Raw genomic sequence first — 70,694 nt, forward strand, 5'->3', positions numbered from 1 at the left:
CAGCGACGTCAGGACTCCTGCCTAGTTGCGAGGGACAACTTGGGATTCTCCTCGAGGCTTGGCAGGGCAATTGGGACGCCTCTCCAGCTGAGGCTGGAGATCAAGGGTCCCTTTCCACGTGCCACAGGAATCCTGGGACTCCTATCAAGTTTCACGAGGAGTCAGGCATCGTCTCCTTTGGAGGCACTGATCTCCGCATACCTGTGGAGTTTTCAAAGGATGTGAGGCCTCCGGTCACGATGAGGTTGGGAACTAGGTTTTTCTCTGTGGTCTCCACAGGGGATTCAGACATCCTTTCGTCTTGGGAGATGCAAGACGAGCCTGCATTCAAGTCACTGCAGGGATATCCGGCCTTATTTCGAGTCAGGGCATCGCGGTGTCCATTCCACTTGAGGCCGCAAACTCAGGGTCCCTCTCACATACCTAGAGCTGAGAGAAGCCTCCTCTTGAGGTGCTTGTGGTAAGGTGGTATTCCTCTGGAGTCGAAGCCAGGGACTAACCTCTCATCTCGAGTTGATTTTTGGTCCATGGAGCTCTTTCGTGTTGCTACAGAGACCTCAGGATCCCTCTAGCCTTGAAACAGTGTTCTTGGGGTTTCTCTGGAGTGCCATCAAGGAAATAAAGGCTCCTTTCATGTGTGATGTGCAACACGGAATTGCTCTGCACGCAGTGCAGCGGAATCGGGCCTCATCTCGCGGCGAGGGGGAAGTCTCATGGTTTTTCTCGAGTTGTGGTGGGAACCTGGGGTATATTCTCGAGTTACAACAGGGATGGCCCTTCCACCCACGTGTTTGTTCAGCGACGGTAGGACTCCTGCCTAGTTGCGAGGGACAACTCGGGATTCTCCTCGAGGCTTGGCAGGGCAATTGGGACGCCTCTCCAGCTGAGGCGGGAGACCAAGGGTCCCTTTCCATGTGCCACAGGAATCCTGGGACTCCTATCAAGTTTCACGAGGAGTCAGGCTTCGTCTCCTTTGGAGACACTGATCTCCGCGTACCTCTGGAGTTTTCAAAGGATGTGAGGCCTCCGGTCGCGATGAGGTGGGGAACTAGGTCTTTCTCTGTTGTCTCCAAAGGGGATTCAGACATCCTTTCGTCTTGGGAGATGCAAGACGAGCCTGCATTCAAGTCACTGCAGGGATATCCGGCCTTATTTCGAGTCAGGGCATCGCGGTGTCCATTCCACTTGAGGCCGCAAACTCAGGGTCCCTCTCACATACCTTGAGCTGAGAGAAGCCTCCTCTTGTGGTGTTTGTGGTAAGGTGGTATTCCTCTGGAGTGGAAGCCAGGGACTAACCTCTCATCTCGAGTTGATTTTTGGTCCACGGAGCTCTTTCGTGTTGCTACAGTGAACTCAGGATCCCTCTAGCCTTGAAACAGTGTTCTTGGGGTTTCTCTGGAGTGCCACCAAGGAAATCAAGGCTCCTTTCATGTGTGATGTGCAACACGGAATTGCTCTGCACGCAGTGCAGGGGAATCGGGCCTCATCTCGCGGCGAGGGGGAAGTCTCATGGTTTTTCTCGAGTTGCGGCGGGAACCTGGGGTATATTCTCGAGTTACGACGGGGATGGCCCTTCCACCCACGTGTTTCTTCAGCGACGTCAGGACTCCTGCCTAGTTGCGAGGGACAACTCGGGATTCTCCTCGAGGCTTGGGAGGGCAATTGGGACGCCTCTCCAGCTGAGGCGGGAGACCAAGGATCCCTTTCCACGTGCCACAGGAATCCTGGGACTCCTATCAAGTTTCACGAGGAGTCAGGCATCGTCTCCTTTGGAGGCACTGATCTCCGCGTACCTCTGGAGTTTTCAAAGGATGTGAGGCCTCCGGTCGCGATGAGGTGGGGAACTAGGTCTTTCTCTGTGGTCTCCACAGGGGATTCAGGAATCCTTTCATCTTGGGAGATACAAGACGAGCCTGCATTCAAGTCTCTGCAGGGATATCCGGCCTTATTTCGAGTCAGGGCATTGCGGTGTCCATTCCACTTGAGGCCGCACACTCAGGGTCCCTCTCATATACCTAGAGCTGAGAGAAGCCTCCTCTTGAGGTGCTTGTGGTAAGGTGGTATTCCTCTGGAGTCGAAGCCAGGGACTAACCTCTCATCTTGAGTTGATTTTTGGTCCACGGAGCTCTTTCGTGTTGCTACAGTGACACCAGGATCCCTCTAGCCTTGAAACAGTCTTCTTGGGGTTTCTCTGGAGTGCCATCAAGGAAATCAAGGCTCCTTTCATGTGTGATGTGTAACACGGAATTGCTCTGCACACAGTGCAGGGGAATCGGGCCACATCTCGCGGCGAGGGGGAAGTCTCATGGTTTTTCTCGAGTTGCAGCGGGAACCTGGGGTATATTCTCGAGTTACGACGGGGATGGCCCTTCCACCCACGTGTTTGTTCAGCGACGTCAGGACTCCTGCCTAGTTGCGAGGGACAACTCAGGATTCTCCTCGAGGCTTGGCAGGGCAATTGGGACGCCTCTCCAGCTGAGGCGGGAGACCAAGGGTCCCTTTCCACGTGCACAGGAATTCTGGGACTCCTATCAAGTGTCACGAGGAGTCAGGCATAGTCTCCTTTGGAGGCACTGATCTCCGCGTACCTCTGGAGTTTTCAAAGGATGTGAGGCCTCCGTTCGCGATGAGGTGGGGAAGTAGGTCTTTCTCTGTGGTCTCCACAGGGGATTCAGACATCCTTTCGTCTTGGGCGATGCAAGACGAGCCTGCATTCAAGTCACTGCAGGGATATCCGGCCTTATTTCGAGTCAGGGCATCGCGGTGTCCATTCCACTTGAGGCCGCAAACTCAGGGTCCCTCTCACATACCTAGAGCTGAGAGAAGCCTCCTCTTGAGGTGCTTGTGGTAAGGTGGTATTCCTCTGGAGTCGAAGCCAGGGACTAACCTCTCATCTCGAGTTGATTTTTGGTCCACGGAGCTCTTTCGTGTTGCTACAGTGACCTCAGGATCCCTCTAGCCTTGAAACAGTGTTCTTGGGGTTTCTCTGGAGTGCCACCAAGGAAATCAAGGCTCCTTTCATGTGTGATGTGCAACACGGAATTGCTCTGCACGCAGTGCAGGGGAATCGGGCCTCATCTCGCGGCGAGGGGAAAGTCTCATGGTTTTTCTCGAGTTGCGGCGGGAACCTGGGGTATATTCTCGAGTTACAACGGGGATGGCCCTTCCACCCTCGTGTTTCTTCAGCGACGTCAGGACTCCTGCCTAGTTGCGAGGGACAACTCGGGATTCTCCTCGAGGCTTGGCAGGGCAATTGGGACGCCTCTCCACCTGAGGCGGGAGACCAAGGGTCCCTTTCCGCGTGCACAGGAATCCTAGGACTCCTATCAAGTTTCACGAGGAGTCAGGCATCGTCTCCTTTGGAGGCACTGATCTCCGCGTACTTCTGGAGTTTTCAAAGTATGTGAGCCCTCCGGTCGCGATGAGGTGGGGAACTAGGTTTTTCTCTGTGGTCTCCACAGGGGATTCAGACATCCTTTCGTCTTCGGAGATGCAAGACGAGCCTGCATTCAAGTCACTGCAGGGATATCCGGCCTTATTTCGAGTCAGGGCATCGCGGTGTCCATTCCACTTGAGGCCGCACACTCAGGGTCCCTCTCATATACCTAGAGCTGAGAGAAGCCTCCTCTTGAGGTGCTTGTGGTAAGGTGGTATTCCTCTGGAGTCGATGCCAGGGACTAACCTCTCATCTCGAGTTGATTTTTGGTCCACGGTGCTCTTTCGTGTTGCTACAGTGACCTCAGGATCCCTCTAGCCTTGAAACAGTGTTCTTGGGGTTTCTCTGGAGTGCCATCAAGGAAATCAAGGCACCTTTCATGTGTGATGTGCAACACGGAATTGCTCTGCACGCAGTGCAGGGGAATCGGGCCTCATCTCGCGGCGAGGGGAAAGTCTCATGGTTTTTCTCGAGTTGCGGCGGGAACCTGGGGTATATTCTCGAGTTACGACGGGGATGGCCCTTCCACCCACGTGTTTGTTCAGCGACGTCAGGACTCCTGCCTAGTTGCGAGGGACAACTCAGGATTCTCCTCGAGGCTTGGCAGGGCAATTGGGACGCCTCTCCAGCTGAGGCGGGAGACCAAGTGTCCCTTTCCACGTGCACAGGAATTCTGGGACTCCTATCAAGTGTCACGAGGAGTCAGGCATAGTCTCCTTTGGAGGCACTGATCTCCGCGTACCTCTGGAGTTTTCAAAGGATGTGAGGCCTCCGTTCGCGATGAGGTGGGGAAGTAGGTCATTCTCTGTGGTCTCCACAGGGGATTCAGACATCCTTTCGTCTTGGGCGATGCAAGACGAGCCTGCATTCAAGTCACTGCAGGGATATCCGGCCTTATTTCGAGTCAGGGCATCGCGGTGTCCTTTCCACTTGAGGCTGCAAACTCAGGGTCCCTCTCACATACCTAGAGCTGAGAGAAGCCTCCTCTTGAGGTGCTTGTGGTAAGGTGGTATTCCTCTGGAGTCGAAGCCAGGGACTAACCTCTCATCTCGAGTTGATTTTTGGTCCACGGAGCTCTTTCGTGTTGCTACAGTGACCTCAGGATCCCTCTAGCCTTGAAACAGTGTTCTTAGGGTTTCTCTGGAGTGCCACCAAGGAAATCAAGGCTCCTTTCATGTGTGATGTGCAACACGGAATTGCTCTGCACGCAGTGCAGGGGAATCGGGCCTCATCTCGCGGCGAGGGGGAAGTCTCATGGTTTTTCTCGAGTTGCGGCGGGAACCTGGGGTATATTCTCGAGTTACGACGGGGATGGCCCTTCCACCCACGTGTTTGTTCAGCGACGTCAGGACTCCTGCCTAGTTGCGAGGGACAACTCAGGATTCTCCTCGAGGCTTGGCAGGGCAATTGGGACGCCTCTCCAGCTGAGGCGGGAGACCAAGGGTCCCTTTCCACGTGCACAGGAATTCTGGGACTCCTATCAAGTGTCACGGGGAGTCAGACATAGTCTCCTTTGGAGGCACTGATCTCCGCGTACCTCTGGAGTTTTCAAAGGATGTGAGGCCTCCGTTCGCGATGAGGTGGGGAAGTAGGTCTTTCTCTGTGGTCTCCACAGGGGATTCAGACATCCTTTCGTCTTGGGCGATGCAAGACGAGCCTGCATTCAAGTCACTGCAGGGATATCCGGCCTTATTTCGAGTCAGGGCATCGCGGTGTCCATTCCACTTGAGGCCGCAAACTCAGGGTCCCTCTCACATACCTAGAGCTGAGAGAAGCCTCCTCTTGAGGTGCTTGTGGTAAGGTGGTATTCCTCTGGAGTCGAAGCCAGGGACTAACCTCTCATCTCGAGTTGATTTTTGGTCCACGGAGCTCTTTCGTGTTGCTACAGTGACCTCAGGATCCCTCTAGCCTTGAAACAGTGTTCTTGGGGTTTCTCTGGAGTGCCACCAAGGAAATCAAGGCTCCTTTCATGTGTGATGTGCAACACGGAATTGCTCTGCACGCAGTGCAGGGGAATCGGGCCTCATCTCGCGGCGAGGGGAAAGTCTCATGGTTTTTCTCGAGTTGCGGCGGGAACCTGGGGTATATTCTCGAGTTACAACGGGGATGGCCCTTCCACCCTCGTGTTTCTTCAGCGACGTCAGGACTCCTGCCTAGTTGCGAGGGACAACTCGGGATTCTCCTCGAGGCTTGGCAGGGCAATTGGGACGCCTCTCCACCTGAGGCGGGAGACCAAGTGTCCCTTTCCACGAGCCACAGGAATCCTGGGACTCCTATCAAGTTTCACGAGGAGTCAGGCATCGTCTCCTTTGGAGGCACTGATCTCCGCGTACCTCTGGAGTTTTCAAAGGATGTGAGGCCTCCGGTCGCGATGAGGTGGGGAACTAGGTCTTTCTCTGTGGTCTCCACAGGGGATTCAGACATCCTTTCGTCTTGGGCGATGTAAGACGAGCCTGCATTCAAGTCACTGCAGGGATATTCGGCCTTATTTCGAGTCAGGGCATCGCGGTGTCCATTCCACTTGAGGCCGCAAACTCAGGGTCCCTCTCACATACCTAGAGCTGAGAGAAGCCTCCTCTTGAGGTGCTTGTGGTAAGGTGGTATTCCTCTGGAGTCGAAGCCAGGGACTAACCTCTCATCTCGAGTTGATTTTTGGTCCACGGAGCTCTTTCGTTTTGCTACAGTGACCTCAGGATCCCTCTAGCCTTGAAACAGTGTTCTTGGGGTTTCTCTGGAGTGCCACCAAGGAAATCAAGGCTCCTTTCATGTGTGATGTGCAACACGGAATTGCTCTGCACGCAGTGCAGGGGAATCGGGCCTCATCTCGCGGCGAGGGGGAAGTCTCATGGTTTTTCTCGAGTTGCGGCGGGAACCTGGGGTATATTCTCGAGTTACGACGGGGATGGCCCTTCCAACCACGTGTTTGTTCAGCGACGTCAGGACGCCTTCCTAGTTGCGAGGGACAACTCAGGATTCTCCTCGAGGCTTGGCAGGGAAATTGGGACGCCTCTCCAGCTGAGGCGGGAGACCAAGGATCCCTTTCCACGTGCCACAGGAATCCTGGGACACTTATCAAGTTTCAGGAGGAGTCAGGCATAGTCTCCTTTGGAGGCACTGATCTCCGCGTACCTCTGGAGTTTTCAAAGGATGTGAGGCCTCCGTTCGCGATGAGGTGGGGAAGTAGGTCTTTCTCTGTGGTCTCCACAGGGGATTCAGACATCCTTTCGTCTTGGGCGATGCAAGACGAGCCTGCATTCAAGTCACTGCAGGGATATCCGGCCTTATTTCGAGTCAGGGCATCGCGGTGTCCATTCCACTTGAGGCTGCAAACTCAGGGTCCCTCTCACATACCTAGAGCTGAGAGAAGCCTCCTCTTGAGGTGCTTGTGGTAAGGTGGTATTCCTCTGGAGTCGAAGCCAGGGACTAACCTCTCATCTCGAGTTGATTTTTGGTCCACGGAGCTCTTTCGTGTTGCTACAGTGACCTCAGGATCCCTCTAGCCTTGAAACAGTGTTCTTGGGGTTTCTCTGGAGTGCCACCAAGGAAATCAAGGCTCCTTTCATGTGTGATGTGCAACACGGAATTGCTCTGCACGCAGTGCAGGGGAATCGGGCCTCATCTCGCGGCGAGGGGGAAGTCTCATGGTTTTTCTCGAGTTGCGGCGGGAACCTGGGGTATATTCTCGAGTTACGACGGGGATGGCCCTTCCACCCACGTGTTTGTTCAGCCACGTCAGGACTCCTGCCTAGTTGCGAGGGACAACTCGGGATTCTCCTCGAGGCTTGGCAGGGCAATTGGGACGCCTCTCCAGCTGAGGCGGGAGACCAAGTGTCCCTTTCCACGAGCCACAGGAATCCTGGGACTCCTATCAATTTTCACGAGGAGTCAGGCATCGTCTCCTTTGGAGGCACTGATCTCCGCGTACCTCTGGAGTTTTCAAAGGATGTGAGGTCTTTGTTAGCGATGAGGTGGGGAAGTAGGTCTTTCTCTGTGGTCTCCACAGGGGATTCAGACATCCTTTCGTCTTGGGAGATGCAAGACGAGCCTGCATTCAAGTCACTGCAGGGATATCCGGCCTTATTTCGAGTCAGGGCATCGCGGTGTCCATTCCACTTGAGGCCGCACACTCAGGGTCCCTCTCACATACCTAGAGCTGAGAGAAGCCTCCTCTTGAGGTGCTTGTGGTAAGGTGGTATTCCTCTGGAGTCGAAGCCAGGGACTAACCTCTCATCTCGAGTTGATTTTTGGTCGACGGAGCTCTTTCGTTTTGATACAGTGACGTCAGGATTCCTCTAGCCTTGAAACAGTGTTCTTGGGGTTTCTCTGGAGTGCCATCAAGGAAATCAAGGCTCCTTTCATGTGTGATGTGCAACACGGAGTTGCTCTGCATGCAGTGCAGGGGAATCGGGCCTCATCTCGCGGCGAGGGTGAAGTCTCATGGTTTTTCTCTAGTTGCGGAGGGAACCTGGAGTATATTCTCGAGTTACAACGGGGATGGCCCTTCCACCCTCGTGTTTGTTCAGCGACGTCAGGACTCCTGCCTTGTTGCGAGGGACAACTCGGGATTCTCCTCGAGGCTTGGCAGGGCAATTGGGACGCCTCTCCAGCTGAGGCGGGAGACCAAGGGTTCCTTTCCACGTGCCACAGGAATCCTGGGACTCCTATCAAGTTTCACGAGGAGTCAGGCATTGTCTCCTTTGGAGGCACTGATCTCCGCGTACCTCTGGAGTTTTCAAAGGATGTGAGGCCTCCGGTCGCGATGATGTGGTGAACTAGGTTTTTCTCTGTGGTCTCCACAGGGGATTCAGACATCCTTTCGTCTTGGGAGATGCAAGACGAGCCTGCATTCAAGTCACTGCAGGGATATCCAGCCTTATTTCGAGTCAGGGCATCGCGGTGTCCATTCCACTTGAGGCCGCACACTCAGGGTCCCTCTCACATACCTAGAGCTGAGAGAAGCCTCCTCTTGAGGTGCTTGTGGTAAGGTGGTATTCCTCTGGAGTCGAAGCCAGGGACTCCCCTCTCATCTCGAGTTGATTTTTGGTCCACGGAGCTCTTTCGTGTTGCTTCAGTGACCTCAGGATCCCTCTAGCCTTGAAACAGTGTTCTTGGGGTTTCTCTGGAGTGCCATCAAGGAAATCAAGGCTCCTTTCATGTGTGATGTGCAACACGGAATTGCTCTGCACGCAGTGCAGGGGAATCGGGCCTCATCTCGCGGCGAGGGGAAAGTCTCATGGTTTTTCTCGAGTTGCGGCGGGAACCTGGGGTATATTCTCGAGTTACAACGGGGATGGCCCTTCCACACTCGTGTTTCTTCAGCGACGTCAGGACTCCTGCCTAGTTGCGAGGGACAACTCGGGATTCTCCTCGAGGCTTGGCAGGGCAATTGGGACGCCTCTCCACCTGAGGCGGGAGACCAAGGGTCCCTTTCCACGTGCACAGGAATCCGAGGACTCCTATCAAGTTTCACGAGGAGTCAGGCATCGTCTCCTTTGGAGGCACTGATCTCCGCGTACTTCTGGAGTTTTCAAAGTATGTGAGGCCTCCGGTCGCGATGAGGTGGGGAACTAGGTTTTTCTCTGTGGTCTCCACAGGGGATTCAGACATCCTTTCGTCTTGGGAGATGCAAGACGAGCCTGCATTCAAGTCACTGCAGGGATATCCGGCCTTATTTAGAGTCAGGGCATCGCGGTGTCCATTCCACTTGAGGCCGCACACTCAGGGTCCCTCTCATATACCTAGAGCTGAGAGAAGCCTCCTCTTGAGGTGCTTGTGGTAAGGTGGTATTCCTCTGGAGTCGATGCCAGGGACTAACCTCTCATCTCGAGTTGATTTTTGGTCCACGGTGCTCTTTCGTGTTGCTACAGTGACCTCAGGATCCCTCTAGCCTTGAAACAGTGTTCTTGGGGTTTCTCTGGAGTGCCATCAAGGAAATCAAGGCTCCTTTCATGTGTGATGTGCAACACGGAATTGCTCTGCACGCAGTGCAGGGGAATCGGGCCACATCTCGCGGCGAGGGGGAAGTCTCATGGTTTTTCTCGAGTTGCGGCGGGAACCTGGGGTATATTCTCGAGTTACGACGGGGATGGCCCTTCCACCCACGTGTTTGTTCAGCGACGTCAGGACTCCTGCCTAGTTGCGAGGGACAACTCAGGATTCTCCTCGAGGCTTGGCAGGGCAATTGGGACGCCTCTCCAGCTGAGGCGGGAGACCAAGGGTCCCTTTCCACGTGCACAGGAATTCTGGGACTCCTATCAAGTGTCACGAGGAGTCAGACATAGTCTCCTTTGGAGGCACTGATCTCCGCGTACCTCTGGAGTTTTCAAAGGATGTGAGGCCTCCGTTCGCGATGAGGTGGGGAAGTAGGTCTTTCTCTGTGGTCTCCACAGGGGATTCAGACATCCTTTCGTCTTGGGCGATGCAAGACGAGCCTGCATTCAAGTCACTGCAGGGATATCCGGCCTTATTTCGAGTCAGGGCATCGCGGTGTCCATTCCACTTGAGGCCGCAAACTCAGGGTCCCTCTCACATACCTAGAGCTGAGAGAAGCCTCCTCTTGAGGTGCTTGTGGTAAGGTGGTATTCCTCTGGAGTCGAAGCCAGGGACTAACCTCTCATCTCGAGTTGATTTTTGGTCCACGGAGCTCTTTCGTGTTGCTACAGTGACCTCAGGATCCCTCTAGCCTTGAAACAGTGTTCTTGGGGTTTCTCTGGAGTGCCACCAAGGAAATCAAGGCTCCTTTCATGTGTGATGTGCAACACGGAATTGCTCTGCACGCAGTGCAGGGGAATCGGGCCTCATCCCGCGGCGAGGGGAAAGTCTCATGGTTTTTCTCGAGTTGCGGCGGGAACCTGGGGTATATTCTCGAGTTACAACGGGGATGGCCCTTCCACCCTCGTGTTTCTTCAGCGACGTCAGGACTCCTGCCTAGTTGCGAGGGACAACTCGGGATTCTCCTCGAGGCTTGGCAGGGCAATTGGGACGCCTCTCCACCTGAGGCGGGAGACCAAGGGTCCCTTTCCACGTGCACAGGAATCCTAGGACTCCTATCAAGTTTCACGAGGAGTCAGGCATCGTCTCCTTTGGAGGCACTGATCTCCGCGTACTTCTGGAGTTTTCAAAGTATGTGAGGCCTCCGGTCGCGATGAGGTGGGGAACTAGGTTTTTCTCTGTGGTCTCCACAGGGGATTCAGACATCCTTTCGTCTTGGGAGATGCAAGACGAGCCTGCATTCAAGTCACTGCAGGGATATCCGGCCTTATTTCGAGTCAGGGCATCGCGGTGTCCATTCCACTTGAGGCCGCACACTCAGGGTCCCTCTCATATACCTAGAGCTGAGAGAAGCCTCCTCTTGAGGTGCTTGTGGTAAGGTGGTATTCCTCTGGAGTCGCTGCCAGGGACTAACCTCTCATCTCGAGTTGATTTTTGGTCCACGGTGCTCTTTCGTGTTGCTACAGTGACCTCAGGATCCCTCTAGCCTTGAAACAGTGTTCTTGGGGTTTCTCTGGAGTGCCATCAAGGAAATCAAGGCTCCTTTCATGTGTGATGTGCAACACGGAATTGCTCTGCACGCAGTGCAGGGGAATCGGGCCACATCTCGCGGCGAGGGGGAAGTCTCATGGTTTTTCTCGAATTGCGGCGGGAACCTGGGGTATATTCTCGAGTTACGACGGGTATGGCCCTTCCACCCACGTGTTTCTTCAGCGACGTCAGGACTCCTGCCTAGTTGCGAGGGACAACTCGGGATTCTCCTCGAGGCTTGGCAGGGCAATTGGGACGCCTCTCCAGCTGAGGCGGGAGACCAAGTGTCCCTTTCCACGAGCCACAGGAATCCTGGGACTCCTATCAAGTTTCACGAGGAGTCAGGCATCGTCTCCTTTGGAGGCACTGATCTCCGCGTACCTCTGGAGTTTTCAAAGGATGTGAGGCCTCCGGTCGCGATGAGGTGGGGAACTAGGTTTTTCTCTGTGGTCTCCACAGGGGATTCAGACATCCTTTCGTCTTGGGAGATGCAAGACGAGCCTGCATTCAAGTCACTGCAGGGATATCCAGCCTTATTTCGAGTCAGGGCATCGCAGTGTCCATTCCACTTGAGGCCGCAAACTCAGGGTCCCTCTCACATACCTAGAGCTGAGAGAAGCCTCCTCTTGAGGTGCTTGTGGTAAGGTGGTATTCCTCTGGAGTCGAAGCCAGGGACTAACCTCTCATCTCGAGTTGATTTTTGGTCCACGGAGCTCTTTCGTGTTGCTACAGTGACCTCAGGATCCCTCTAGCCTTGAAACAGTGTTCTTGGGGTTTCTCTGGAGTGCCACCAAGGAAATCAAGGCTCCTTTCATGTGTGATGTGCAACACGGAATTGCTCTGCACGCAGTGCAGGGGAATCGGGCCTCATCTCGCGGCGAGGGGGAAGTCTCATGGTTTTTCTCGAGTTGCGGCGGGAACCTGGGGTATATTCTCGAGTTACGACGGGGATGGCCCTTCCAACCACGTGTTTGTTCAGCGACGTCAGGACGCCTTCCTAGTTGCGAGGGACAACTCGGGATTCTCCTCGAGGCTTGGCAGGGCATTTGGGACGCCTCTCCAGCTGAGGCGGGAGACCAAGGATCCCTTTCCACGTGCCACAGGAATCCTGGGACACTTATCAAGTTTCAGGAGGAGTCAGGCATCGTCTCCTTTGGAGGCACTGATCTCCGCGTACCTCTGGAGTTTTCAAAGGATGTGAGGCCTCCGGTCGCGATGAGGTGGGGAAGTAGGTTTTTCTCTGTGGTCTCCACAGGGGATTCAGACATCCTTTCGTCTTGGGAGATGCAAGACGAGCCTGCATTCAAGTCACTGCAGGGATATCCAGCCTTATTTCGAGTCAGGGCATCGCGGTGTCCATTCCACTTGAGGCCGCAAACTCAGGGTCCCTCTCACATACCTAGAGCTGAGAGAAGCCTCCTCTTGAGGTGCTTGTGGTAAGGTGGTATTCCTCTGGAGTCGAAGCCAGGGACTAACCTCTCATCTCGAGTTGATTTTTGGTCCACGGAGCTCTTTCGTGTTGCTACAGTGACCTCAGGATCCCTCTAGCCTTGAAATAGTGTTCTTGGGGTTTCTCTGGAGTGCCATCAAGGAAATCAAGGCTCCTTTCATGTGTGATGTGCAAGACGGAATTGCTCTGCACGCAGTGCAGGGGAATCGGGCCTCATCTCGCGGCGAGGGGGAAGTCTCATGGTTTTTCTCGAGTTGCGGCGGGAACCTGGGGTATATTCTCGAGTTACGACGGGGATGGCCCTTCCACCCACGTGTTTGTTCAGCGACGTCAGGACGCCTTCCTAGTTGCGAGGGACAACTCGGGATTCTCCTCGAGGCTTGGCAGGGCAATTGGGACGCCTCTCCAGCTGAGGCGGGAGACCAAGGATCCCTTTCCACGTGCCACAGGAATCCTGGAACACCTATCAATTTTCACGAGGAGTCAGGCATCGTCTCCTTTGGAGGCACTGATCTCCGCGTACCTCTGGAGTTTTCAAAGGATGTGAGGTCTTTGTTAGCGATGAGGTGGGGAAGTTGGTCTTTCTCTGTGGTCTCCACAGGGGATTCAGACATCCTTTCGTCTTGGGAGATGCAAGACGAGCCTGCATTCAAGTCACTGCAGGGATATCCGGCCTTATTTCGAGTCAGGGCATCGCGGTGTCCATTCCACTTGAGGCCGCACACTCAGGGTCCCTCTCACATACCTAGAGCTGAGAGAAGCCTCCTCTTGAGGTGCTTGTGGTAAGGTGGTATTCCTCTGGAGTCGAAGCCAGGGACTAACCTCTCATCTCGAGTTGATTTTTGGTCGACGGAGCTCTTTCGTTTTGCTACAGTGACGTCAGGATTCCTCTAGCCTTGAAACAGTGTTCTTGGGGTTTCTCTGGAGTGCCATCAAGGAAATCAAGGCTCCTTTCATGTGTGATGTGCAACACGGAGTTGCTCTGCATGCAGTGCAGGGGAATCGGGCCTCATCTCGCGGCGAGGGTGAAGTCTCATGGTTTTTCTCTAGTTGCGGCGGGAACCTGGAGTATATTCTCGAGTTACAACGGGGATGGCCCTTCCACCCTCGTGTTTGTTCAGCGACATCAGGACTCCTGCCTTGTTGCGAGGGACAACTCTGGATTCTCCTCGAGGCTTGGCAGGGCAATTGGGACGCCTCTCCAGCTGAGGCGGGAGACCAAGGGTTCCTTTCCACGTGCCACAGGAATCCTGGGACTCCTATCAAGTTTCACGAGGAGTCAGGCATTGTCTCCTTTGGAGGCACTGATCTCCGCGTACCTCTGGAGTTTTCAAAGGATGTGAGGCCTCCGGTCGCGATGATGTGGTGAACTAGGTTTTTCTCTGTGGTCTCCACAGGGGATTCAGACATCCTTTCGTCTTGGGAGATGCAAGACGAGCCTGCATTCAAGTCACTGCAGGGATATCCAGCCTTATTTCGAGTCAGGGCATCGCGGTGTCCATTCCACTTGAGGCCGCAAACTCAGGGTCCCTCTCACATACCTAGAGCTGAGAGAAGCCTCCTCTTGAGGTGCTTGTGGTAAGGTGGTATTCCTCTGGAGTCGAAGCCAGGGACTAACCTCTCATCTCGAGTTGATTTTTGGTCCACGGAGCTCTTTCGTGTTGCTACAGTGACCTCAGGATCCCTCTAGCCTTGAAACAGTGTTCTTGGGGTTTCTCTGGAGTGACACCAAGGAAATCAAGGCTCCTTTCATGTGTGATGTGCAACACGGAATTGCTTTGCACGCAGTGCAGGGGAATCGGGCCTCATCTCGCGGCGAGGGGAAAGTCTCATGGTTTTTCTCGAGTTGCGGCGGGAATCTGGGGTATATTCTCTAATTAGGACGGGGATAGCCCTTCCACCCACGTGTTTGTTCAGCGACGTCAGGACTCCTGCCTAGTTGCGAGGGTCAACTCGGGATTCTCCTCGAGGCTTCGCAGGGCAATTGGGACGCCTCTCCAGCTGAGGCGGGAGACCAAGGGTCCGTTTCCACGTGCCACAGGAATCCTGGGACTCCTATCAAGTTTCACGAGGAGTCAGGCATCGTCTCCTTTGGAGGCACTGATCTCCGCGTACCTCTGGAGTTTTCAAAGGATGTGAGGCCTCTGGTCGCGATGAGGTGGGGAACTAGGTCTTTCTCTGTGGTCTCCACAGGGGATTCAGACATCCTTTCGTCTTGAGCGATGCAAGACGAGACTGCATTCAAGTCACTGCAGGGATATCCGGCCTTATTTCGAGTCAGGGCATCGCGGTGTCCATTCCACTTGAGGCCGCAAACTCAGGGTCCCTCTCACATACCTAGAGCTGTGTGAAGCCTTCTTTTGTGGTGCGTGTGGTAAGGTGGTATTCCTCTGGAGTCGAAGCCAGGGACTAACCTCTCATCTCGAGTTGATTTTTGGTCCACGGAGCTCTTTCGTGTTGCTACAGTGAACTCAGGATCCCTCTAGCCTTGAAACAGTGTTCTTGGGGTTTCTCTGGAGTGCCACCAAGGAAATCAAGGCTCCTTTCATGTGTGATGTGCAACACGGAATTGCTCTGCACGCAGTGCAGGGGAATCGGGCCTCATCTCGCTGTGAGGGGGAAGTCTCATGGTTTTTCTCGAGTTGCGGCGGGAACCTGGGGTATATTCTCGAATTAGGACGGGGATGGCCCTTCCAACCACGTGTTTGTTCAGCGACGTCAGGACTCCTGCCTAGTTGCGAGGGTCAACTCGGGATTCTCCTCGAGGCTTTGCAGGGCAATTGGGACGCCTCTCCAGCTGAGGCGGGAGACCAAGGGTCCCTTTCCACGTGCACAGGAATTCTGGGACTCCTATCAAGTTTCACGAGGAGTCAGGCATCGTCTCCTTTGGAGGCACTGATCTCCGCGTACCTCTGAAGTTTTCAAAGGATGTGAGGCCTCCGTTCGCGATGAGGTGGGGAAGTACGTCTTTTTCTGTGGTCTCCACAGGGGATTCAGACATCCTTTCGTCTTGGGAGATGCAAGACGAGCCTGCATTCAAGTCACTGCAGGGATATCCGGCCTTATTTCGAGTCAGGGCATTGCAGTGTCCATTCCACTTGAGGCCGCAAACTCAGGGTCCCTCTCACATACCTAGAGCTGAGAGAAGCCTCCTCTTGAGGTGCTTGTGGTAAGGTGGTATTCCTCTGGAGTCAAAGCCAGTGACTAACCTCTAATCTCGAGTTGATTTTTGGTCCATGGAGCTCTTTCGTGTTGCTACAGTGACCTCAGGATCCCTCTAGCCTTGAAACAGTGTTCTTGGGGTTTCTCTGGAGTGCCATCAAGGAGATCAAGGCTCCTTTCATGTGTGATGTGCAACCCGGAATTGCTCTGCATGCAGTGCAGGCGAATCGGGCCTCATCTCACGGCGAGGGGGATGTCTCATGGTTTTTCTCGAGTTGCGGCGGGAACCTGGGGTATATTCTCGAATTAGGACGGGGATGGCCCTTCCAACCACGTGTTAGTTCAGCGACGGCAGGACTCCTGCCTAGTTGCGAGGGACACCTCGGGATTCTCCTCGAGGCTTTTCAGGGCAATTGGGACGCCTCTCCAGCTGAGGCGGGAGACCAAGGATCCCTTTCCACGTGCCACAGGAATCCTGGGACAACTATCAAGTTTCACGAGGAGTCAGGCATCGTCTCCTTTGGAGGCACTGATCTCCGCGTACCTCTGGAGTTTTCAAAGGATGTGAGGCCTCCGGTCGCGATGAGGTGGGGAACTAGGTTTTTCTCTGTGGTCTCCACAGGGGATTCAGACATCCTTTCGTCTTGGGAGATGCAAGACGAGCCTGCATTCAAGTCACTGCAGGGGTACCCGGCCTTATTTCGAGTCAGGGCATCGCGGTGTCCATTCCACTTGAGGCCGCAAACTCAGGGTCCCTCTCACATACCTAGAGCTGAGAGAAGCCTCCTCTTGAGGTGCTTGTGGTAAGGTGGTATTCCTCTGGAGTCGAAGCCAGGGACTAACCTCTCATCTCGAGTTGATTTTTGGTCGACGGAGCTCTTTCGTGTTGCTACAGTGACGTCAGGATTCCTCTAGCCTTGAAACAGTGTTCTTGGGGTTTCTCTGGAGTGCCATCAAGGAAATCAAGGCTCCTTTCATGTGTGATGTGCAACACGGAATTGCTCTGCACGCAGTGCAGGGGAATCGGGCCTCATCTCGCGGCGAGGGGAAAGTCTCATGGATTTTCTCGAGTTGCGGCGGGAACCTGGGGTATATTCTCGAGTTACAACGGGGATGGCCCTTCCACCCTCGTGTTTCTTCAGCGACGTCAGGACTCCTGCCTAGTTGCGAGGGACAATTCGGGATTCTCCACGAGGCTTGGCAGGGCAATTGGGATGCCTCTCCAGCGGAGGCGGGAGACCAAGGGTTCCTTTCCACGTGCCACAGGAATCCTGGGACTCCTATCAAGTTTCACGAGGAGTCAGGCATCGTCTCCTTTGGAGGCACTGATCTCCGCGTACCTCTGGAGTTTTCAAAGGATGTGAGGCCTCTGGTCGCGATGAGGTGGGGAAGTAGGTTTTCTCTGTGGTCTCAACAGGGGATTCAGACATCCTTTCATCTTGGGAGATGCAAGACGAGCCTGCATTCAAGTCACTGCAGGGATATTCGGCCTTATTTCGAGTCAGGGCATCGCGGTGTCCATTCCACTTGAGGCCGCAAACTCAGGGTCCCTCTCACATACCTAGAGCTGAGAGAAGCCTCCTCTTGAGGTGCTTGTGGTAAGGTGGTATTCCTCTGGAGTCGAAGCCAGGGACTAACCTCTCATCTCGAGTTGATTTTTGGTCCACGGAGCTCTTTCGTGTTGCTACAGTGACCTCAGGATCCCTCTAGCCTTGAAACAGTGTTCTTGGGGTTTCTCTGGAGTGCCATCAAGGAAATCAAGGCTCCTTTCATGTGTGATGTGCAACACGGAATTGCTCTGCACGCAGTGCAGGGGAATCGGGCCTCATCTCGCGGCGAGGGGGAAGTCTCATGGTTTTTCTCGACTTGCGGCGGGAACCTGGGGTATATTCTCGAGTTACGACGGGGATGGCCCTTCCACACACGTGTTAGTTCAGCGACGGCAGGACTCCTGCCTAGTTGCGAGGGACAACTCGGGATTGTCCTCGAGGCTTGGCAGGGCAATTGGGACGCCTCTCCAGCTGAGGCGGAAGACCAAGTGTCCCTTTCCACATGCCAAAGGAATGCTGGGACTCCTATCAAGTTTCACGAGGAGTCAGGCATCGTCTCCTTTGGTGGCACTGATCTCCGCGTACCTCTGGAGTTTTCAAGGGATGTGAGGACTCCGGTCGCGATGAGGTGGGGAACTAGGTGTTTCTCTGTGGTCTACACAGGGGATTAAGACATCCTTTCCTCTTGGGAGATGCAAGACGAGCCTGCATTCAAGTCACTGCAGGGATATCCGGCCTTATACCGCGTCAGGGCATCGCGGTGTCCATTCCACTTGAGGCCGCAAACTCAGGGTCCCTCTCACATACCTAGAGCTGAGAGAAGCCTCCTCTTGAGGTGCTTGTGGTAAGGTGGTATTCCTCTAGAGTCGAAGCCAGGGACTAAGCTCTCATCTCGAGTTGATTTTTGTTCCACGGAGCTCTTTCGTGTTGCTACAGTGACCTCAGGATCCCTCTAGCCTTGAAACAGTGTTCTTGGGGTTTCGCTGGACTGCCGTCAAGGAAATCAAGGCTCCTTTCATGTGTGATGTGCAACACGGAATTACTCTGCACGCAGTGCAGGGGAATCGGGCCTCATCTCGCGGCGAGGGGGAAGTCTCATGGTTTTTCTCGAGTTGCGGCGGGAACCTGGGGTATATTCTCGAGTTACGACGGGGATGGCCCTTCCACCCACGTGTTTCTTCAGCGAAGTCAGGACTCCTGCCAAGTTGCGAGGGCCAACTCGGGATTCTCCTCGAGGCTTGGCAGGGCAATTGGGCCGCCTCTCCAGCTGAGGAGGGAGACCAAGGGTCCCTTTCCATGTGCCACAGGAATCCTGGGACTCCTATCAAGTTTCACGAGGAGTCAGGCATCGTCTCCTTTTGAGGCACTGATCTCCGCGTACCTCTGGAGTTTTCAAAGGATGTGAGGCCTCCGGTCGCGATGAGGTGGGGAACTAGATCTTTCTCTGTGGTCTCCACAGGGGATTCAGACACCCTTTCATCTTGGGAGATGCAAGACGAGCCAGCATTCAAGTCACTGCAGGGATATCCGGCCTTATTTCGAGTCAGGGCATCGCGGTGTCCATTCCACTTGAGGCCGCAAACTCAGGGTCCCTCTCACATACCTAGAGCTGAGAGAAGCCTCCTCTTGAGGTGCTTGTGATAAGGTGGTATTCCTCTGGAGTCGAAGCCAGGGACTAACCTCTCATCTCGAGTTGATTTTTGGTCCACGGAGCTCTTTCGTGTTGCTACAGTGACCTCAGGATCCCTCTAGCCTTGAAACAGTGTTCTTGGGGTTTCTCTGGAGTGCCATCAAGGAAATCAAGGCTCCTTTCATGTGTGATGTGCAACACGGAATTGCTCTGGACGCAGGGCAGGGGAATCAGGCCTCATCTCTCGGCGAGGGGGAAGTCTCATGGTTTTTCTCGACTTACGGCGGGAACCTGGGGTATATTCTCGAGTTACAACGGGGATGGCCCTTCCACCCACGTGTTTGTTCAGCGACGTCAGGACTCCTGCCTAGTTGCGAGGGACAACTCGGGATTCTCCTCGAGGCTTGGCAGGGCAATTGGGACGCCTCTCCATCTGAGGCGGGAGACCAAGTGTCCCTTTCCACGTGCCACAGGAATCCTGGGACTCCTATCAAGTTTCACGAGGAGTCAGGCATCGCCTCCGTTGGAGGCACTGATCTCCGCGTACCTCTGGAGTTTTCAAAGGATGTGAGGCCTCCGGTCGCGATGAGGTGGGGAACTAGGTCTTTCTCTGTGGTCTCCACAGGGGATTCAGACATCCTTTCATCTTGGGAGATGCAAGACGAGCCTGCATTCAATTCACTGCAGGGATATCCGGCCTTATTTCGTGTCAGGGCATCGCAGTGTCCATTCCACTTGAGTCCGCAAAATCAGGGTCCCTCTCACATACCTAGAGCTGAGAGAAGCCTCCTCTTTAGGTGCTTGTGGTAAGGTGGTATTCCTCTGGAGTCGAAGCCAGGGACTAACTTCTCATCTCGAGTTGATTTTTGGTCCACGGACCTCTTTCGTGTTGCTACAGTAACCTCATGATCCCTCTAGCCTTGAAACAGTGTTCTTGGGGTTTCTCTGGAGTGCCAACAAGGAAATCAAGGCTCGTTTCATGTTTGATGTGCAACACGGAATTACTCTGCATGCAGTGCCGGAGAATCGAGCCTCATCTCGCGGCGAAGGGGAAGTCTCATGGTTTTTGGCGAGTTGCGGCGGGACCCTGCGGTATATTCTCGAGTTATGACGGGGATGGCCCTTCCAGCCACGCTTTGTTCAGCGAAGTCAGGACTCCTGCCTAGATGCGAGGGACAACTCGGGATTCTCCTCGAGGCTTGGCAGGGCAATTGGGCCGCCTCTCCAGCTGAGGCGGGAGACCAAGGGTCCCTTTCCACATGCCACAGGAATCCTGGGACTCCTATCAAGTTTCACGAGGAGTCAGGCATCGTCTCCTTTGGAGGCACTGATCTCCGCGTACCTCTGGAGTTTTCAAAGGATGTTAGGCCTCCGGTCACTATGAGGTGGGGATCTAGGTCTTTCTCTGTGGTCTCCACAGGGGATTCAGACATCCTTTCGCCTTGGGAGATGCAAGACGAGCCTGCATTCAAGTCACTGCAGGGATATCCGGCCTTATTTCGAGTCAGGGCATCGCGGTGTCCATTCCACTTGAGGCCGCAAACTCAGGGTCCGTCTCAATTACCTAGAGCTGAGAGAAGCCTCCTCTTGAGGTGCTTGTGGTAAGACGGTATTCCTCTGGAGTCGAAGCCAGGGACTAACCTCTCATCTCGTGTTGATTTTTGGTCCACGGAGCTCTTTCGTGTTGCTACAGTGACCTCAGGATCCCTCTAGCCTTGAAACAGTGTTCTTGGGGTTTCTCTGGAGTGCCATCAAGGAAATAAAGGATCCTTTCATGTGTGATGTGCAACACGGAATTGCTCTGCACGCAGTGCAGGGGAATCGGGCCTCATCTCGCGGCGAGGGGGAAGTCTCATGGTTTTTCTCGAGTTGCGGCGGGAACCTGGGGTATATTCTCGAGTTACGACGGGGATGGCCCTTCCAGCCACGTGTTTGTTCAGCGGCGTCAGGACTCCTGACTAGTTGCGAGGGACAACTCGGGATTCTCCTCGAGGCTTGGCAGGGCAATTGGGACGCCTCTCGAGGTGAGGCGGGAGACCAAGGGTCCCTTTCCAAGTGCACAGGAATCCTGGGGCTCCTATCAAGTTTCACGAGGAGTCAGGCATCGTCTCCTTTGGAGGCACTGATCTCCGCGTACCTCTGGAGTTTTCAAAGGGTGTGAGGCCTCCGGTGGCGATCAGGTGGGGAACTAGGTCTTTCTCTGTGGTCTCCACAGGGGATTCAGACATCCTTTCGTCTTGGGAGATGCAAGACGAGCCTGGATTCAAGTCACTGCAGGGATTTCCGGCCTTATTTCGAGTCAGGGCATCGCGGTGTCCATTCCACTTGAGGCCGCAAACTCAGGGTCCCTCTCACATACCTAGAGCTGAGAGAAGCCTCCTCTTGAGGTGCTTGTGGTAAGGTGGTATTCCTCTGGAGTCGAAGCCAGGGACTAACCTCTCATCTCGAGTTGATTTTTGGTCCACGGAGCTCTTTCGTGTTGCTACAGTGACCTCAGGATCCCTCTAGCCTTGAAACAGTGTTCTTGGGGTTTCTCTGGAGTGCCATCAAGGAAATCAAGGCTCCTTCCATGTGTGATGTGCAACACGGAATTGCTCTGGAAGCAGGGCAGGGGAATCAGGCCTCATCTCACGGCGAGGGGGAAGTCTCATGGTTTTTCTCGACTTGCGGCGGGAACCTGGGGTATATTCTCGAGTTACGACGGGGATGGCCCTTCCACCCACGTGTTTGTTCAGCGACGTCAGGACTCCTGCCTAGTTGCGAGGGACAACTCGGGATTCTCCTCGAGGCTTGGCAGGGCAATTGGGACGCCTCTCCATCTGAGGGGGTAGACCAAGTGTCCCTTTCCACGTGCCACAGGAATCCTGGGACTCCTATCAAGTTTCACGAGGAGTCAGGCATCGCCTCCGTTGGAGGCACTGATCTCCGCGTACCTCTGGAGTTTTCAAAGGATGTGAGGCCTCCGGTCGCGATGAGGTGGGGAACTAGGTCTTTCTCTGTGGTCTCCACAGGGGATTCAGACATCCTTTCATCTTGGGAGATGCAAGACGAGCCTGCATTCAATTCACTGCAGGGATATCCGGCCTTATTTCGTGTCAGGGCATCGCAGTGTCCATTCCACTTGAGTCCGCAAAATCAGGGTCCCTCTCACATACCTAGAGCTGAGAGAAGCCTCCTCTTGAGGTGCTTGTGGTAAGGTGGTATTCCTCTGGAGTCGAAGCCAGGGACTAACTTCTCATCTCGAGTTGATTTTTGGTCCACGGACCTCTTTCCTGTTGCTACAGTAACCTCAGGATCCCTCTAGCCTTGAAACAGTGTTCTTGGGGTTTCTCTGGAGTGCCAACAAGGAAATCAAGGCTCCTTTCATGTGTGATGTGCAACACGGAATTGCTCTGCATGCAGTGCCGGAGAATCGAGCCTCATCTCGCGGCGAAGGGGAAGTCTCATGGTTTTTGGCGAGTTGCGGCCGGACCCTGCGGTATATTCTCGAGTTATGACGGGGATGGCCCTTCCAGCCACGCGTTTGTTCAGCGAAGTCAGGACTCCTGCCTAGTTGCGAGGGACAACTCGGGATTCTCCTCGAGGCTTGGCAGGGCAATTGGGCCGCCTCACCAGCTGAGGCGGGAGACCAAGGGTCCCTTTCCACATGCCACAGGAATCCTGGGACTCCTATCAAGTTTCACGAGGAGTCAGGCATCGTCTCCTTTGGAGGCACTGATCTCCGCGTACCTCTGGAGTTTTCAAAGGATGTTAGGCCTCCGGTCACTATGAGGTGGGGATCTAGGTCTTTCTCTGTGGTCTCCACAGGGGATTCAGACATCCTTTCGTCTTGGGAGATGCAAGACGAGCCTGCATTCAAGTCACTGCAGGGATATCCGGCCTTATTTCGAGTCAGGGCATCGCGGTGTCCATTCCACTTGAGGCCGCAAACTCAGCACATAGCAAGAGCTGAGAGAAGCTTCCTCTTGAGGAGCTTGGTGTAAGGTGGTATTCCTCTGGAGTCGAAGCCAGGGACTAACCTCTCATCTCGAGTTGATTGTTGGTCCACGGAGCTCTTTCGTGTTGATACAGTGACCTCAGGATCCCGCTAGCCTTGAAACAGTGTTCTTGGGTTTTCTCTGGAGTGCCATCGAGGAAATCAAGGCTCCTTTCATGTGTGATGTGCAACACGGAATTGCTCTGCACACAGTGCAGGGGAATCGGGCCTCATCTCGCTGTGAGGGGGAAGTCTCATGGTTTTTCTCGAGTTGCGGCGGGAACCTGGGCTATATTCTCGAGTTACGACGGGGATGGCCCGTCCACCCACGTGTTTGTTCAGCGACGGCAGGACTCCTGCCTAGTTGCGAGGGACAACTCGGGATTCTCCTCGAGGCTTGGCCGGGCAATTGGGACGCCTCTCCAGCTGAGGCGGGAGACCAAGGGTCCCTTTCCAAGTGCACAGGAATCCTGGGGCTTCTATCAAGTTTCACGAGGAGTCAGGCATCGTCTCCTTTGGAGGCACTGATCTCCGCGTACCTGTGGAGTTTTCAAAGGGTGTGAGGCCTCCGGTCGCGATCAGGTGGGGAAGTAGGTCTTTCTCTGTGGTCTCCACAGGGGATTCAGACATCCTTTCGTCTTGGGAGATGCAAGACGAGCCTGCATTCAAGTCACTGCAGGGATATCCGGCCTTATTTCGAGTCAGGGCATCGCGGTGTCCATTCCACTTGAGGCCGCAAACTCAGGGTCCCTCTCACATACCTAGAGCTGAGAGAAGCCTCCTCTTGAGGTGCTTGTGGTAAGGTGGTATTCCTCTGGAGTCGAAGCCAGGGACTAACCTCTCATCTCGAGTTGATTTTTGGTCCACGGAGCTCTTTCGTGTTGCTACAGTGACCTCAGGATCCCTCTAGCCTTGAAACAGTGTTCTTGGGGTTTCTCTGGAGTGCCACCAAGGAAATCAAAGCTCCTTTCATGTGTGATGTGCAACACGGAATTGCTCTGCACGCAGTTCAGGGGAATCGGGCCTCATATCGCGGCGAGGGTGAAGTCTCATGGTTTTTCTCGAGTTGCGGCGGGAACCTGGGGTATATTTTCGAGTTACAACGGGGATGGCCCTTCCACCCTCGTGTTTGTTCAGCGACGTCAGGACTCCTGCCTTGTTGCGAGGGACAACTCGGGATTCTCCTCGAGGCTTGGCAGGGCAATTGGGACGCCTCTCCAGCTGAGGCGGGAGACCAAGTGTCCCTTTCCACGTGCCACAGGAATCCTGGGACTCCTATCAAGTTTCACGAGGAGTCAGGCATCGTCTCCTTTGGAGGCACTGATCTCCGCGTACCTCTGGAGTTTTCAAAGCATGTGAGGCCTCTGGTCGCGATGAGGTGGGGAACTAGGTTTTTCTCTGAGGTCTCCACAGGGGATTCAGACATCCTTTCGTCTTGGGAGATGCAAGACGAGCCTGCATTCAAGTCACTGCAGGGATATCCAGCCTTATTTCGAGTCAGGGCATCGCGGTGTCCATTCCACTTGAGGCCGCAAACTCAGGGTCCCTCTCACATACCTAGAGCTGAGAGAAGCCTCCTCTTGAGGTGCTTGTGGTAAGGTGGTATTCCTCTGGAGTCGAAGCCAGGGACTAACCTCTCATCTCGAGTTGATTTTTGGTCCACGGAGCTCTTTCGTGTTGCTACAGTGACCTCAGGATCCCTCTAGCCTTGAAACAGTGTTCTTGGGGTTTCTCTGGAGTGCCATCAATGAAATCAAGGCTCCTTTCATGTGTGATGTGCAACACGGAATTGCTCTGCACGCAGTGCAGGGGAATCGGGCCTCATCTCGCGGCGAGGGGAAAGTCTCATGGATTTTCTCGAGTTGCGGCGGGAACCTAGGGTATATTCTCGAGTTACGACGGGGATGGCCCTTCCACCCACGTGTTTCTTCAGCCACGTCAGGACTCCTGGCTAGTTGCGAGGGACAACTCGGGATTCTCCTCGAGGCTTGGCAGGGCAATTGGGACGCCTCTCCAGCTGAGGCGGGAGACCAAGGTTCCCTTTCCACGTGCACAGGAATTCTGGGACTCCTATCAAGTTTCACGAGGAGTCAGGCATAGTCTCCTTTGGAGGCACTGATCTCCGCGTACCTCTGAAGTTTTCAAAGGATGTGAGGCCCCCGGTCGCGATGAGGTGGGGAAGTAGGTCTTTCTCTGTGGTCTCCACAGGGGATTCAGACATCCTTTCGTCTTGGGCGACGCAAGACGAGCCTGCATTCAAGTCACTGCAGGGATATCCGGCCTTATTTCGAGTCAGGGCATCGCGGTGTCCATTCCACTTGAGGCCGCATACTCATTGTCCCTCTCACATACCTAGAGCTGAGAGAAGCCTCCTCTTGAGGTGCTTGTGGTAAGGTGGTATTCCTCTGGAGTCGAAGCCAGGGACTAACCTCTCATCTCGAGTTGATTTTTGGTCCACGGAGCTCTTTCGTGTTGCTACAGTGACCTCAGGATCCCTCTAGCCTTGAAACAGTGTTCTTGGGGTTTCTCTGGAGTACCACCAAGGAAATCAAGGCTCCTTTCATGTGTGATGTGCAACACGGAATTGCTCTGCACGCAGTGCAGGGGAATCGGGCCTCATCTCGCGGCGAGGGCGAAGTCTCATGGTTTTTCTCGAGTTGCGGTGGGAACCTGGGGTATATTCTCGAGTTACAACAGGGATGGCCCTTCCACCCACGTTTTGGTTCAGCGACGGCAGACTCCTGCCTAGTTGCGAGGGACAACTCAGGATTCTCCTCGAGGCTTGGCAGGGTAATTGGGACACCTCTCCAGCTGAGGCGGGAGTCCAAGGGTCCCTTTCCACGTGCACAGGAATCCTGGGACTCCTATCAAGTTTCACGAGGAGTCAGGCATCGTCTCCTTTGGAGGCACTGATCTCCGCGTACCTCTGGAGTTTTCAAAGGATGTGAGGCCTCCGGTCGCGATGAGGTGGGGAACTAGGTCTTTCTCTGTGGTCTCCACAGGGGATTCAGACATCCTTTCGTCTTGGGAGATGCAAGACGAGCCTGCATTCAAGTCACTGCAGGGATATCCGGCCTTATTTCGAGTCAGGGCATCGCGGTGTCCATTCCACTTGAGCCCGCAAACTCAGGGTCCCTCTCACATACCTAGAGCTGAGAGAAGCCTCCTCTTGTGGTGCTTGTGGTAAGGTGGTATTTCTCTGGAGTCGAAGCCAGGGACTAACTTCTCATCTCGAGTTGATTTTTGGTCCACGGAGCTCTTTCGTGTTGCTACAGTGACCTCAGGATCCCTCTAGCCTTGAAACAGTGTTCTTGGGGTTTCTCTGGAGTGCCATCAAGGAAACCAAGGCTCCTTTCATGTGTGATGTGCAACACGGAATTGCTCTGCACGCAGTGCAGGGGAATCGGGCCTCATCTCGCGGCGAGGGGAAAGTCTCATGGATTTTCTCGAGTTGCGGCGGGAACCTGGAGTATATTCTCGAGTTACAACGGGGATGGCCCTTCCACCCACGTGTTTGTTCAGCGACGTCAGGACTCCTGCCTAGTTGCGAGGGACAACTCGGGATTCTCCTCGAGGCTTGGCAGGGCAATTGGGACGCCTCTCCATCTGAGGCGGGAGACCAAGTGTCCCTTTCCACGTGCCACAGGAATCCTGGGACTCCTATCAAGTTTCACGAGGAGTCAGGCATCGCCTCCGTTGGAGGCACTGATCTCCGCGTACCTCTGGAGTTTTCAAAGGATGTGAGGCCTCCGGTCGCGATGAGGTGGGGAACTAGGTCTTTCTCTGTGGTCTCCACAGGGGATTCAGACATCCTTTCATCTTGGGAGATGCAAGACGAGCCTGCATTCAATTCACTGCAGGGATATCCGGCCTTATTTCGTGTCAGGGCATCGCAGTGTCCATTCCACTTGAGTCCGCAAAATCAGGGTCCCTCTCACATACCTAGAGCTGAGAGAAGCCTCCTCTTTAGGTGCTTGTGGTAAGGTGGTATTCCTCTGGAGTCGAAGCCAGGGACTAACTTCTCATCTCGAGTTGATTTTTGGTCCACGGACCTCTTTCCTGTTGCTACAGTAACCTCAGGATCCCTCTAGCCTTGAAACAGTGTTCTTGGGGTTTCTCTGGAGTGCCAACAAGGAAATCAAGGCTCCTTTCATGTTTGATGTGCAACACGGAATTACTCTGCATGCAGTGCCGGAGAATCGAGCCTCATCTCGCGGCGAAGGGGAAGTCTCATGGTTTTTGGCGAGTTGCGGCGGGACCCTGCGGTATATTCTCGAGTTATGACGGGGATGGCCCTTCCAGCCACGCGTTTGTTCAGCGAAGTCAGGACTCCTGCCTAGTTGCGAGGGACAACTCGGGATTCTCCTCGAGGCTTGGCAGGGCAATTGGGCCGCCTCTCCAGCTGAGGCGGGAGACCAAGGGTCCCTTTCCACATGCCACAGGAATCCTGGGACTCCTATCAAGTTTCACGAGGAGTCAGGCATCGTCTCCTTTGGAGGCACTGATCTCCGCGTACCTCTGGTGTTTTCAAAGGATGTTAGGCCTCCGGTCACGATGAGGTGGGGATCTAGGTCTTTCTCTGTGGTCTCCACAGGGGATTCAGACATCCTTTCGCCTTGGGAGATGCAAGACGAGCCTGCATTCAAGTCACTGCAGGGATATCCGGCCTTATTTCGAGTCAGGGCATCGCGGTGTTCATTCCACTTGAGGCCGCAAACTCAGGGTCCCTCTCACATACCTAGAGCTGAGAGAAGCCTCCTCTTGAGGTGCTTGTGGTAAGGTGGTATTCCTCTGGAGTCGAAGCCAGGGACTAACCTCTCATCTCGAGTTGATTTTTGGTCCACGGAGCTCTTTCGTGTTGCTACAGTGACCTCAGGATCCCTCTAGCCTTGAAACAGTGTTCTTGGGGTTTCTCTGGAGTACCACCAAGGAAATCAAGGCTCCTTTCATGTGTGATGTGCAACACGGAATTGCTCTGCACGCAGTGCAGGGGAATCGGGCCTCATCTCGCGGCGAGGGCGAAGTCTCATGGTTTTTCTCGAGTTGCGGTGGGAACCTGGGGTATATTCTCGAGTTACAACAGGGATGGCCCTTCCACCCACGTTTTTGTTCAGCGACGTCAGGACTCCTGCCTAGTTGCGAGGAACAACTCAGGATTCTCCTCGAGGCTTGGCAGGGCAATTGGGACGCCTCTCCAGCTGAGGCGGGAGTCCAAGGGTTCCTTTCCACGTGCACAGGAATCCTGGGACTCCTATCAAGTTTCACGAGGAGTCAGGCATCGTCTCCTTTGGAGGCACTGATCTCCGCGTACCTCTGGAGTTTTCAAAGGATGTGAGGCCTCCGGTCAAGATGAGGTGGGGAACTAGGTCTTTCTCTGTGGTCTCCACAGGGGATTCAGACATCCTTTCGTCTTGGGAGATGCAAGACGAGCCTGAATTCAAGTCACTGCAGGGATATCCGGCCTTATTTCGAGTCAGGGCATCGCGGTGTCCATTCCACTTGAGGCCGCAAACTCAGGGTCCCTCTCACATACCTAGAGCTGAGAGAAGCCTCCTCTTGAGGTGCTTGTGGTAAGGTGGTATTCCTCTGGAGTCGAAGCCAGGGACTAACCTCTCATCTCGAGTTGATTTTTGGTCCACGGAGCTCTTTCGTGTTGCTACAGTGACCTCAGGATCCCTCTAGCCTTGAAACAGTGTTCTTTGGGTTTCTCTGGAGTGCCATCAAGGAAATCAAGGCTCCTTTCATGTGTGATGTGCAACACGGAATTGCTCTGCACGCAGTGCAGGGGAATCGGGCCTCATCTCGCGGCGAGGGGAAAGTCTCATGGATTTTCTCGAGTTGCGGCGGGAACCTGAGGTATATTCTCGAGTTACAACAGGGATGGCCCTTCCACCCACGTGTTTGTTCAGCGACGGCAGGACTCCTGCCTAGTTGCGAGGGACAACTCAGGATTCTCCTCGAGGCTTGGCAGGGAAATTGGGACGCCTCTCCAGCTGAGGCGGGAGACCAAGGGTCCCTTTCCACGTGCACAGGAATCCTGGGACTCCTATCAAGTTTCACGAGGTGTCAGGCATCGTCTCCTTTGGAGGCACTTATCTCCGCGTACCTCTGGAGTTTTCAAAGGATGTGAGGCCTCCGGTCGCGATGAGGTGGGGAACTAGGTCTTTCTCTGAGGTCTCCACAGGGGATTCAGACATCCTTTCGTCTTGGGAGATGCAAGACGAGCCTGCATTCAAGTCACTGCAGCGATATCCGGCCTTATTTCGAGTCAGGGCATCGCAGTGTCCATTCCACTTGAGGCCGCAAACTCAGGGTCCCTCTCACATACCTAGAGCTGAGAGAAGCCTCCTCTTGTGGTGCTTGTGGTAAGGTGGTATTCCTCTGGAGTCGAAGCCAGGGACTAACCTCTCATCTCGAGTTGATTTTTGGTCCACGGAGCTCTTTCGTGTTGCTACAGTGACCTCAGGATCCCTCTAGCCTTGAAACAGTGTTCTTGGGGTTTCTCTGGAGTGCCATCAAGGAAATCAAGGCTCCTTTCATGTGTGATGTGCAACACGGAATTGCTCTGCACGCAGTGCAGGGGAATCGGGCCTCATCTCGCGGCGAGGGGAAAGTCTCATGGATTTTCTCGAGTTGCGGCGGGAACATGGGGTATATTCTCGAGTTACGACGGGGATGGCCCTTCCACCCACGTGTTTGTTCAGCGACGTCAGGACTCCTGCCTAGTTGCGAGGGACAACTCGGGATTCTCCTCGAGGCTTGGCAGGGCAATTGGGACGCCTCTCCAGCTGAGGCTGGAGATCAAGGTTCCCTTTCCACGTGCCACAGGAATCCTGGGACTCCTATCAAGTTTCACGAGGAGTCAGGCATCGTCTCCTTTGGAGGCACTGATCTCCGCGTACCTCTGGAGTTTTCAAAGGATGTGAGGCCTCCGGTCGCGATGAGGTGGGGAACTAGGTCTTTCTCTGTGGTCTCCACAGGGGATTCAGACATCCTTTCGTCTTGGGAGATGCAAGACGAGCCTGCATTCAAGTCACTGCAGGGATATCCGGCCTTATTTCGAGTCAGGGCATTGCGGTGTCCATTCCACTTGAGGCCGCACACTCAGGGTCCCTCTCATATACCTAGAGCTGAGAGAAGCCTCCTCTTGAGGTGCTTGTGGTAAGGTGGTATTCCTCTGGAGTCGATGCCAGGGACTAACCTCTCATCTTGAGTTGATTTTTGGTCCACGGAGCTCTTTCGTGTTGCTACAGTGACCTCAGGATCCCTCTAGCCTTGAAACAGTGTTCTTGGGGTTTCTCTGGAGTGCCATCAAGGAAATCAAGGCTCCTTTCATGTGTGATGTGCAACACGGAATTGCTCTGCATGCACTGCAGGGGAATCGGGCCTCATCTCGCGGCGAGGGGGAAGACTCATGCTTTTTCTCGAGTTGCGGCGGGAACCTGGGGTATATTCTCGAGTTACGACGGGGAGGGACCATCCACACACGTGTTTGTTCAGCGACGTCAGGACTCCTGCCTAGTTGCGAGGGACAACTCGGGATTCTCCTCGAGGCTTGGCAGGGCAATTGGGACGCCTCTCCAGCTGAGGCTGGAGATCAAGTGTCCCTTTCCATGTGCCACAGGAATCCTGGGACTCCTATCAAGTTTCACGAGGAGTCAGGCATCGTCTCCTTTAGAGGCACTGATCTCCGCATACCTGTGGAGTTTTCAAAGGATGTGAGGCCTCCGGTCACGATGAGGTGGGGAAGTAGGTCTTTCTCTGTGGTCTCCACAGGGGATTCAGACATCCTTTCGTCTTGGGAGATGCAAGACGAGCCTGCATTCAAGTCACTGCAGGGATATCCGGCCTTATTTCGAGTCAGGGCATCGCGGTGTCCATTCCACTTGAGGCCGCAAACTCAGGGTCCCTCTCACATACCTAGAGCTGAGAGAAGCCTCCTCTTGAGGTGCTTGTGGTAAGGTGGTATTCCTCTGGAGTCGAAGCCAGGGACTAACCTCTCATCTCGAGTTGATTTTTGGTCCATGGAGCTCTTTCGTGTTGCTACAGAGACCTCAGGATCCCTCTAGCCTTGAAACAGTGTTCTTGGGGTTTCTCTGGAGTGCCATCAAGGAAATCAAGGCTCCTTTCATGTGTGATGTGCAAGACGGAATTTCTCTGCACGCAGTGCAGGGGAATCGGGCCTCATCTCGCGGCGAGGGGGAAGTCTCATGGTTTTTCTCGAGTTGCGGTGGGAACCTGGGATATATTCTCGAGTTACAACAGGGATGGCCCTTCCACCCAAGTGTTTGTTCAGCGACGGCCGGACTCCTGCTTAGTTGCGAGGGACAACTCGGGATTCTCCTCGAGGCTTGACAGGGCAATTGGGACGCCTCTCCAGCTGAGGCCGGAGACCAAGGGTACCTTTCCACGTGCCACAGGAATCCTGGGACTCCTATCAAGTTTCACGAGGAGTCAGGCATCGTCTCCTTTGGAGGCACTGATCTCCGCGTACCTCTGGAGTTTTCAAAGGATGTGAGGCCTCCGGTCAAGATGAGGTGGGGAACTAGGTCTTTCTCTGTGGTCTCCACAGGGGATTCAGACATCCTTTCATCTTGGGAGATGCAAGACGAGCCTGCATTCAAGTCTCTGCAGGGATATCCGGCCTTATTTCGAGTCAGGGCATCGCGGTGTCCATTCCACTTGAGGCCGCAAACTCAGGGTCCCTCTCATATACCTAGAGCTGAGAGAAGCCTCCTCTTGAGGTGCTTGTGGTAAGGTGGTATTCCTCTGGAGTCGATGCCAGGGACTAACCTCTCATCTCGAGTTGATTTTTGGTCCACGGTGCTCTTTCGTGTTGCTACAGTGACCTCAGGATCCCTCTAGCCTTGAAACAGTGTTCTTGGGGTTTCTCTGCAGTGCCATCAAGGAAATCAAGGCTCCTTTCATGTGTGATGTGTAACACGGAATTGCTCTGCACGCAGTGCAGGGGAATCGGGCCACATCTCGCGGCGAGGGGGAAGTCTCATGGTTTTTCTCGAGTTGCGGCGGGAACCTGGGGTATATTCTCGAGTTACGACGGGGATGGCCCTTCCACCCACGTGTTTGTTCAGCGACGGTAGGACTCCTGCCTAGTTGCGAGGGACAACTCAGGATTCTCCTCGAGGCTTGGCAGGGCAATTGGGACGCCTCTCCAGCTGAGGCGGGAGACCAAGTGTCCCTTTCCACGTGCACAGGAATTCTGGGACTCCTATCAAGTGTCACGAGGAGTCAGGCATAGTCTCCTTTGGAGGCACTGATCTCCGCGTACCTCTGGAGTTTTCAAAGGATGTGAGGCCTCCGGTCGCGATGAGGTGGGGAAGTAGGTCTTTCTCTGTGGTCTCCACAGGGGATTCAGACATCCTTTCGTCTTGGGCGATGCAAGACGAGCCTGCATTCAAGTCACTGCAGGGATATCCGGCCTTATTTCGAGTCAGGGCATCGCGGTGTCCATTCCACTTGAGGCCGCAAACTCAGGGTCCCTCTCACATACCTAGAGCTGAGAGAAGCCTCCTCTTGAGGTGCTTGTGGTAAGGTGGTATTCCTCTGGAGTCGAAGCCAGGGACTAACCTCTCATCTCGATTTGATTTTTGGTCCACGGAGCTCTTTCGTGTTGCTACAGTGACCTCAGGATCCCTCTAGCCTTGAAACAGTGTTCTTGGGGTTTCTCTGGAGTGCCATCAAGGAAATCAAGGCTCCTTTCATGTGTGATGTGCAACACGGAATTGCTCTGCACGCAGTGCAGGGGAATCGGGCCTCATCTCGCGGCGAGGGGGAAGTCTCATGGTTTTTCTCGAGTTGCGGCGGGAACCTGGGGTATATTCTCGAGTTACGACGGGGATGGCCCTTCCACCCACGTGTTTGTTCAGCGACGTCAGGACTCCTGCCTAGTTGCGAGGGACAACTCGGGATTCTCCTCGAGGCTTGGCAGGGCAATTAGGACGCCTCTCCAGCTGAGGCGGGAGACCAAGTGTCCCTTTCCACGAGCCACAGGAATCCTGGGACTCCTATCAAGTTTCACGAGGAGTCAGGCATCGTCTCCTTTGGAGGCACTGATCTCCGCGTACCTCTGGAGTTTTCAAAGAATGTGAGGTCTTTGTTAGCGATGAGGTGGGGAAGTAGGTCTTTCTCTGTGGTCTCCACAGGGGATTCAGACATCCTTTCATCTTGGGAGATGCAAGACGAGCCTGCATTCAAGTCACTGCAGGAATATCCGGCCTTATTTCGAGTCAGGGCATCGCGGTGTCCATTCCACTTGATGCCGCAAACTCAAGGTCCCTCTCACATACCTAGAGCTGAGAGAAGCCTCCTCTTGAGGTGCTTGTGGTAAGGTGGTATTCCTCTGGAGTCGAAGCCAGGGACTAACCTCTCATCTCGAGTTGATTTTTGGTCCACGGAGATCTTTCCTGTTGCTACAGTGACCTCAGGATCCCTCTAGCCTTGAAACAGTGTTCTTGGGGTTTCTCTGGAGTGCCATCAAGGAAATCAAGGCTCCTTTCATGTGTGTTGTGCAACACGGAATTGCTCTTCACGCAGTGCATGGGAATCGGGCCTCATCTCGCGGCGAGGGGGAAGTCTCATGGTTTTTCTCGAGTTGCGGCGGCAACCTGGGGTATATTCTCGAGTTACGACGGGGATGGCCCTTCCACACACGTGTTTGTTCTGCGTCGGCAGGACTCCTGCCTAGTTGCGAGGGACAACTCGGGATTCTCCTCGAGGCTTGGCAGGGCAATTGGGAGGCCTCTCCAGCTGAGGCGGGAAACCAAGGGTCCCTTTCCATGTGCCACAGGAATCCTGGGACTCCTATCAAGTTTCACGAGGAGTCAGGCATCGTCTCCTTTGGAGACACTGATCTCCGCGTACCTCTGGAGTTTTCAAAGGATGTGAGGCCTCCGGTCGCGATGAGGTGGGGAACTAGGTCTTTCTCTGTGGTCTCCACAGGGGATTCAGACATCCTTTCGTCTTGGGAGATGCAAGACGAGCCTGCATTCAAGTCAGTGCAGGGATATCCGGCCTTATTTCGAGTCAGGGCATCGCGGTGTCCATTCCACTTGAGGCCGCACACTCAGGGTCCCTCTCACATACCTAGAGCTGAGAGAAGCCTCCTCTTGAGGTGCTTGTGGTAAGGTGGTATTCCTCTGGAGTCGAAGCCAGGGACTAACCTCTCATCTCGAGTTGATTTTTGGTCCACGGAGCTCTTTCGTGTTGCTTCAGTGACCTCAGGATCCCTCTAGCCTTGAAACAGTGTTCTTGGGGTTTCTCTGGAGTGCCATCAAGGAAATCAAGGCTCCTTTCATGTGTGATGTGCAACACGGAATTGCTCTGCACGCAGTGCAGGGGAATCGGGCCTCATCTCGCGGCGAGGGGAAAGTCTCATGGTTTTTCTCGAGTTGCGGCGGGAACCTGGGGTATATTCTCGAGTTACAACGGGGATGGCCCTTCCACCCTCGTGTTTGTTCAGCGACGTCAGGACTCCTGCCTAGTTGCGAGGGACAACTCGGGATTCTCCTCGAGGCCTGGCAGGGCAATTGGGACGCCTCTCCACCTGAGGCGGGAGACCAAGGGTCCCTTTCCACGTGCACAGGAATCCTAGGACTCCTATCAAGTTTCACGAGGAGTCAGGCATCGTCTCCTTTGGAGGCACTGATCTCCGCGTACTTCTGAAGTTTTCAAAGTATGTGAGGCCTCCGGTCGCGATGAGGTGGGGAACTAGGTTTTTCTCTGTGGTCTCCACAGGGGATTCAGACATCCTTTCGTCTTGGGAGATGCAAGACGAGCCTGCATTCAAGTCACTGCAGGGATATCCGGCCTTATTTCGAGTCAGGGCATCGCGGTGTCCATTCCACTTGAGGCCGCACACTCAGGGTCCCTCTCATATACCTAGAGCTGAGAGAAGCCTCCTCTTGAGGTGCTTGTGGTAAGGTGGTATTTCTCTGGAGTTGATGCCAGGGACTAACCTCTCATCTCGAGTTGATTTTTGGTCCACGGTGCTCTTTCGTGTTGCTACAGTGACCTCAGGATCCCTCTAGCCTTGAAACAGTGTTCTTGGGGTTTCTCTGGAGTGCCATCAAGGAAATCAAGGCTCCTTTCATGTGTGATGTGCAACACGGAATTGCTCTGCACGCAGTGCAGGGGAATCGGGCCACATCTCGCGGCGAGGGGGAAGTCTCATGGTTTTTCTCGAGTTGCGGCGGGAACCTGGGGTATATTCTCGAGTTACGACGGGGATGGCCCTTCCACACACGTGTTTGTTCAGCGACGTCAGGACTCTGCCTAGTTGCGAGGGACAACTCAGGATTCTCCTCGAGGCTTGGCAGGGCAATTGGGACGCCTCTCCAGCTGAGGCCGGAGACCAAGGGTCCCTTTCCACGTGCACAGGAATTCTGGGACTCCTATCAAGTGTCACGAGGAGTCAGGCATAGTCTCCTTTGGAGGCACTGATCTCCGCGTACCTCTGGAGTTTTCAAAGGATGTGAGGCCTCCGTTCGCGATGAGGTGGGGAAGTAGGTCTTTCTCTGTGGTCTCCACAGGGGATTCAGACATCCTTTCGTCTTGGGCGATGCAAGACGAGCCTGCATTCAAGTCACTGCAGGGATATCCGGCCTTATTTCGAGTCAGGGCATCGCGGTGTCCATTCCACTTGAGGCCGCAAACTCAGGGTCCCTCTCACATACCTAGAGCTGAGAGAAGCCTCCTCTTGAGGTGCTTGTGGTAAGGTGGTATTCCTCTGGAGTCGAAGCCAGGGACTAACCTCTCATCTCGAGTTGATTTTTGGTCCACGGAGCTCTTTCGTGTTGCTACAGTGACCTCAGGATCCCTCTAGCCTTGAAACAGTGTTCTTGGGGTTTCTCTGGAGTGCCACCAAGGAAATCAAGGCTCCTTTCATGTGTGATGTGCAACACGGAATTGCTCTGCACGCAGTGCAGGGGAATCGGGCCTCATCTCGCGGCGAGGGGGAAGTCTCATGGTTTTTCTCGAGTTGCGGCGGGAACCTGGGGTATATTCTCGAGTTACGACGGGGATGGCCCTTCCACCCACGTGTTTGTTCAGCGACGTCAGGACTCCTGCCTAGTTGCGAGGGACAACTCGGGATTCTCCTCGAGGCTTGGCAGGGCAATTGGGACGCCTCTCCAGCTGAGGCGGGAGACCAAGTGTCCCTTTCCACGAGCCACAGGAATCCTGGGACTCCTATCAAGTTTCACGAGGAGTCAGGCATCGTCTCCTTTGGAGGCACTGATCTCCGCGTACCTCTGGAGTTTTCAAAGGATGTGAGGTCTTTGTTAGCGATGAGGTGGGGAAGTAGGTCTTTCTCTGTGGTCTCCACAGGGGATTCAGACATCCTTTCATCTTGGGAGATGCAAGACGAGCCTGCATTCAAGTCACTGCAGGAATATCCGGCCTTATTTCGAGTCAGGGCATCGCGGTGTCCATTCCACTTGATGCCGCAAACTCAAGGTCCCTCTCACATACCTAGAGCTGAGAGAAGCCTCCTCTTGAGGTGCTTGTGGTAAGGTGGTATTCCTCTGGAGTCGAAGCCAGGGACTAACCTCTCATCTCGAGTTGATTTTTGGTCCACGGAGATCTTTCCTGTTGCTACAGTGACATCAGGATCCCTCTAGCCTTGAAACAGTGTTCTTGGGGTTTCTCTGGAGTGCCATCAAGGAAATCAAGGCTCCTTTCATGTGTGTTGTGCAACACGGAATTGCTCTTCACGCAGGGCATGGGAATCGGGCCTCATCTCGCGGCGAGGGGGAAGTCTCATGGTTTTTCTCGAGTTGCGGCGGCAACCTGGGGTATATTCTCGAGTTACGACGGGGATGGCCCTTCCACCCACGTGTTTGTTCTGCGTCGGCAGGACTCCTGCCTAGTTGCGAGGGACAACTCGGGATTCTCCTCGAGGCTTGGCAGGGCAATTGGGACGCCTCTCCAGCTGAGGCGGGAGACCAAGTGTCCCTTTCCATGTGCCACAGGAATCCTGGGACTCCTATCAAGTTTCACGAGGAGTCAGGCTTCGTCTCCTTTGGAGACACTGATCTCCGCGTACCTCTGGAGTTTTCAAAGGATGTGAGGCCTCCGGTCGCGATGAGGTGGGGAACTAGGTCTTTCTCTGTGGTCTCCACAGGGGATTCAGACATCCTTTCGTCTTGGGAGATGCAAGACGAGCCTGCATTCAAGTCACTGCAGGGATATCCGGCCTTATTTCGAGTCAGGGCATCGCGGTGTCCATTCCACTTGAGGCCGCAAACTCAGGGTCCCTCTCACATACCTAGAGCTGAGAGAAGCCTCCTCTTGCGGTGCTTGTGGTAAGGTGGTATTCCTCTGGAGTCGAAGCCAGGGACTAACCTCTCATCTCGAGTTGATTTTTGGTCCACGGAGCTCTTTCGTGTTGCTACAGTGAACTCAGGATCCCTCTAGCCTTGAAACAGTGTTCTTGGGGTTTCTCTGGAGTGCCACCAAGGAAATCAAGGCTCCTTTCATGTGTGATGTGCAACACGGAATTGCTCTGCACGCAGTGCAGGGGAATCGGGCCTCATCTCGCGGCGAGGGGGAAGTCTCATGGTTTTTCTCGAGTTGCGGCGGGAACCTGGGGTATATTCTCGAGTTACGACGGGGATGGCCCTTCCACCCACGTGTTTGTTCAGCGACGTCAGGACTCCTGCCTAGTTGCGAGGGACAACTCAGGATTCTCCTCGAGGCTTGGCAGGGCAATTGGGGCGCCTCTCCAGCTGAGGCGGGAGACCAAGGGTCCCTTTCCACGTGCACAGGAATCCTGGGACTCCTATCAAGTTTCACGAGGAGTCAGGCATCGTCTCCTTTGGAGGCACTGATCTCCGCGTACCTCTGGAGTTTTCAAAGGATGTGAGGCCTCCGGTCGCGATGAGGTGGGGAACTAGGTCTTTCTCTGTGGTCTCCACAGGGGATTCAGACATCCTTTCGTCTTGGGAGATGCAAGACGAGCCTGCATTCAAGTCACTGCAGGGATATCCGGCCTTATTTCGAGTCAGGGCATCGCGGTGTCCATTCCACTTGAGGCCGCAAACTCAGGGTCCCTCTCACATACCTAGAGCTGAGAGAAGCCTCCTCTTGTGGTGCTTGTGGTAAGGTGGTATTTCTCTGGAGTCGAAGCCAGGGACTAACCTCTCATCTCGAGTTGATTTTTGGTCCACGGAGCTCTTTCGTGTTGCTACAGTGAACTCAGGATCCCTCTAGCCTTGAAACAGTGTTCTTGGGGTTTCTCTGGAGTGCCACCAAGGAAATCAAGGCTCCTTTCATGTATGATGTGCAACACGGAATTGCTCTGCACGCAGTGCAGGGGAATCGGGCCTCATTTCGCGGAGAGGGTAAAGTCTCATGTTTTTTCTCGTGTTGCGGCGGGAACCTGGGGTATATTCTCGAGTTACAACGGGGATGGCCCTTCCACCCACGTGTTTGTTCAGCAACGTCAGGACTCCTGCCTTGTTGCGAGGGACAACTCGGGATTCTCCTCGAGGCTTGGCAGGGCAATTGGGACGCCTCTCCAGCTGAGGCGGGAGACCAAGGGTTCCTTTCCACGTGCCACAGGAATCCTGGGACTCCTATCAAGTTTCACGAGGAGTCAGGCATCGTCCCCTTTGGAGGCACTGATCTCCGCGTACCTCTGGAGTTTTCAAAGGATGTGAGGCCTCTGGTCGCGATGAGGTGGGGAACTAAGTTTTTCTCTGAGGTCTCCACAGGTGATTCAGACATCCTTTCGTCTTGGGAGATGCAAGACGAGCCTGCATTCAAGTCACTGCAGGGATATCCAGCCTTATTTTGAGTCAGGGCATCGCGGTGTCCATTCCACTTGAGGCCGCAAACTCAGGGTCCCTCTCACATACCTAGAGCTGAGAGAAGCCTCCTCTTGAGGTGCTTGTGGTAAGGTGGTATTCCTCTGGAGTCGAAGCCAGGGACTAACCTCTCATCTCGAGTTGATTTTTGGTCCACGGAGCTCTTTCGTGTTGCTACAGTGACCTCAGGATCCCTCTAGCCTTGAAACAGTGTTCTTGGGGTTTCTCTGGAGTGCCATCAAGGAAATCAAGGCTCCTTTCATGTGTGATGTGCAACACGGAATTGCTCTGCACGCAGTGCAGGGGAATCGGGCCTCATCTCGCGGCGAGGGGAAAGTCTCATGGATTTTCTCGAGTTGCGGCGGGAACCTGGGGTATATTCTCGAGTTACGACGGGGATGGCCCTTCCACCCACGTGTTTCTTCAGCGACGTCAGGACTCCTGCCTAGTTGCGAGGGACAACTCGGGATTCTCCTCGAGGCTTGGCAGGGCAATTGGGACGCCTCTCCAGCTGAGGCGGGAGACCAAGGGTCCCTTTCCACGTGCCACAGGAATCCTGGGACTCCTATCAAGTTTCACGAGGAGTCAGGCATCGTCTCCTTTGGAGGCACTGATCTCCGCGTACCTCTGGAGTTTTCAAAGGATGTGAGGCCTCCGGTCGCGATGAGGTGGGGAACTAGGTCTTTCTCTGTGGTCTCCACAGGGGATTCAGGAATCCTTTCATCTTGGGAGATACAAGACGAGCCTGCATTCAAGTCTCTGCAGGGATATCCGGCCTTATTTCGAGTCAGGGCATTGCGGTGTCCATTCCACTTGAGGCCCCACACTCAGGGTCCCTCTCATATACCTAGAGCTGACAGAAGCCTCCTCTTGAAATGCTTGTGGTAAGGTGGTATTCCTCTGGAGTCGAAGCCAGGGACTAACCTCTCATCTTGAGTTGATTTTTGGTCCACGGAGCTCTTTCGTGTTGCTAAGGTGACCTCAGGATCCCTCTAGCCTTGAAACAGTGTTCTTGGGGTTTCTCTGGAGTGCCATCAAGGAAATCAAGGCTCCTTTCATGTGTGATGTGCAACACGGAATTGCTCTGCACGCAGTGCAGGGGAATCGGGCCACATCTCGCGGCGAGGGGGAAGTCTCATGGTTTTTCTCGAGTTGCAGCGGGAACCTGGGGTATATTCTCGAGTTACGACGGGGATGGCCCTTCCACCCACGTGTTTGTTCAGCGACGTCAGGACTCCTGCCTAGTTGCGAGGGACAACTCGGGATTCTCCTCGAGGCATGGCAGGGCAATTGGGACGCCTCTCCAGCTGAGGCGGGAGACCAAGTGTCCCTTTCCAGGAGCCACAGGAATCCTGGGACTCCTATCAAGTTTCACGAGGAGTCAGGCATCGTCTCCTTTGGAGGCACTGATCTCCGCGTACCTCTGGAGTTTTCAAAGGATGTGAGGTCTTTGTTAGCGATGAGGTGGGGAAGTAGGTCTTTCTCTGTGGTCTCCACAGGGGATTCAGACATCCTTTCGTCTTGGGAGATGCAAGACGAGCCTGCATTCAAGTCACTGCAGGGATATCCGGCCTTATTTCGAGTCAGGGCATCGCGGTGTCCATTCCACTTGAGGCCGCACACTCAGGGTCCCTCTCACATACCTAGAGCTGAGAGAAGCCTCCTCTTGAGGTGCTTGTGGTAAGGTGGTATTCCTCTGGAGTCGAAGCCAGGGACTAACCTCTCATCTCGAGTTGATTTTTGGTCCACGGAGCTCTTTCGTGTTGCTACAGTGACCTCAGGATCCCTCTAGCCTTGAAACAGTGTTCTTGGGGTTTCTCTGGAGTGCCACCAAGGAAATCAAGGCTCCTTTCATGTGTCATGTGCAACACGGAATTGCTCTGCACGCAGTGCAGGGGAATCGGGCCTCATCTCGCGGAGAGGGGAAAGTCTCATGGTTTTTCTCGAGTTGCGGCGGGAACCTGGGGTATATTCTCGAGTTACAACGGGGATGGCCCTTCCACCCTCGTGTTTCTTCAGCGACGTCAGGACTCCTGCCTAGTTGCGAGGGACAACTCGGGATTCTCCTCGAGGCTTGGCAGGACAATTGGGACGCCTCTCCACCTGAGGCGGGAGACCAAGGGTCCCTTTCCACGTGCACAGGAATCCTAGGACTCCTATCAAGTTTCACGAGGAGTCAGGCATCGTCTCCTTTGGAGGCACTGATCTCCGCGTACTTCTGGAGTTTTCAAAGGATCTGAGGCCTCCGGTCGCGATGAGGTGGGGAACTAGGTTTTTCTCTGTGGTCTCCACAGGGGATTCAGACATCCTTTCGTCTTGGGAGATGCAAGACGAGCCTGCATTCAAGTCACTGCAGGGATATCCGGCCTTATTTCGAGTCAGGGCATCGCGGTGTCCATTCCACTTGAGGCCGCACACTCAGGGTCCCTCTCATATACCTAGAGCTGAGAGAAGCCTCCTCTTGAGGTGCTTGTGGTAATGTGGTATTCCTCTGGAGTCGATGCCAGGGACTAACCTCTCATCTCGAGTTGATTTTTGGTCCACGGTGCTCTTTCGTGTTGCTACAGTGACCTCAGGATCCCTCTAGCCTTGAAACAGTGTTCTTGGGGTTTCTCTGGAGTGCCATCAAGGAAATCAAGGCTCCTTTCATGTGTGATGTGCAACACGGAATTGCTCTGCACGCAGTGCAGGGGAATCGGGCCACATCTCGCGGCGAGGGGGAAGTCTCATGGTTTTTCTCGAGTTGCGGCGGGAACCTGGGGTATATTCTCGAGTTACGACGGGGATGGCCCTTCCACCCACGTGTTTGTTCAGCGACGTCAGGACTCCTGCCTAGTTGCGAGGGACAACTCAGGATTCTCCTCGAGGCTTGGCAGGGCAATTGGGACGCCTCTCCAGCTGAGGCGGGAGACCAAGGGTCCCTTTCCACGTGCACAGGAATTCTGGGACTCCTATCAAGTGTCACGAGGGGTCAGGCATAGTCTCCTTTGGAGGCACTGATCTCCGCGTACCTCTGGAGTTTTCAAAGAATGTGAGGCCTCCGTTCGCGATCAGGTGGGGAAGTAGGTCTTTCTCTGTGGTCTCCACAGGGGATTCAGACATCCTTTCGTCTTGGGCGATGCAAGACGAGCCTGCATTCAAGTGACTGCAGGGATATCCGGCCTTATTTCGAGTCAGGGCATCGCGGTGTCCATTCCACTTGAGGCCGCAAACTCAGGGTCCCTCTCACATACCTAGAGCTGAGAGAAGCCTCCTCTTGAGGTGCTTGTGGTAAGGTGGTATTCCTCTGGAGTCGAAGCCAGGGACTAACCTCTCATCTCGAGTTGATTTTTGGTCCACGGAGCTCTTTCGTGTTGCTACAGTGACCTCAGGATCCCTCTAGCCTTGAAACAGTGTTCTTGGGGTTTCTCTGGAGTGCCACCAAGGAAATCAAGGCTCCTTTCATGTGTGATGTGCAACACGGAATTGCTCTGCACGCAGTGCAGGGGAATCGGGCCTCATCTCGCGGCGAGGGGGAAGTCTCATGGTTTTTCTCGAGTTGCGGCGGGAACCTGGGGTATATTCTCGAGTTACGACGGGGATGGCCCTTCCACCCACGTGTTTGTTCAGCGACGTCAGGACTCCTGCCTAGTTGCGAGGGACAACTCGGGATTCTCCTCGAGGCTTGGCAGGGCAATTGGGACGCCTCTCCAGCTGAGGCGGGAGACCAAGTGTCCCTTTCCACGAGCCACAGGAATCCTGGGACTCCTATCAAGTTTCACGAGGAGTCAGGCATCGTCTCCTTTGGAGGCACTGATCTCCGCGTACCTCTGGAGTTTTCAAAGGATGTGAGGTCTTTGTTAGCGATGAGGTGGGGAAGTAGGTCTTTCTCTGTGGTCTCCACAGGGGATTCAGACATCCTTTCGTCTTGGGAGATGCAAGACGAGCCTGCATTCAAGTCACTGCAGGGATATCCGGCCTTATTTCGAGTCAGGGCATCGCGGTGTCCATTCCACTTGAGGCCGCACACTCAGGGTCCCTCTCACATACCTAGAGCTGAGAGAAGCCTCCTCTTGAGGTGCTTGTGGTAAGGTGGTATTCCTCTGGAGTCGAAGCCAGGGACTAACCTCTCATCTCGAGTTGATTTTTGGTCGACGGAGCTCTTTCGTTTTGCTACAGTGACGTCAGGATTCCTCTAGCCTTGAAACAGTGTTCTTGGGGTTTCTCTGGAGTGCCATCAAGGAAATCAAGGCTCCTTTCATGTGTGAGGTGCAACACGGAGTTGCTCTGCATGCAGTGCAGGGGAATCGGGCCTCATCTCGCGGCGAGGGTGAAGTCTCATGGTTTTTCTCTAATTGCGGCGGGAACCTGGAGTATATTCTCGAGTTACAACGGGGATGGCCCTTCCACCCACGTGTTTGTTCAGCGACGTCAGGACTCCTGCCTTGTTGCGAGGGACAACTCGGGATTCTCCTCGAGGCTTGGCAGGGCAATTGGGACGCCTCTCCAGCTGAGGCGGGAGACCAAGGGTTCCTTTCCACGTGCCACAGGAATCCTGGGACTCCTATCAAGTTTCACGAGGAGTCAGGCATTGTCTCCTTTGGAGGCACTGATCTCCGCGTACCTCTGGAGTTTTCAAAGGATGTGAGGCCTCCGGTCGCGATGATGTGTTGAACTAGGTTTTTCTCTGTGGTCTCCACAGGGGATTCAGACATCCTTTCGTCTTGGGAGATGCAAGACGAGCCTGCATTCAAGTCACTGCAGGGATATCCAGCCTTATTTCGAGTCAGGGCATCGCGGTGTCCATTCCACTTGAGGCCGCAAACTCAGGGTCCCTCTCACATACCTAGAGCTGAGAGAAGCCTCCTCTTGAGGTGCTTGTGGTAAGGTGGTATTCCTCTGGAGTCGAAGCCAGGGACTAACCTCTCATCTCGAGTTGATTTTTGGTCCACGGAGCTCTTTCGTGTTGCTTCAGTGACCTCAGGATCCCTCTAGCCTTGAAACAGTGTTCTTGGGGTTTCTCTGGAGTGCCATCAAGGAAATCAAGGCTCCTTTCGTGTGTGATGTGCAACACGGAATTGCTCTGCACGCAGTGCAGGGGAATCGGGCCTCATCTCGCGGCGAGGGGAAAGTCTCATGGTTTTTCTCGAGTTGCGGCGGGAACCTGGGGTATATTCTCGAGTTACAACGGGGATGGCCCTTCCACCCTCGTGTTTCTTCAGCGACGTCAGGACTCCTGCCTAGTTGCGAGGGACAACTCGGGATTCTCCTCGAGGCTTGGCAGGGCAATTGGGACGCCTCTCCACCTGAGGCGGGAGACCAAGTGTCCCTTTCCACGTGCACAGGAATCCTAGGACTCCTATCAAGTTTCACGAGGAGTCAGGCATCGTCTCCTTTGGAGGCACTGATCTCCGCGTACTTCTGGAGTTTTCAAAGTATGTGAGGCCTCCGGTCGCGATGAGGTGGGGAACTAGGTTTTTCTCTGTGGTCTCCACAGGGGATTCAGACATCCTTTCGTCTTGGGAGATGCAAGACGAGCCTGCATTCAAGTCACTGCAGGGATATCCGGCCTTATTTCGAGTCAGGGCATCGCGGTGTCCATTCCACTTGAGGCCGCACACTCAGGGTCCCTCTCATATACCTAGAGCTGAGAGAAGCCTCCTCTTGAGGTGCTTGTGGTAAGGTGGTATTCCTCTGGAGTAGATGCCAGGGACTAACCTCTCATCTCGAGTTGATTTTTGGTCCACGGTGCTCTTTCGTGTTGCTACAGTGACCTCAGGATCCCTCTAGCCTTGAAACAGTGTTCTTGGGGTTTCTCTGGAGTGCCATCAAGGAAATCAAGGCTCCTTTCATGTGTGATGTGCAACACGGAATTGCTCTGCACGCAGTGCAGGGGAATCGGGCCACATCTCGCGGCGAGGGGGAAGTCTCATGGTTTTTCTCGAGTTGCGGCGGGAACCTGGGGTATATTCTCGAGTTACGACGGGGATGGCCCTTCCACCCACGTGTTTGTTCAGCGACGTCAGGACTCCTGCCTAGTTGCGAGGGACAACTCAGGATTCTCCTCGAGGCTTGGCAGGGCAATTGGGACGCCTCTCCAGCTGAGGCGGGAGACCAAGGGTCCCTTTCCACGTGCACAGGAATTCTGGGACTCCTATCAAGTGTCACGAGGAGTCAGACATAGTCTCCTTTGGAGGCACTGATCTCCGCGTACCTCTGGAGTTTTCAAAGGATGTGAGGCCTCCGTTTGCGATGAGGTGGGGAAGTAGGTCTTTCTCTGTGGTCTCCACAGGGGATTCAGACATCCTTTCGTCTTGGGCGATGCAAGACGAGCCTGCATTCAAGTCACTGCAGGGATATCCGGCCTTATTTCGAGTCAGGGCATCGCGGTGTCCATTCCACTTGAGGCCGCAAACTCAGGGTCCCTCTCACATACCTAGAGCTGAGAGAAGCCTCCTCTTGAGGTGCTTGTGGTAAGGTGGTATTCCTCTGGAGTCGAAGCCAGGGACTAACCTCTCATCTCGAGTTGATTTTTGGTCCACGGAGCTCTTTCGTGTTGCTACAGTGACCTCAGGATCCCTCTAGCCTTGAAACAGTGTTCTTGGGGTTTCTCTGGAGTGCCACCAAGGAAATCAAGGCTCCTTTCATGTGTAATGTGCAACACGGAATTGCTCTGCACGCAGTGCAGGGGAATCGGGCCTCATCTCGCGGCGAGGGGAAAGTCTCATGGTTTTTCTCGAGTTGCGGCGGGAACCTGGGGTATATTCTCGAGTTACAACGGGGATGGCCTTTCCACCCTCGTGTTTGTTCAGCGACGTCAGGACTCCTGCCTAGTTGCGAGGGACAACTTGGGATTCTCCTCGAGGCTTGGCAGGGCAATTGGGACGCCTCTCCAGCTGAGGCTGGAGATCAAGGGTCCCTTTCCACGTGCCACAGGAATCCTGGGACTCCTATCAAGTTTCACGAGGAGTCAGGCATCGTCTCCTTTGGAGGCACTGATCTCCGCATACCTGTGGAGTTTTCAAAGGATGTGAGGCCTCCGGTCACGATGAGGTGGGGAACTAGGTCTTTCTCTGTGGTCTCCACAGGGGATTCAGACATCCTTTCGTCTTGGGAGATGCAAGACGAGCCTGCATTCAAGTCACTGCAGGGATATCCGGCCTTATTTCGAGTCAGGGCATCGCGGTGTCCATTCCACTTGAGGCCGCAAACTCAGGGTCCCTCTCACATACCTAGAGCTGAGAGAAGCCTCCTCTTGAGGTGCTTGTGGTAAGGTGGTATTCCTCTGGAGTCGAAGCCAGGGACTAACCTCTCATCTCGAGTTGATTTTTGGTCCATGGAGCTCTTTCGTGTTGCTACAGAGACCTCAGGATCCCTCTAGCCTTGAAACAGTGTTCTTGGGGTTTCTCTGGAGTGCCATCAAGGAAATAAAGGCTCCTTCCATGTGTGATGTGCAACACGGAATTGCTCTGCACGCAGTGCAGGGGAATCGGGCCTCATCTCGCGGCGAGGGGGAAGTCTCATGGTTTTTCTCGAGTTGTGGTGGGAACCTGGGGTATATTCTCGAGTTACAACAGGGATGGCCCTTCCACCCAAGTGTTTGTTCAGCGACGGTAGGACTCCTGCCTAGTTGCGAGGGACAACTCGGGATTCTCCTCGAGGCTTGGCAGGGCAATTGGGACGCCTCTCCAGCTGAGGCGGGAGACCAAGGGTCCCTTTCCATGTGCCACAGGAATCCTGGGACTCCTATCAAGTTTCACGAGGAGTCAGGCTTCGTCTCCTTTGGAGACACTGATCTCCGCGTACCTCTGGAGTTTTCAAAGGATGTGAGGCCTCCGGTCGCGATGAGGTGGGGAACTAGGTCTTTCTCTGTGGTCTCCAAAGGGGATTCAGACATCCTTTCGTCTTGGGAGATGCAAGACGAGCCTGCATTCAAGTCACTGCAGGGATATCCGGCCTTATTTCGAGTCAGGGCATCGCGGTGTCCATTCCACTTGAGGCCGCAAACTCAGGGTCCCTCTCACATACCTTGAGCTGAGAGAAGCCTCCTCTTGTGGTGTTTGTGGTAAGGTGGTATTCCTCTGGAGTCGAAGCCAGGGACTAACCTCTCATCTCGAGTTGATTTTTGGTCCACGGAGCTCTTTCGTGTTGCTACAGTGAACTCAGGATCCCTCTAGCCTTGAAACAGTGTTCTTGGGGTTTCTCTGGAGTGCCACCAAGGAAATCAAGGCTCCTTTCATGTGTGATGTGCAACACGGAATTGCTCTGCACGCAGTGCAGGGGAATCGGGCCTCATCTCGCGGCGAGGGGGAAGTCTCATGGTTTTTCTCGAGTTGCGGCGGGAACCTGGGGTATATTCTCGAGTTACGACGGGGATGGCCCTTCCACCCACGTGTTTCTTCAGCGACGTCAGGACTCCTGCCTAGTTGCGAGGGACAACTCGGGATTCTCCTCGAGGCTTGGCAGGGCAATTGGGACGCCTCTCCAGCTGAGGCGGGAGACCAAGGATCCCTTTCCACGTGCCACAGGAATCCTGGGACTCCTATCAAGTTTCACGAGGAGTCAGGCATCGTCTCCTTTGGAGGCACTGATCTCCGCGTACCTCTGGAGTTTTCAAAGGATGTGAGGCCTCCGGTCGCGATGAGGTGGGGAACTAGGTCTTTCTCTGTGGTCTCCACAGGGGATTCAGGAATCCTTTCATCTTGGGAGATACAAGACGAGCCTGCATTCAAGTCTCTGCAGGGATATCCGGCCTTATTTCGAGTCAGGGCATTGCGGTGTCCATTCCACTTGAGGCCGCACACTCAGGGTCCCTCTCATATACCTAGAGCTGAGAGAAGCCTCCTCTTGAGGTGCTTGTGGTAAGGTGGTATTCCTCTGGAGTCGAAGTCAGGGACTAACCTCTCATCTTGAGTTGATTTTTGGTCCACGGAGCTCTTTCGTGTTGCTACATTGACACCAGGATCCCTCTAGCCTTGAAACAGTCTTCTTGGGGTTTCTCTGGAGTGCCATCAAGGAAATCAAGGCTCCTTTCATGTGTGATGTGCAACACGGAATTGCTCTGCACACAGTGCAGGGGAATCGGGCCACATCTCGCGGCGAGGGGGAAGTCTCATGGTTTTTCTCGAGTTGCAGCGGGAACCTGGGGTATATTCTCGAGTTACGACGGGGATGGCCCTTCCACCCACGTGTTTGTTCAGCGACGTCAGGACTCCTGCCTAGTTGCGAGGGACAACTCAGGATTCTCCTCGAGGCTTGGCAGGGCAATTGGGACGCCTCTCCAGCTGAGGCGGGAGACCAAGGGTCCCTTTCCACGTGCACAGGAATTCTGGGACTCCTATCAAGTGTCACGAGGAGTCAGGCATAGTCTCCTTTGGAGGCACTGATCTCCGCGTACCTCTGGAGTTTTCAAAGGATGTGAGGCCTCCGTTCGCGATGAGGTGGGGAAGTAGGTCTTTCTCTGTGGTCTCCACAGGGGATTCAGACATCCTTTCGTCTTGGGCGATGCAAGACGAGCCTGCATTCAAGTCACTGCAGGGATATCCGGCCTTATTTCGAGTCAGGGCATCGCGGTGTCCATTCCACTTGAGGCCGCAAACTCAGGGTCCCTCTCACATACCTAGAGCTGAGAGAAGCCTCCTCTTGAGGTGCTTGTGGTAAGGTGGTATTCCTCTGGAGTCGAAGCCAGGGACTAACCTCTCATCTCGAGTTGATTTTTGGTCCACGGAGCTCTTTCGTGTTGCTACAGTGACCTCAGGATCCCTCTAGCCTTGAAACAGTGTTCTTGGGGTTTCTCTGGAGTGCCACCAAGAAAATCAAGGCTCCTTTCATGTGTGATGTGCAACACGGAATTGCTCTGCACGCAGTGCAGGGGAATCGGGCCTCATCTCGCGGCGAGGGGAAAGTCTCATGGTTTTTCTCGAGTTGCGGCGGGAACCTGGGGTATATTCTCGAGTTACAACGGGGATGGCCCTTCCACCCTCGTGTTTCTTCAGCGACGTCAGGACTCCTGCCTAGTTGCGAGGGACAACTCGGGATTCTCCTCGAGGCTTGGCAGGGCAATTGGGACGCCTCTCCACCTGAGGCGGGAGACCAAGGGTCCCTTTCCACGTGCACAGGAATCCTAGGACTCCTATCAAGTTTCACGAGGAGTCAGGCATCGTCTCCTTTGGAGGCACTGATCTCCGCGTACTTCTGGAGTTTTCAAAGTATGTGAGCCCTCCGGTCGCGATGAGGTGGGGAACTAGGTTTTTCTCTGTGGTCTCCACAGGGTATTCAGACATCCTTTCGTCTTGGGAGATGCAAGACGAGCCTGCATTCAAGTCACTGCAGGGATATCCGGCCTTATTTCGAGTCAGGGCATCGCGGTGTCCATTCCACTTGAGGCCGCACACTCAGGGTCCCTCTCATATACCTAGAGCTGAGAGAAGCCTCCTCTTGAGGTGCTTGTGGTAAGGTGGTATTCCTCTGGAGTCGATGCCAGGGACTAACCTCTCATCTCGAGTTGATTTTTGGTCCACGGTGCTCTTTCGTGTTGCTACAGTGACCTCAGGATCCCTCTAGCCTTGAAACAGTGTTCTTGGGGTTTCTCTGGAGTGCCATCAAGGAAATCAAGGCACCTTTCATGTGTGATGTGCAACACGGAATTGCTCTGCACGCAGTGCAGGGGAATCGGGCCTCATCTCGCGGCGAGGGGGAAGTCTCATGGTTTTTCTCGAGTTGCGGCGGGAACCTGGGGTATATTCTCGAGTTACGACGGGGATGGCCCTTCCAACCACGTGTTTGTTCAGCGACGTCAGGACGCCTTCCTAGTTGCGAGGGACAACTCAGGATTCTCCTCGAGGCTTGGCAGGGAAATTGGGACGCCTCTCCAGCTGAGGCGGGAGACCAAGGATCCCTTTCCACGTGCCACAGGAATCCTGGGACACTTATCAAGTTTCAGGAGGAGTCAGACATAGTCTCCTTTGGAGGCACTGATCTCCGCGTACCTCTGGAGTTTTCAAAGGATGTGAGGCCTCCGTTCGCGATGAGGTGGGGAAGTAGGTCTTTCTCTGTGGTCTCCACAGGGGATTCAGACATCCTTTCGTCTTGGGCGATGCAAGACGAGCCTGCATTCAAGTCACTGCAGGGATATCCGGCCTTATTTCGAGTCAGGGCATCGCGGTGTCCATTCCACTTGAGGCTGCAAACTCAGGGTCCCTCTCACATACCTAGAGCTGAGAGAAGCCTCCTCTTGAGGTGCTTGTGGTAAGGTGGTATTCCTCTGGAGTCGAAGCCAGGGACTAACCTCTCATCTCGAGTTGATTTTTGGTCCACGGAGCTCTTTCGTGTTGCTACAGTGACCTCAGGATCCCTCTAGCCTTGAAACAGTGTTCTTGGGGTTTCTCTGGAGTGCCACCAAGGAAATCAAGGCTCCTTTCATGTGTGATGTGCAACACGGAATTGCTCTGCACGCAGTGCAGGGGAATCGGGCCTCATCTCGCGGCGAGGGGGAAGTCTCATGGTTTTTCTCGAGTTGCGGCGGGAACCTGGGGTATATTCTCGAGTTACGACGGGGATGGCCCTTCCACCCACGTGTTTGTTCAGCGACGTCAGGACTCCTGCCTAGTTGCGAGGGACAACTCGGGATTCTCCTCGAGGCTTGGCAGGGCAATTGGGACGCCTCTCCAGCTGAGGCGGGAGACCAAGTGTCCCTTTCCACGAGCCACAGGAATCCTGGGACTCCTATCAATTTTCACGAGGAGTCAGGCATCGTCTCCTTTGGAGGCACTGATCTCCGCGTACCTCTGGAGTTTTCAAAGGATGTGAGGTCTTTGTTAGCGATGAGGTGGGGAAGTAGGTCTTTCTCTGTGGTCTCCACAGGGGATTCAGACATCCTTTCGTCTTGGGAGATGCAAGACGAGCCTGCATTCAAGTCACTGCAGGGATATCCGGCCTTATTTCGAGTCAGGGCATCGCGGTGTCCATTCCACTTGAGGCCGCACACTCAGGGTCCCTCTCACATACCTAGAGCTGAGAGAAGCCTCCTCTTGAGGTGCTTGTGGTAAGGTGGTATTCCTCTGGAGTCGAAGCCAGGGACTAACCTCTCATCTCGAGTTGATTTTTGGTCGACGGAGCTCTTTCGTTTTGCTACAGTGACGTCAGGATTCCTCTAGCCTTGAAACAGTGTTCTTGGGGTTTCTCTGGAGTGCCATCAAGGAAATCAAGGCTCCTTTCATGTGTGATGTGCAACACGGAGTTGCTCTGCATGCAGTGCAGGGGAATCGGGCCTCATCTCGCGGCGAGGGTGAAGTCTCATGGTTTTTCTCTAGTTGCGGAGGGAACCTGGAGTATATTCTCGAGTTACAACGGGGATGGCCCTTCCACCCTCGTGTTTGTTCAGCGACGTCAGGACTCCTGCCTTGTTGCGAGGGACAACTCGGGATTCTCCTCGAGGCTTGGCAGGGCAATTGGGACGCCTCTCCAGCTGAGGCGGGAGACCAAGGGTTCCTTTCCACGTGCCACAGGAATCCTGGGACTCCTATCAAGTTTCACGAGGAGTCAGGCATTGTCTCCTTTGGAGGCACTGATCTCCGCGTACCTCTGGAGTTTTCAAAGGATGTGAGGCCTCCGGTCGCGATGATGTGGTGAACTAGGTTTTTCTCTGTGGTCTCCACAGGGGATTCAGACATCCTTTCGTCTTGGGAGATGCAAGACGAGCCTGCATTCAAGTCACTGCAGGGATATCCAGCCTTATTTCGAGTCAGGGCATCGCGGTGTCCATTCCACTTGAGGCCGCACACTCAGTGTCCCTCTCACATACCTAGAGCTGAGAGAAGCCTCATCTTGAGGTGCTTGTGGTAAGGTGGTATTCCTCTGGAGTCGAAGCCAGGGACTCCCCTCTCATCTCGAGTTGATTTTTGGTCCACGGAGCTCTTTCGTGTTGCTTCAGTGACCTCAGGATCCCTCTAGCCTGAAACAGTGTTCTTGGGGTTTCTCTGGAGTGCCATCAAGGAAATCAAGGCTCCTTTCATGTGTGATGTGCAACACGGAATTGCTCTGCACGCAGTGCAGGGGAATCGGGCCTCATCTCGCGGCGAGGGGAAAGTCTCATGGTTTTTCTCGAGTTGCGGCGGGAACCTGGGGTATATTCTCGAGTTACAACGGGGATGGCCCTTCCACACTCGTGTTTCTTCAGCGACGTCAGGACTCCTGCCTAGTTGCGAGGGACAACTCGGGATTCTCCTCGAGGCTTGGCAGGGCAATTGGGACGCCTCTCCACCTGAGGCGGGAGACCAAGGGTCCCTTTCCACGTGCACAGGAATCCTAGGACTCCTATCAAGTTTCACGAGGAGTCAGGCATCGTCTCCTTTGGAGGCACTGATCTCCGGGTACTTATGGAGTTTTCAAAGTATGTGAGGCCTCCGGTCGCGATGAGGTGGGGAACTAGGTTTTTCTCTGTGGTCTCCACAGGGGATTCAGACATCCTTTCGTCTTGGGAGATGCAAGACGAGCCTGCATTCAAGTCACTGCAGGGATATCCGGCCTTATTTAGAGTCAGGGCATCGCGGTGTCCATTCCACTTGAGGCCGCACACTCAGGGTCCCTCTCATATACCTAGAGCTGAGAGAAGCCTCCTCTTGAGGTGCTTGTGGTAAGGTGGTATTCCTCTGGAGTCGATGCCAGGGACTAACCTCTCATCTCGAGTTGATTTTTGGTCCACGGTGCTCTTTCGTGTTGCTACAGTGACCTCAGGATCCCTCTAGCCTTGAAACAGTGTTCTTGGGGTTTCTCTGGAGTGCCATCAAGGAAATCAAGGCTCCTTTCATGTGTGATGTGCAACACGGAATTGCTCTGCACGCAGTGCAGGGGAATCGGGCCACATCTCGCGGCGAGGGGGAAGTCTCATGGTTTTTCTCGAGTTGCGGCGGGAACCTGGGGTATATTCTCGAGTTACGACGGGGATGGCCCTTCCACCCACGTGTTTGTTCAGCGACGTCAGGACTCCTGCCTAGTTGCGAGGGACAACTCAGGATTCTCCTCGAGGCTTGGCAGGGCAATTGGGACGCCTCTCCAGCTGAGGCGGGAGACCAAGGGTCCCTTTCCACGTGCACAGGAATTCTGGGACTCCTATCAAGTGTCACGAGGAGTCAGACATAGTCTCCTTTGGAGGCACTGATCTCCGCGTACCTCTGGAGTTTTCAAAGGATGTGAGGCCTCCGTTCGCGATGAGGTGGGGAAGTAGGTCTTTCTCTGTGGTCTCCACAGGGGATTCAGACATCCTTTCGTCTTGGGCGATGCAAGACGAGCCTGCATTCAAGTCACTGCAGGGATATCCGGCCTTATTTCGAGTCAGGGCATCGCGGTGTCCATTCCACTTGAGGCCGCAAACTCAGGGTCCCTCTCACATACCTAGAGCTGAGAGAAGCCTCCTCTTGAGGTGCTTGTGGTAAGGTGGTATTCCTCTGGAGTCGAAGCCAGGGACTAACCTCTCATCTCGAGTTGATTTTTGGTCCACGGAGCTCTTTCGTGTTGCTACAGTGACCTCAGGATCCCTCTAGCCTTGAAACAGTGTTCTTGGGGTTTCTCTGGAGTGCCACCAAGGAAATCAAGGCTCCTTTCATGTGTGATGTGCAACACGGAATTGCTCTGCACGCAGTGCAGGGGAATCGGGCCTCATCCCGCGGCGAGGGGAAAGTCTCATGGTTTTTCTCGAGTTGCGGCGGGAACCTGGGGTATATTCTCGAGTTACAACGGGGATGGCCCTTCCACCCTCGTGTTTCTTCAGCGACGTCAGGACTCCTGCCTAGTTGCGAGGGACAACTCGGGATTCTCCTCGAGGCTTGGCAGGGCAATTGGGACGCCTCTCCACCTGAGGCGGGAGACCAAGGGTCCCTTTCCACGTGCACAGGAATCCTAGGACTCCTATCAAGTTTCACGAGGAGTCAGGCATCGTCTCCTTTGGAGGCACTGATCTCCGCGTACTTCTGGAGTTTTCAAAGTATGTGAGGCCTCCGGTCGCGATGAGGTGGGGAACTAGGTTTTTCTCTGTGGTCTCCACAGGGGATTCAGACATCCTTTCGTCTTGGGAGATGCAAGACGAGCCTGCATTCAAGTCACTGCAGGGATATCCGGCCTTATTTCGAGTCAGGGCATCGCGGTGTCCATTCCACTTGAGGCCGCACACTCAGGGTCCCTCTCATATACCTAGAGCTGAGAGAAGCCTCCTCTTGAGGTGCTTGTGGTAAGGTGGTATTCCTCTGGAGTCGCTGCCAGGGACTAACCTCTCATCTCGAGTTGATTTTTGGTCCACGGTGCTCTTACGTGTTGCTACAGTGACCTCAGGATCCCTCTAGCCTTGAAACAGTGTTCTTGGGGTTTCTCTGGAGTGCCACCAAGGAAATCAAGGCTCCTTTCATGTGTCATGTGCAACACGGAATTGCTCTGCACGCAGTGCAGGGGAATCGGGCCACATCTCGCGGCGTGGGGGAAGTCTCATGGTTTTTCTCGAGTTGCGGCGGGAACCTGGGGTATATTCTCGAGTTACGACGGGGATGGCCCTTCCACCCACGTGTTTGTTCAGCGACGTCAGGACTCCTGCCTAGTTGCGAGGGACAACTCAGGATTCTCCTCGAGGCTTGGCAGGGCAATTGGGACGCCTCTCCAGCTGAGGCGGGAGACCAAGGGTCCCTTTCCACGTGCACAGTAATTCTGGGACTCCTATCAAGTGTCACGAGGAGTCAGACATAGTCTCCTTTGGAGGCACTGATCTCCGCGTACCTCTGGAGTTTTCAAAGGATGTGAGGCCTCCGTTCGCGATGAGGTGGGGAAGTAGGTCTTTCTCTGTGGTCTCCACAGGGGATTCAGACATCCTTTCGTCTTGGGCGATGCAAGACGAGCCTGCATTCAAGTCACTGCAGGGATATCCGGCCTTATTTCGAGTCAGGGCATCGCGGTGTCCATTCCACTTGAGGCCGCAAACTCAGGGTCCCTCTCACATACCTAGAGCTGAGAGAAGCCTCCTCTTCAGGTGCTTGTGGTAAGGTGGTATTCCTCTGGAGTCGAAGCCAGGGACTAACCTCTCATCTCGAGTTGATTTTTGGTCCACGGAGCTCTTTCGTGTTGCTACAGTGACCTCAGGATCCCTCTAGCCTTGAAACAGTGTTCTTGGGGTTTCTCTGGAGTGCCACCAAGGAAATCAAGGCTCCTTTCATGTGTGATGTGCAACACGGAATTGCTCTGCACGCAGTGCAGGGGAATCGGGCCTCATCTCGCGGCGAGGGGAAAGTCTCATGGTTTTTCTCGAGTTGCGGCGGGAACCTGGGGTATATTCTCGAGTTACAACGGGGATGGCCCTTCCACCCTCGTGTTTCTTCAGCGACGTCAGGACACCTGCCTAGTTGCGAGGGACAACTCGGGATTCTCCTCGAGGCTTGGCAGGGCAATTGGGACGCCTCTCCACCTGAGGCGGGAGACCAAGGGTCCCTTTCCACGTGCACAGGAATCCTAGGACTCCTATCAAGTTTCACGAGGAGTCAGGCATCGTTTCCTTTGGAGGCACTGATCTCCGCGTACTTCTGGAGTTTTCAAAGTATGTGAGGCCTCCGGTCGCGATGAGGTGGGGAACTAGGTTTTTCTCTGTGGTCTCCACAGGGGATTCAGACATCCTTTCGTCTTGGGAGATGCAAGACGAGCCTGCATTCAAGTCACTGCAGGGATATCCGGCCTTATTTCGAGTCAGGGCATCGCGGTGTCCATTCCACTTGAGGCCGCACACTCAGGGTCCCTCTCATATACCTAGAGCTGAGAGAAGCCTCCTCTTGAGGTGCTTGTGGTAAGGTGGTATTCCTCTGGAGTCGCTGCCAGGGACTAACCTCTCATCTCGAGTTGATTTTTGGTCCACGGTGCTCTTTCGTGTTGCTACAGTGACCTCAGGATCCCTCTAGCCTTGAAACAGTGTTCTTGGGGTTTCTCTGGAGTGCCATCAAGGAAATCAAGGCTCCTTTCATGTGTGATGTGCAACACGGAATTGCTCTGCATGCAGTGCAGGGGAATCGGGCCACATCTCGCGGCGAGGGGGAAGTCTCATGGTTTTTCTCGAATTGCGGCGGGAACCTGGGGTATATTCTCGAGTTACGACGGGGATGGCCCTTCCACCCACGTGTTTCTTCAGCGACGTCAGGACTCCTGCCTAGTTGCGAGGGACAACTCGGGATTCTCCTCGAGGCTTGGCAGGGCAATTGGGACGCCTCTCCAGCTGAGGCGGGAGACCAAGTGTCCCTTTCCACGAGCCACAGGAATCCTGGGACTCCTATCAAGTTTCACGAGGAGTCAGGCATCGTCTCCTTTGGAGGCACTGATCTCCGCGTACCTCTGGAGTTTTCAAAGGATGTGAGGCCTCCGGTCGCGATGAGGTGGGGAACTAGGTTTTTCTCTGTGGTCTCCACAGGGGATTCAGACATCCTTTCGTCTTGGGAGATGCAAGACGAGCCTGCATTCAAGTCACTGCAGGGATATCCAGCCTTATTTCGAGTCAGGGCATCGCAGTGTCCATTCCACTTGAGGCCGCAAACTCAGGGTCCCTCTCACATACCTAGAGCTGAGAGAAGCCTCCTCTTGAGGTGCTTGTGGTAAGGTGGTATTCCTCTGGAGTCGAAGCCAGGGACTAACCTCTCATCTCGAGTTGATTTTTGGTCCACGGAGCTCTTTCGTGTTGCTACAGTGACCTCAGGATCCCTCTAGCCTTGAAACAGTGTTCTTGGGGTTTCTCTGGAGTGACACCAAGGAAATCAAGGCTCCTTTCATGTGTGATGTGCAACACGGAATTGCTCTGCACGCAGTGCAGGGGAATCGGGCCTCATCTCGCGGCGAGGGGGAAGTCTCATGGTTTTTCTCGAGTTGCGGCGGGAACCTGGGGTATATTCTCGAGTTACGACGGGGATGGCCCTTCCAACCACGTGTTTGTTCAGCGACGTCAGGACGCCTTCCTAGTTGCGAGGGACAACTCGGGATTCTCCTCGAGGCTTGGCAGGGCATTTGGGACGCCTCTCCAGCTGAGGCGGGAGACCAAGGATCCCTTTCCACGTGCCACAGGAATCCTGGGACACTTATCAAGTTTCAGGAGGAGTCAGGCATCGTCTCCTTTGGAGGCACTGATCTCCGCGTACCTCTGGAGTTTTCAAAGGATGTGAGGCCTCCGGTCGCGATGAGGTGGGGAAGTAGGTTTTTCTCTGTGGTCTCCACAGGGGATTCAGACATCCTTTCGTCTTGGGAGATGCAAGACGAGCCTGCATTCAAGTCACTGCAGGGATATCCAGCCTTATTTCGAGTCAGGGCATCGCGGTGTCCATTCCACTTGAGGCCGCAAACTCAGGGTCCCTCTCACATACCTAGAGCTGAGAGAAGCCTCCTCTTGAGGTGCTTGTGGTAAGGTGGTATTCCTCTGGAGTCGAAGCCAGGGACTAACCTCTCATCTCGAGTTGATTTTTGGTCCACGGAGCTCTTTCGTGTTGCTACAGTGACCTCAGGATCCCTCTAGCCTTGAAACAGTGTTCTTGGGGTTTCTCTGGAGTGCCATCAAGGAAATCAAGGCTCCTTTCATGTGTGATGTGCAAGACGGAATTGCTCTGCACGCAGTGCAGGGGAATCGGGCCTCATCTCGCGGCGAGGGGGAAGTCTCATGGTTTTTCTCGAGTTGCGGCGGGAACCTGGGGTATATTCTCGAGTTACGACGGGGATGGCCCTTCCACCCACTTGTTTGTTCAGCGACGTCAGGACGCCTTCCTAGTTGCGAGGGACAACTCGGAATTCTCCTCGAGGCATGGCAGGGCAATTGGGACGCCTCTCCAGCTGAGGCGGGAGACCAAGGATCCCTTTCCACGTGCCACAGGAATCCTGGAACACCTATCAATTTTCACGAGGAGTCAGGCATCGTCTCCTTTGGAGGCACTGATCTCCGCGTACCTCTGGAGTTTTCAAAGGATGTGAGGTCTTTGTTAGCGATGAGGTGGGGAAGTTGGTCTTTCTCTGTGGTCTCCACAGGGGATTCAGACATCCTTTCGTCTTGGGAGATGCAAGACGAGCCTGCATTCAAGTCACTGCAGGGATATCCGGCCTTATTTCGAGTCAGGGCATCGCGGTGTCCATTCCACTTGAGGCCGCACACTCAGGGTCCCTCTCACATACCTAGAGCTGAGAGAAGCCTCCTCTTGAGGTGCTTGTGGTAAGGTGGTATTCCTCTGGAGTCGAAGCCAGGGACTAACCTCTCATCTCGAGTTGATTTTTGGTCGACGGAGCTCTTTCGTTTTGCTACAGTGACGTCAGGATTCCTCTAGCCTTGAAACAGTGTTCTTGGGGTTTCTCTGGAGTGCCATCAAGGAAATCAAGGCTCCTTTCATGTGTGATGTGCAACACGGAGTTGCTCTGCATGCAGTGCAGGGGAATCGGGCCTCATCTCGCGGCGAGGGTGAAGTCTCATGGTTTTTCTCTAGTTGCGGCGGGAACCTGGAGTATATTCTCGAGTTACAACGGGGATGGCCCTTCCACCCTCGTGTTTGTTCAGCGACATCAGGACTCCTGCCTTGTTGCGAGGGACAACTCTGGATTCTCCTCGAGGCTTGGCAGGGCAATTGGGACGCCTCTCCAGCTGAGGCGGGAGACCAAGGGTTCCTTTCCACGTGCCACAGGAATCCTGGGACTCCTATCAAGTTTCTCGAGGAGTCAGGCATTGTCTCCTTTGGAGGCACTGATCTCCGCGTACCTCTGGAGTTTTCAAAGGATGTGAGGCCTCCGGTCGCGATGATGTGGTGAACTAGGTTTTTCTCTGTGGTCTCCACAGGGGATTCAGACATCCTTTCGTCTTGGGAGATGCAAGACGAGCCTGCATTCAAGTCACTGCAGGGATATCCAGCCTTATTTCGAGTCAGGGCATCGCGGTGTCCATTCCACTTGAGGCCGCAAACTCAGGGTCCCTCTCACATACCTAGAGCTGAGAGAAGCCTCCTCTTGAGGTGCTTGTGGTAAGGTGGTATTCCTCTGGAGTCGAAGCCAGGGACTAACCTCTCATCTCGAGTTGATTTTTGGTCCACGGAGCTCTTTCGTGTTGCTACAGTGACCTCAGGATCCCTCTAGCCTTGAAACAGTGTTCTTGGGGTTTCTCTGGAGTGACACCAAGGAAATCAAGGCTCCTTTCATGTGTGATGTGCAACACGGAATTGCTTTGCACGCAGTGCAGGGGAATCGGGCCTCATATCGCGGCGAGGGTGAAGTCTCATGGTTTTTCTCGAGTTGCGGCGGGAATCTGGGGTATATTCTCTAATTAGGACGGGGATAGCCCTTCCACCCACGTGTTTGTTCAGCGACGTCAGGACTCCTGCCTAGTTGCGAGGGTCAACTCGGGATTCTCCTCGAGGCTTCGCAGGGCAATTGGGACGCCTCTCCAGCTGAGGCGGGAGACCAAGGGTCCGTTTCCACGTGCCACAGGAATCCTGGGACTCCTATCAAGTTTCACGAGGAGTCAGGCATCGTCTCCTTTGGAGGCACTGATCTCCGCGTACCTCTGGAGTTTTCAAAGGATGTGAGGCCTCTGGTCGCGATGAGGTGGGGAACTAGGTCTTTCTCTGTGGTCTCCACAGGGGATTCAGACATCCTTTCGTCTTGAGCGATGCAAGACGAGCCTGCATTCAAGTCACTGCAGGGATATCCGGCCTTATTTCGAGTCAGGGCATCGCGGTGTCCATTCCACTTGAGGCCGCAAACTCAGGGTCCCTCTCACATACCTAGAGCTGGGTGAAGCCTTCTTTTGTGGTGCTTGTGGTAAGGTGGTATTCCTCTGGAGTCGAAGCCAGGGACTAACCTCTCATCTCGAGTTGATTTTTGGTCCACGGAGCTCTTTCGTGTTGCTACAGTGAACTCAGGATCCCTCTAGCCTTGAAACAGTGTTCTTGGGGTTTCTCTGGAGTGCCACCAAGGAAATCAAGGCTCCTTTCATGTGTGATGTGCAACACGGAATTGCTCTGCACGCAGTGCAGGGGAATCGGGCCTCATCTCGCTGTGAGGGGGAAGTCTCATGGTTTTTCTCGAGTTGCGGCGGGAACCTGGGGTATATTCTCGAATTAGGACGGGGATGGCCCTTCCAACCACGTGTTTGTTCAGCGACGTCAGGACTCCTGCCTAGTTGCGAGGGTCAACTCGGGATTCTCCTCGAGGCTTTGCAGGGCAATTGGGACGCCTCTCCAGCTGAGGCGGGAGACCAAGGGTCCCTTTCCACGTGCACAGGAATTCTGGGACTCCTATCAAGTTTCACGAGGAGTCAGGCATCGTCTCCTTTGGAGGCACTGATCTCCGCGTACCTCTGAAGTTTTCAAAGGATGTGAGGCCTCCGTTCGCGATGAGGTGGGGAAGTACGTCTTTTTCTGTGGTCTCCACAGGGGATTCAGACATCCTTTCGTCTTGGGAGATGCAAGACGAGCCTGCATTCAAGTCACTGCAGGGATATCCGGCCTTATTTCGAGTCAGGGCATTGCAGTGTCCATTCCACTTGAGGCCGCAAACTCAGGGTCCCTCTCACATACCTAGAGCTGAGAGAAGCCTCCTCTTGAGGTGCTTGTGGTAAGGTGGTATTCCTCTGGAGTCAAAGCCAGGGACTAACCTCTAATCTCGAGTTGATTTTTGGTCCATGGAGCTCTTTCGTGTTGCTACAGTGACCTCAGGATCCCTCTAGCCTTGAAACAGTGTTCTTGGGGTTTCTCTGGAGTGCCATCAAGGAGATCAAGGCTCCTTTCATGTGTGATGTGCAACCCGGAATTGCTCTGCATGCAGTGCAGGCGAATCGGGCCTCATCTCACGGCGAGGGGGAAGTCTCATGGTTTTTCTCGAGTTGCGGCGGGAACCTGGGGTATATTCTCGAGTTACGATGGGGATGGCCCTTCCACCCACGTGTTTCCTTAGCGACGTCAGGACTCCTGCCTAGTTGCGAGGGACAACTCGGGATTCTCCTCGAGGCTTGGCAGGGCAATTGGGACGCCTCTCCAGCTGAGGCCGGAGACCAATGGTGCCTTTCCACGTGCCACAGCAATCCTGGGACTCCTATCAAGTTTCACGAGGAGTCAGGCATCGTCTCCTTTGGAGGCACTGATCTCCGCGTACCTCTGGAGTTTTCAAAGGATGTGAGCCTCCGGTCGCGATGAGGTGGGGAACTAGGTCTTTCTCTGTGGTCTCCACAGGTGATTCAGACATCCTTTCATCTTGGGAGATGCAAGACGAGCCTGCATTCAAGTCACTGCAGGGATATCCGGCCTTATTTCGAGTCAGGGCATCGCGGTGTCCATTCCACTTGAGGCCGCAAACTCAGGGTCCCTCTCACATACCTAGAGCTGAGAGAAGCCTCCTCTTGAGGTGCTTGTGGTAAGGTGGTATTCCTCTGGAGTCGAAGCCAGGGACTAACCTCTCATCTCGAGTTGATTTTTGGTCCACGGAGATCTTTCCTGTTGCTACAGTGACCTCAGGATCCCTCTAGCCTTGAAACAGTGTTCTTGGGGTTTCTCTGGAGTGCCATCAAGGAAATCAAGGCTCCTTTCATGTGTGATGTGCAACACGGAATTGCTCTGCACGCAGTGCAGGGAAATCGGGCCTCATCTCGCGGCGAGGGGGAAGTCTCATGGTTTTTCTCGAGTTGCGGCGGGAACCTGGGGTATATTCTCGAGTTACGACGGGGATGGCCCTTCCACCCACGTGTTTGTTCAGCGACGGCAGGACTCCTGCCTAGTTGCGAGGGACAACTCAGGATTCTCCTCGAGGCTTGGCAGGGCAATTGGGACGCCTCTCCAGCTGAGGCGGGAGACCAAGGGTCCCTTTCCACGTGCACAGGAATCCTGGGACTCCTATCAAGTTTCACGAGGAGTCAGGCATCGTCTCCTTTGGAGGCACTGGTCTCCACGTACCTCTGGAGTTTTCAAAGGATGTGAGGCGTCCGGTCGCGATGAGGTGGGGAACTAGGTGTTTCTCTGTGGTCTCCACAGGGGATTCAGACATCCTTTCATCTTGGGAGATGCAAGACGAGCCTGCATTCAAGTCTCTGCAGGGATATCCGGCCTTATTTCGAGTCAGGGCATCGCGGTGTCCATTCCACTTGAGCCCGCAAACTCAGGGTCCCTCTCACATACCTAGAGCTGAGAGAAGCCTCCTCTTGTGGTGCTTGTGGTAAGGTGGTATTTCTCTGAAGTCGAAGCCAGGGACTAACCTCTCATCTCGCGTTGATTTTTGGTTCACGGAGCTCTTTAGTGTTGCTACAGTGAACTCAGAATCCCTCTAGCCTTGAAACAGTGTTCTTGGGGTTTCTCTGGAGTGCCACCAAGGAAATCAAGGCTCCTTTCATGTGTGATGTGCAACACGGAATTGCTCTGCACGCAGTGCAGGGGAATCGGGCCTCATATCGCGGCGAGGGGGATGTCTCATGGTTTTTCTCTAGTTGCGGCTGGAACCTGGGGTATATTCTCGAATTAGGACGGGGATGGCCCTTCCAACCACGTGTTAGTTCAGCGACGGCAGGACTCCTGCCTAGTTGCGAGGGACACCTCGGGATTCTCCTCGAGGCTTTTCAGGGCAATTGGGACGCCTCTCCAGCTGAGGCGGGAGACCAAGGATCCCTTTCCACGTGCCACAGGAATCCTGGGACACCTATCAAGTTTCACGAGGAGTCAGGCATCGTCTCCTTTGGAGGCACTGATCTCCGCGTACCTCTGGAGTTTTCAAAGGATGTGAGGCCTCCGGTCGCGATGAGGTGGGGAACTAGGTTTTTCTCTGTGGTCTCCACAGGGGATTCAGACATCCTTTCGTCTTGGGAGATGCAAGACGAGCCTGCATTCAAGTCACTGCAGGGGTACCCGGCCTTATTTCGAGTCAGGGCATCGCGGTGTCCATTCCACTTGAGGCCGCAAACTCAGGGTCCCTCTCACATACCTAGAGCTGAGAGAAGCCTCCTCTTGAGGTGCTTGTGGTAAGGTGGTATTCCTCTGGAGTCGAAGCCAGGGACTAACCTCTCATCTCGAGTTGATTTTTGGTCGACGGAGCTCTTTCGTGTTGCTACAGTGACGTCAGGATTCCTCTAGCCTTGAAACAGTGTTCTTGGGGTTTCTCTGGAGTGCCATCAAGGAAATCAAGGCTCCTTTCATGTGTGATGTGCAACACGGAATTGCTCTGCACGCAGTGCAGGGGAATCGGGCCTCATCTCGCGGCGAGGGGAAAGTCTCATGGATTTTCTCGAGTTGCGGCGGGAACCTGGGGTATATTCTCGAGTTACAACGGGGATGGCCCTTCCACCCTCGTGTTTCTTCAGCGACGTCAGGACTCCTGCCTAGTTGCGAGGGACAATTCGGGATTCTCCACGAGGCTTGGCAGGGCAATTGGGATGCCTCTCCAGCGGAGGCGGGAGACCAAGTGTTCCTTTCCACGTGCCACAGGAATCCTGGGACTCCTATCAAGTTTCACGAGGAGTCAGGCATCGTCTCCTTTGGAGGCACTGATCTCCGCGTACCTCTGGAGTTTTCAAAGGATGTGAGGCCTCTGGTCGCGATGAGGTGGGGAAGTAGGTTTTCTCTGTGGTCTCAACAGGGGATTCAGACATCCTTTCATCTTGGGAGATGCAAGACGAGCCTGCATTCAAGTCACTGCAGGGATATTCGGCCTTATTTCGAGTCAGGGCATCGCGGTGTCCATTCCACTTGAGGCCGCAAACTCAGGGTCCCTCTCACATACCTAGAGCTGAGAGAAGCCTCCTCTTGAGGTGCTTGTGGTAAGGTGGTATTCCTCTGGAGTCGAAGCCAGGGACTAACCTCTCATCTCGAGTTGATTTTTGGTCCACGGAGCTCTTTCGTGTTGCTACAGTGACCTCAGGATCCCTCTAGCCTTGAAACAGTGTTCTTGGGGTTTCTCTGGAGTGCCATCAAGGAAATCAAGGCTCCTTTCATGTGTGATGTGCAACACGGAATTGCTCTGCACGCAGTGCAGGGGAATCGGGCCTCATCTCGCGGCGAGGGGGAAGTCTCATGGTTTTTCTCGACTTGCGGCGGGAACATGGGGTATATTCTCGAGTTACGACGGGGATGGCCCTTCCACACACGTGTTAGTTCAGCGACGGCAGGACTCCTGCCTAGTTGCGAGGGACAACTCGGGATTGTCCTCGAGGCTTGGCAGGGCAATTGGGACGCCTCTCCAGCTGAGGCGGGAGACCAAGTGTCCCTTTCCACATGCCACAGGAATGCTGGGACTCCTATCAAGTTTCACGAGGAGTCAGGCATCGTCTCCTTTGGAGGCACTGATCTCCGCGTACCTCTGGAGTTTTCAAGGGATGTGAGGCCTCCGGTCGCGATGAGGTGGGGAACTAGGTGTTTCTCTGTGGTCTACACAGGGGATTAAGACATCCTTTCCTCTTGGGAGATGCAAGACGAGCCTGCATTCAAGTCACTGCAGGGATATCCGGCCTTATACCGCGTCAGGGCATCGCGGTGTCCATTCCACTTGAGGCCGCAAACTCAGGGTCCCTCTCACATACCTAGAGCTGAGAGAAGCCTCCTCTTGAGGTGCTTGTGGTAAGGTGGTATTCCTCTAGAGTCGAAGCCAGGGACTAAGCTCTCATCTCGAGTTGATTTTTGTTCCACGGAGCTCTTTCGTGTTGCTACAGTGACCTCAGGATCCCTCTAGCCTTGAAACAGTGTTCTTGGGGTTTCGCTGGACTGCCGTCAAGGAAATCAAGGCTCCTTTCATGTGTGATGTGCAACACGGAATTACTCTGCACGCAGTGCAGGGGAATCGGGCCTCATATCGTGGCGAGGGTGAAGTCTCATGGTTTTTCTCGAGTTGCGGCGGGAACCTGGGGTATATTCTCGAGTTACAACGGGGATGGCCCTTCCACCCTCGTGTTTGTTCAGCGACGTCAGGACTCCTGCCTTGTTGCGAGGGACAACTCGGGATTCTCCTCGAGGCCTGGCAGGGCAATTGGGACGCCTCTCCAGCTGAGGCGGGAGACCAAGGGTTCCTTTCCACGTGCCACAGGAATCCTGGGACTCCTATCAAGTTTCACGAGGAGTCAGGCATCGTCTCCTTTGGAGGCACTGATCTCCGCGTACCTCTGGAGTTTTCAAAGCATGTGAGGCCTCCGGTCGCGATGAGGTGGGGAACTAGGTTTTTCTCTGAGGTCTCCACAGGGGATTCAGACATCCTTTCGTCTTGGGAGATGCAAGACGAGCCTGCATTCAAGTCACTGCAGGGATATCCGGCCTTATTTCGAGTCAGGGCATCGCGGTGTCCATTCCACTTGAGGCCACAAACTCAGCACATAGCTAGAGCTGAGAGAAGCCTCCTCTTGAGGTGCTTGTGTTAAAGTGGTATTCCTCTGGAGTCGAAGCCAGGGACTAACCTCTCATCTCGAGTTGATTTTTGGGCCACGGAGCTCTTTCGTGTGGCTACAGTGACGTCAGGATCCCTCTAGCCTTGAAACAGTGTTCTTGGGGTTTCTCTGGAGTGCTATGAAGGAAATCAAGGCTCCTTTCATGTGTGATGTGCATCACTGAATTGCTCTGCACGCAGTGCAGGGGAATCGGGCCTCATCTCTCGGCGAGGGGGAATTCTCATGGTTTTTCTTGAGTTGCGGCGGGAACCTGTGGTATATTCTCGAGTTACGACGGGGATGGCCCTTCCACCCACGTGTTTGTTCAGCGACGTCAGGACTCCGGTCTAGTTGCGAGGGACAACTCGGGATTCTCCTCGAGGCTTGGCAGGGCAATTGGGACGCCTCACCAGCTTAGGCGGGAGACCAAGTGTCCCTTTCCACGTGCCACAGGAATCCTGGGACTCCTATCAAGTTTCACGAAGAATCAGGCATCGTCTCCTTTGGAGACACTGATCTCCGCGTACCTCTGGAGTTTTCAAAGGGTGTGAGGCCTCCGGTCGCGATCAGGTGGGGAACTAGGTCTTTCTCTGTGGTCTCCACAGGGGATTCAGACATCCTTTCGTCTTGGGAGATGCAAGACGAGCCTGGATTCAAGTCTCTGCAGGGATATCCGGCCTTATTTCGAGTCAGGGCATCGCGGTGTCCATTCCACTTGAGGCCGCAAACTCAGGGTCCGTCTCAATTACCTAGAGCTGAGAGAAGCCTCCTCTTGAGGTGCTTGTGGTAAGACGGTATTCCTCTGGAGTCGAAGCCAGGGACTAACCTCTCATCTCGTGTTGATTTTTGGTCCACGGAGCTCTTTCGTGTTGCTACAGTGACCTCAGGATCCCTCTAGCCTTGAAACAGTGTTCTTGGGGTTTCTCTGGAGTGCCATCAAGGAAATAAAGGATCCTTTCATGTGTGATGTGCAACACGGAATTGCTCTGCACGCAGTGCAGGGGAATCGGGCCTCATCTCGCGGCGAGGGGGAAGTCTCATGGTTTTTCTCGAGTTGCGGCGGGAACCTGGGGTATATTCTCGAGTTACGACGGGGATGGCCCTTCCAGCCACGTGTTTGTTCAGCGGCGTCAGGACTCCTGACTAGTTGCGAGGGACAACTCGGGATTCTCCTCGAGGCTTGGCAGGGCAATTGGGACGCCTCTCGAGGTGAGGCGGGAGACCAAGGGTCCCTTTCCAAGTGCACAGGAATCCTGGGGCTCCTATCAAGTTTCACGAGGAGTCAGGCATCGTCTCCTTTGGAGGCACTGATCTCCGCGTACCTCTGGAGTTTTCAAAGGGTGTGAGGCCTCCGGTGGCGATCAGGTGGGGAACTAGGTCTTTCTCTGTGGTCTCCACAGGGGATTCAGACATCCTTTCGTCTTGGGAGATGCAAGACGAGCCTGGATTCAAGTCACTGCAGGGATACCCGGCCTTATTTCGAGTCAGGGCATCGCGGTGTCCATTCCACTTGAGGCCGCAAACTCAGGGTCCCTCTCACATACCTAGAGCTGAGAGAAGCCTCCTCTTGAGGTGCTTGTGGTAAGGTGGTATTCCTCTGGAGTCGAAGCCAGGGACTAACCTCTCATCTCGAGTTGATTTTTGGTCCACGGAGCTCTTTCGTGTTGCTACAGTGACCTCAGGATCCCTCTAGCCTTGAAACAGTGTTCTTGGGGTTTCTCTGGAGTGCCATCAAGGAAATCAAGGCTCCTTCCATGTGTGATGTGCAACACGGAATTGCTCTGGAAGCAGGGCAGGGGAATCAGGCCTCATCTCACGGCGAGGGGGAAGTCTCATGGTTTTTCTCGACTTGCGGCGGGAACCTGGGGTATATTCTCGAGTTACGACGGGGATGGCCCTTCCACCCACGTGTTTGTTCAGCGACGTCAGGACTCCTGCCTAGTTGCGAGGGACAACTCGGGATTCTCCTCGAGGCTTGGCAGGGCAATTGGGACGCCTCTCCAGCTGAGGGGGTAGACCAAGTGTCCCTTTCCACGTGCCACAGGAATCCTGGGACTCCTATCAAGTTTCACGAGGAGTCAGGCATCGCCTCCGTTGGAGGCACTGATCTCCGCGTACCTCTGGAGTTTTCAAAGGATGTGAGGCCTCCGGTCGCGATGAGGTGGGGAACTAGGTCTTTCTCTGTGGTCTCCACAGGGGATTCAGACATCCTTTCATCTTGGGAGATGCAAGACGAGCCTGCATTCAATTCACTGCAGGGATATCCGGCCTTATTTCGTGTCAGGGCATCGCAGTGTCCATTCCACTTGAGTCCGCAAAATCAGGGTCCCTCTCACATACCTAGAGCTGAGAGAAGCCTCCTCTTGAGGTGCTTGTGGTAAGGTGGTATTCCTCTGGAGTCGAAGCCAGGGACTAACTTCTCATCTCGAGTTGATTTTTGGTCCACGGACCTCTTTCCTGTTGCTGCAGTAACCTCAGGATCCCTCTAGCCTTGAAACAGTGTTCTTGGGGTTTCTCTGGAGTGCCAGCAAGGAAATCAAGGCTCCTTTCATGTGTGATGTGCAACACGGAATTGCTCTGCACGCAGTGCAGGGGAATCGGGCCTCATCTCGCGGCGAGGGGGAAGTCTCATGGTTTTTCTCGAGCTGCAGCGGGAACCTGGGGTATATTCTCGAGTTACGACGGGGATGGCCCTTCCAGCCACGTGTTTGTTCAGCGACGTCAGGACTCCTGCCTAGTTGCGAGGGACAACTCGGGATTCTCCTCGAGGCTTGGCAGGGCAATTGGGACGCCTCTCCAGCTGAGGCGGGAGACCAAGGGTCCCTTTCCACGTGCCACAGGAATCCTGGGACTCCTATCAAGTTTCACGAGGAGTCAGGCATCGTCTCCTTTGGAGGCACTGATCTCCGCGTACCTCTGGAGTTTTCAAAGGATGTGAGGCCTCCAGTCGCGATGATGTGGGAACTAGGTCTTTTTCTGTGGTCTCCACAGGGGATTCAGACATCCTTTCGTCTTGGGAGATGCAAGACGAGCCTGCATTCAAGTCACTGCAGGGATATCCGGCCTTATTTCGAGTCAGGGCATCGCGGTGTCCATTCCACTTGAGGCCGCAAACTCAGCACATAGCTAGAGCTGAGAGAAGCTTCCTCTTGAGGTGCTTGTGGTAAGGTGGTATTCCTCTGGAGTCGAAGTTAGGGACTAACCTCTCATCTCGAGTTGATTTTTGGTCGACGGAGCTCTTTCGTGTTGCTACAGTGACCTCAGGATCCCTCTAGCCTTGAAACAGTGTTCTTGGGGTTTCTCTGGAGTGCCATCAAGGAAATCAAGGCTCCTTTCATATGTGATGTGCAACACGGAATTGCTCTGCACGCAGTGCAGGGGAATCGGGCCTCATCTCGCGGCGAGGGGGAAGTCTCATGGTTTCTCTCGAGTTGCGGCGGGAACCTGGGGTATATTCTCGAGTTACAACGGGGATGGCCCTTCCACCCACGTGTTTGTTCAGCGACGTCAGGACTCCTTCCTAGTTGCGAGGGACAACTCGGGATTCTCCTCGAGGCTTGGCAGGGCAATTGGGACGCCTCTCCAGCTGAGGCGGGAGACCAAGGGTGCCTTTCCACGTGCCACAGGAATCCTGGGACTCCTATCAAGTTTCACGAGGAGTCAGGCATCGTCTCCTTTGGAGGCACTGATCTCCGCGTACCTCTGGAGTTTTCAAAGGATGTGAGTCCTCCGGTCGCGATGAGGTGGGGAACTACGTCTTTCTCTGTGGTCTCCACAGGGGATTCAGACATCCTTTCATCTTGGGAGATGCAAGACGAGCCTGCATTCAAGTCACTGCAGGGATATCCGGCCTTATTTCGAGTCAGGGCATCGCGGTGTCCATTCCACTTGAGGCCGCAAACTCAGGGTTCCTCTCACATACCTAGAGCTGAGAGAAGCCTCCTCTTGAGGTGCTTGTGGTAAGGTGGTATTCCTCTGGAGTCGAAGCCAGGGACTAACCTCTCATCTCGAGTTGGTTTTTGGTCCACGGAGCTCTTTCGTGTTGCTAGAGTGACGTCAGGATCCCTCTAGCCTTGAAACAGTGTTCTTGGGGTTTCTCTGGAGTGCCATCAAGGAAATCAAGGCTCCTTTCATGTGTGATGTGCAACACGGAATTGCTCTGCACGCAGTGCAGGGGAATCGGGCCTCATCTCGCGGCGAGGGGGAAGTCTCATGGTTTTTCTCGAGTTGCGGCGGGAACCTGGGGTATATTCTCGAGTTACGACGGGGATGGCCCTTCCACCCACGTGTTTGTTCAGCGACGGCAGGACTCCTGCCTAGTTGCGAGGGACAACTCAGGATTTTCCTCGAGGCTTGGCAGGGCAATTGGGACGCCTCTCCAGCTGAGGCGGGAGACCAAGTGTCCCTTTGCACGTGCACAGGAATCCTGGGACTCCTATCAAGTTTCACGAGGAGTCAGGCATCGTCTCCTTTGGAGGCACTGATCTCCGCGTACCTCTGGAGTTTTCAAAGGATGTGAGGCCTCCGGTCGCGATGAGGTGGGGAACTAGGTCTTTCTCTGTGGTCTCCACAGGGGATTCAGACATCCTTTCATCTTGGGAGATGCAAGACGAGCCTGCATTCAAGTCACTGCAGGGATATCCGGCCTTATTTCGAGTCAGGGCATCGCGGTGTCCATTCCACTTGAGGCCGCAAACTCAGGGTCCCTCTCACATACCTAGAGCTGAGAGAAGCCTCCTCTTGAGGTGCTTGTGGTAAGGTGGTATTCCTCTGGAGTCGAAACCAGGGACTAACTTCTCATCTCGATTTGATTTTTGGTCGACGGAGATCTTTCCTGTTGCTACAGTGACCTCAGGATCCCTCTAGCCTTGAAACAGTGTTCTTGGGGTTTCTCTGGAGTGCCATCAAGGAAATCAAGGCTCCTTTCATGTGTGATGTGCAACACGGAATTGCTCTGCACGCAGTGCAGGGGAATCGGGCCTCATCTCGCGGCGAGGGGGAAGTCTCATGGTTTTTCTCGAGTTGCGGCGGGAACCTGGGGTATATTCTCGAGTTACGACGGGGATGGCCCTTCCACACACGTGTTTGTTCAGCGATGGCAGGACTCCTGCCTAGTTGCGAGGGACAACTCAGGATTCTCCTCGAGGCTTGGCAGGGCAATTGGGACACCTCTCCAGCTGAGGCGGGAGTCCAAGGGTCCCTTTCCACGTGCACAGGAATCCTGGGACTCCTATCAAGTTTCACGAGGAGTCAGGCATCGTCTCCTTTGGAGGCACTGATCTCCGCGTACCTCTGGAGTTTTCAAAGGATGTGAGGCCTCCGGTCAAGATGAGGTGGGGAACTAGGTCTTTCTCTGTGGCCTCCACAGGGGATTCAGACATCCTTTCGTCTTGGGAGATGCAAGACGAGCCTGCATTCAAGTCACTGCAGGGATATCCGGCCTTATTTCTAGTCAGGGCATCGCGGTGTCCATTCCACTTGAGCCCGCAAACTCAGGGTCCCTCTCACATACCTAGAGCTGAGAGAAGCCTCCTCTTGTGGTGCTTGTGGTAAGGTGGTATTCCTCTGGAGTTGAAGCCAGGGACTAACCTCTCATCTCGAGTTGATTTTTGGTCCACAGAGCTCTTTCGTGTTGCTAAAGTGACCTCAGGATCCCTCTAGCCTTGAAACAGTGTTCTTGGGGTTTCTCTGGAGTGCCACCAAGGAAATCAAAGCTCCTTTCATGTGTGATGTGCAACACGGAATTGCTCTGCACGCAGTTCAGGGGAATCGGGCCTCATATCGCGGCGAGGGTGAAGTCTCAT

The sequence above is a fragment of the Cervus elaphus genome, chromosome 22, assembly GCF_910594005.1.
Source record: "Cervus elaphus chromosome 22, mCerEla1.1, whole genome shotgun sequence".
NCBI classification, from domain to species: Eukaryota; Metazoa; Chordata; class Mammalia; order Artiodactyla; family Cervidae; genus Cervus; species Cervus elaphus.